This window comes from Lolium perenne, chromosome 7 (assembly GCF_019359855.2).
Source record: "Lolium perenne isolate Kyuss_39 chromosome 7, Kyuss_2.0, whole genome shotgun sequence".
NCBI lineage: Eukaryota > Viridiplantae > Streptophyta > Magnoliopsida > Poales > Poaceae > Lolium > Lolium perenne.
Genome location: NC_067250.2, coordinates 195818011 through 195890099, shown reverse-complemented (window position 1 = coordinate 195890099; position 72089 = coordinate 195818011). Strand labels below are relative to the sequence as shown.

The window sequence follows — 72089 nt, the reverse complement described above, 5'->3', positions numbered from 1 at the left end:
AGCTCGATCTCGGTCCTCCACCTCGACTTTGCCCACACACGGAGCGTGTTGTCGACGAGGACGTCCGCCGGATAGAGTAGCTCCGGCCTGGTGCGCGGATGGCGGAAGGTCGGTCCCGTGTACTGCATCTTCGGAGAGGCAGAGAGGCTCGCTTGAGTGCGTGGTGCTTTGGAGATGGAGAGGAAGAGAGGCTCGCTCGGTTGGTGTGTGGGAGAGGAAGAGAGGCCCCTTATAAAGAGGTTGGCTCATAAAGAGACCCATGAATTAACGCGTGTCTAGCCGTCTTCCAAAAATAATTATTGGTTTTGACGCGATCGACGATGGGACGGCCTGAGACGATGGCAAAACTGATGCGGCTGCATCGCTGCGAGAGCTGAGACGATGGCAACGCTGAGACGCTGCGTCGATGCATTAAAAGGCGTCGGCGAGTACGTGGAAAGGGTTGTTGGCGTGGCGCCTGCATGGCGCATGCATGGCGCATGCATCGCAGGCCTAGACACGCGGGACGGCCCAACGGACCAACGGAGATTTCAGTGTTTTTATAGCCCACCGCAGAAAAGAGAAAGGAACCAATCATGTTGAAGAACGAGGGTGTCCACGGATCGGCCCCGAAACGTTCTAGAAGGCCAGATCGGACGGCTGGCGTTACCGCAGTGAACGGTCCACAATGCAAAACAGAGCAACCCACGGATCGGTCCGGTTTCCTTCTAGAAGAACAGGGTTAATTTGGTCAAAGTTAGGCTTTGACTAAATTTGAAATGAGCATAAAAAATTCAAAAAAAATCAAAAAAATGGAAAACCTTCTCACATAGACTTCTTATGTCATATACTACCCATTCTAGTTGATAAACATGGTCTACATGCTGTTCAACAAAAAAACCATGTGTCTAATGTGATATCTCGAACACTGGGTACAAGTTCGAGGGTGAAGACAAGAGGTTTAGGGTTTGGAACATGAAAAGTTTCAAAAACCTCACCAAAGCTTCATTTTGGAGTGAATAACAAGGATCCATGCTTAGTTTTACAATTCCATGTTTCAAACTTGATAAAATGATGGTCAAAGTTAGGTTTGACTAAATTTGAAATGAGCATAAAAAATTCAAAAAAATCAAAAAAATGGAAAACCTTCTCACATAGACTTCTTATGTCATATACTACCCATTCTAGTTGATAAACATGGTCTACATGCTGTTCAACAAAAAAACCATGTGTCTAATGTGATATCTCGAACACTGGGGTACAAGTTCGAGGGTGAAGACAAGAGGTTTAGGGTTTGGAACATGAAAAGTTTCAAAAACCTCACCAAAGCTTCATTTTGGAGTGAATAACAAGGATCCATGCTTAGTTTTACAATTCCATGTTTCAAACTTGATAAAATGATGGTCAAAGTTAGGTTTGACTAAATTTGAAATGAGCATAAAAAATTCAAAAAAAATCAAAAAAATGGAAAACCTTCTCACATAGACTTCTTATGTCATATACTACCCATTCTAGTTGATAAACATGGTCTACATGCTGTTCAACAAAAAAACCATGTGTCTAATGTGATATCTCGAACACTGGGGTACAAGTTCGAGGGTGAAGACAAGAGGTTTAGGGTTTGGAACATGAAAAGTTTCAAAAACCTCACCAAAGCTTCATTTTGGAGTGAATAACAAGGATCCATGCTTAGTTTTACAATTCCATGTTTCAAACTTGATAAAATGATGGTCAAAGTTAGGTTTGACTAAATTTGAAATGAGCATAAAAAATTCAAAAAAAATCAAAAAAATGGAAAACCTTCTCACATAGACTTCTTATGTCATATACTACCCATTCTAGTTGATAAACATGGTCTACATGCTGTTCAACAAAAAAACCATGTGTCTAATATGATATCTCGAACACTGGGATACAAGTTCGAGGGTGAAGACAAGAGGTTTAGGGTTTGGAACATGAAAAGTTTCAAAAACCTCACCAAAGCTTCATTTTGGAGTGAATAACAAGGATCCATGCTTAGTTTTACAATTCCATGTTTCAAACTTGATAAAATGATGGTCAAAGTTAGGTTTGACTAAATTTGAAATGAGCATAAAAAATTCAAAAAAAATCAAAAAATGGAAAACCTTCTCACATAGACTTCTTATGTCATATACTACCCATTCTAGTTGATAAACATGGTCTACATGCTGTTCAACAAAAAAACCATGTGTCTAATGTGATATCTCGAACAACTGGGGTACAAGTTCGAGGTGAAGACAAGAGGTTTAGGGTTTGGAACATGAAAAGTTTCAAAAACCTCACCAAAGCTTCATTTTGGAGTGAATAACAAGGATCCATGCTTAGTTTTACAATTCCATGTTTCAAACTTGATAAAATGATGGTCAAAGTTAGGTTTGACTAAATTTGAAATGAGCATAAAAAATTCAAAAAAAATCAAAAAAATGGAAAACCTTCTCACATAGACTTCTTATGTCATATACTACCCATTCTAGTTGATAAACATGGTCTACATGCTGTTCAACAAAAAAACCATGTGTCTAATGTGATATCTCGAACACTGGGGTACAAGTTCGAGGGTGAAGACAAGAGGTTTAGGGTTTGGAACATGAAAAGTTTCAAAAACCTCACCAAAGCTTCATTTTGGAGTGAATAACAAGGATCCATGCTTAGTTTTACAATTCCATGTTTCAAACTTGATAAAATGATGGTCAAAGTTAGGTTTGACTAAATTTGAAATGAGCATAAAAAATTCAAAAAAATCAAAAAATGGAAAACCTTCTCACATAGACTTCTTATGTCATATACTACCCATTCTAGTTGATAAACATGGTCTACATGCTGTTCAACAAAAAAACCATGTGTCTAATGTGATATCTCGAACACTGGGGTACAAGTTCGAGGGTGAAGACAAGAGGTTTAGGGTTTGGAACATGAAAAGTTTCAAAAACCTCACCAAAGCTTCATTTTGGAGTGAATAACAAGGATCCATGCTTAGTTTTACAATTCCATGTTCCAAACTTGATAAAATGATGGTCAAAGTTAGGTTTGACTAAATTTGAAATGAGCATAAAAAATTCAAAAAAATCAAAAAAATGGAAAACCTTCTCACATAGACTTCTTATGTCATATACTACCCATTCTAGTTGATAAACATGGTCTACATGCTGTTCAACAAAAAAACCATGTGTCTAATATGATATCTCGAACACTGGGATACAAGTTCGAGGGTGAAGACTAGAGGTTTAGGGTTTGGAACATGAAAAGTTTCAAAAACCTCACCAAAGCTTCATTTTGGAGTGAATAACAAGGATCCATGCTTAGTTTTACAATTCCATGTTTCAAACTTGATAAAATGATGGTCAAAGTTAGGTTTGACTAAATTTGAAATGAGCATAAAAAATTCAAAAAAAATCAAAAAAATGGAAAACCTTCTCACATAGACTTCTTATGTCATATACTACCCATTCTAGTTGATAAACATGGTCTACATGCTGTTCAACAAAAAAACCATGTGTCTAATGTGATATCTCGAACACTGGGGTACAAGTTCGAGGGTGAAGACAAGAGGTTTAGGGTTTGGAACATGAAAAGTTTCAAAAACCTCACCAAAGCTTCATTTTGGAGTGAATAACAAGGATCCATGCTTAGTTTTACAATTCCATGTTTCAAACTTGATAAAATGATGGTCAAAGTTAGGTTTGACTAAATTTGAAATGAGCATAAAAAATTCAAAAAAAATCAAAAAAATGGAAAACCTTCTCACATAGACTTCTTATGTCATATACTACCCATTCTAGTTGATAAACATGGTCTACATGTTGTTCAACAAAAAAACCATGTGTCTAATGTGTTATCTCGAACACGGGGGTACAAGTTCGAGGGTGAAGACAAGAGGTTTAGGGTTTGGAACATGAAAAGTTTCAAAAACCTCACCAAAGCTTCATTTTGGAGTGAATAACAAGGATCCATGCTTAGTTTTACAATTCCATGTTTCAAACTTGATAAAATGATGGTCAAAGTTAGGTTTGACTAAATTTGAAATGAGCATAAAAAATTCAAAAAAAATCAAAAAAAAATGGAAAACCTTCTCACATACTCTTCTTACATGGAATAGATGTGTAGTGAACTTATTTGGCCAATTTAGACAAGATCAAAAAAAACTTGCTTAGAAATGAGGCCATTTACCCTACCTTTGGAGCTCTTTTTTAGCACATTTTGACATGAGTTCCTCAAAACATGTAATCTCATCACTCCAACATCAACGTGTACTCCACGGTGTGGTGATCAATATCTACAATACTACCTGGGCTGGTCTTCTCCACTTCACCCTTAAATGAATACAACAGTTTAAAACTTTCCTGCCAATTACCATAAATAGAATCCATAGCATGTTGTTTTCCATTGAAAACCCTCATGTATGGTACCTCTATCTTGAACTTTTCTTTGAGCTTCTTCTGCAACTCCTTTGTACCCACTTGATGGTCTTCTGTCACCCACCGTTTTACTTCTTCAGCCACCCATCTTGACTTGGCTCTACTGATTGTTTCCTTCCTCAGGGTTGATTCCAGGCATGTGTGCCTAAAAGGGTTCACTTTGACTTGAACATTCGTGCTATTTCGCATTTTAGACGCGTGCATCCTCCATGGACAATCTTCAGTCGGACAGTGCACTCTGTAACGTACTCTGTCGCTCTTGTCAACTTCAAATGTACGCTCTGGCCTGATGCAGTATGTCACAAGTGCATTTCTACACTCACTCATGGATGCAAAGATGGTACCTTCTTCCATCTGAGAGTTTGCAGGGTCCCATTCAATAGCTGGAAGGTCTTCGTCCTCAACCTCCTCATCATCAATCACAAAAGCCTCATTGTCACACTCATCTCGGTTTTCAGCCCGACATGGCCGCCGTAAATTCTGCACAACATCAGAATATAGCCTCTCTTCATCATCGATGTATTCAGGCTCCACTTCTCTTGGGACCCTACTGCCGGTGCCCATGTTTGACGAGCCACCACGTCGCCGTGCACTAACTGAAGCTCCCCTAACTGAACTGTTCTGGCTAGAGCTGCCATTACGACGACATGAATCTGTCCGAGAAGTTCCAACTGCCGGCACAACCACATCATTTTGCAGCCTCACATGAAATTGCTCTTTCTCCTTATGCTTAGCAAACATGGTAGCGAGCTCTTCATCATTACTAACTTTCACCCAATCAATTCCCCCATCGTAGTATTTGAATTCCACTTCATCATGCATACCCCAAGGATATGGGCCGCAAATTACCTCGCCAAATTGTCTAAAACTCCAATTACAATCCATTGGCAACCGATAATCAAACCCTCCTTGGAATTTCTTTTGATCCTTTGCATCCACAATGAATCGCTCCCTTCTAATGTTCACCAAGAAAGCAAACCGCAATTCCATCCTAATCAACCAAAAACAGAGAGGCAATGAGCACACCAAAAGCAAAATCAAACGCAATGAGCACTCCATGTCAAATCGACTATTGCATTACACAAGAAAGCTCAATAGGAACAAGGCTTACCCCTCGGGAACCCAGTCGTGGACGCGGCGGGTCTCTGGCCCCACGCCTGCCTCGCCAAGGTCGTCGCCGCCACTAGCCATTGCGTCGAGCAGGTGGAGGGCGCAGTGGCGGAACGAGCGACTACGTCGCTAGGGGGTGGGGGCAGAGCAGGTGCTCCTGGAGGCGGTGGAGAAGGTGTCCACGCGGGACGGCCGCGCGGCGGCGCAGGTGGTGGCGTCGCAGGTGGTGGCATCGCAGGTCGTGGCGGCGCAGGTGGTGCCGGCAGGGGCGCGGATGGTGGTGGGTGCAGCAGATCGGTGTGTTGCTGTATGCGGGAGCAGGGGGTAGTTCGGTCTTCACCTATTTGTCATTGCGCGGTCCTACCTGTAAGATCTGACCCCACTTTCAGTAACGGCAAGAGACGGAAACGTTTGAAGCCTGGCCGTTTGGCCTCGACAGAGCAGCTGCGCCAGAAGCGGTGGCAAAACTGAGCACCATTCTGCTCTAGTGGCAAAACTGAGTCATACGCGGGCTGTAGTGGCAAACCAATAATTAACCCCTAAAACTTTAAGCTGATTGTATGCTTGAAATGGAGGCAAAAGCCCCCTCATGTCATCAATTAAGACAAGATCGAGTGTTTGTTTATGGGATAGTACTATTTAGGATTTCCGCTAGAGTTGCTCTAAAGACATGTTCTACAGCCAAAACGAGCAACACAGTAGAACTTATAATCGATATATAGAGAATCTCAAAAGAGATCAACAAACATAATAATGTACAAGAAATCGAATAATAGCACTAAGCACTAAGATCACCTCCATACATATACGCATACATTAGACATAGATACACACATACAAAGAAAACAGTATGCACAGGAACCAACTACTCCTAGTCCTAGATGGCATGGCGACATGGTAAGAAGAAAAGAATGATCGACAACTGATCTGTCGACGCAACACAATGGCCAAACTCCACATCAACTAATCACGATGGGCAGAACTTGATCAAAAGCAGGCGTCGAGGAGGCAACAGCAGCAGAGCGCCGCGCAGCTGCAAAAAGAAAAGCAGACATAACCATCATCAGTTTCATCGAACTGGTCAGGATCGATGCAGCAGAGCGAGAATTCGGAACACAAAAGAACAGAACTTACCATCCTCTCCAGAATCCGCCGCCGTTGTGGTGGTGGTGGTGGTGGCCGCGGCTGGTGGTCTCAGCGGCGCCTCCGGCAGCTGGGTACTGCTGGTCACCCTGCTGCGGGTAGCCGACGGGCGGCGGAGGCGCGACGTAGGCTTGCTGCTGCTGGCCCTGCGGAGGGTACGCCATGTTTCCCTGCTGCTGGTAGCTCATGATGGAAGTTGCGGAAAGAGTGATGAGAAAAAAAAAACTCGTATGTTCTCCTGGAACGATGAACGGATGCCTGAATCAAGAACAAGAGATGCCTAGGAAGAAGCTTTGCTGTTGCGTTATCCAGCTGCTGATATGTGCATTTATAGGAGCTGCAGCGATTTTGCTTAGACGCGTCGACAAGGGAGAGGAAGGTAAAGCGAAAGGGGACAGGTGAACCACCTGGACGGATAGAGGGAACCGTCTCATTCGTGTGTGCTCTCGCATGCCACATAGATGCTGATCCGATTTATAAAATTGGAAGATACGTATAGTGATTCGATTAATCGCGACTGGACGGTGGCTCTCGTGATTGTCGTTCTCCGCGTTCGAGATTCTATCCTTCTAGGCTCATCTGCTTGTTCTAGTCTATCTAAGTTTTCGTTTTTGTCTTTTTTATCTTTCACTCTATAAACTATGTCGTAGTCCATGGATAATGTGTTTTTGCACTCGGGACTAGATGCTCTTGTTTTTCTAAATAAGTTTTAAATGCATTTCAAAATGTTATAGAAATATGGTAGAAAATATCGCACGTACATCTCAATGTTCTATGTGCTCGTAAAGTTGTTTCACAAAGAACCGATATTGTTTGTATGGTGTGCAAAAAAAAATCGATGCTAAAAATAGCTCTTATTGAGACAATTCTTTATCTTTTTTATACAACACACAAAAAATGTCGGTTCTCCACGAAAATTACCGTGCACGTCTAAAATGTTGGCATGTATGCGTGAAATTTTTGTTTGATTTTTGTATCATTTTAAAATGGTTTTTCAAGCGGGAGGAGCATATGCACCTGGTATCAAAAATGGATTTGTGGGAGTCCACTCCTTTCTATTCCTTGGAAAAGATCTAGTTCCTTGTAGTATACTTCCTCTCCTTCGGATTCGTCGGTAGTTTCCTTGTCAGTTTTCTCATGCTTTAGCAAGGGTTTAAGATAGTATGTAATGAGTACGAGGGTACTCAGCAAGTTACATAGGTGATTATTTGATGCACTATCTAAGACTTATGCAAGTTTTCAAAAACGATTTGTTACAGAAAGTAAGTTTTATTCAGAAAACTACATCCGTCAGTCTTTGTGGGTAACTAAAACTTCCCGGAGTTCCTTTCACGCTACGATCTTAGCTTTTTCCCCAAGAACAGAGAGTAACATGTCACGTTCGATATATTCTCGAGAGATGCGCTACTTTTTTCACAAACATCTTAAGCCTTGGTGTTTAACCAAGAGTATATCCACATTCTCACTTCGTTAGGTATAATGAGCCCGACTAAAATACAAGTCAATCATTGCCTTTCTCTGCAACCTTGCATTTCACCATTTGTAACAAGTTTCGATCACGAGATCGATGCTCAATTACGCACCCTCCCTTTAAAGATACTAAAGTTGTCACCCTGCAATATAAGATGGGAATGTTACAGGTTCTCACCTGCTGATTCCACCAACGGAATACATCCCAACTAAGAATCCAAGGAAACGATCCCATTCTAGAATCTGTAGCAACACTATCTATATGGCGCTTAGAATAACTGACTATAGTTGTCGTTTAATCATAATTTTATTTAGTACAATTAAAACTTCACCACATAGTTTTCACTCTGCATCCACCTATGATTTCATTTCCCACCGAATAGATTACTCGATCATCGTGGCCGATAACCCTAATTTCATATTCATTAGGAAAACAATATATTTGCTTTTAAAATGTAAAGCTATTGTAGTTTTTTTGGAAATAGTTTGTATAAAAAAATCAAAAGGGCATGAGCAAGATTTAACTTTCTTTTGAACTTTCCTGGCAACTGTGAGTTACTACAGTTCCTCGAACCTCGAGTTCTCGAAATAGGATCATTGTCCGGTAAGAACAATGTTTAAAGAATGAAATTGCACGCTATTATGCATAATATTAGATGCATTATTGTTAGTGTGTTGAACCCTCCCCTTAGTGATGGTTTTAAGGTTCGCATGATATTCTTTACTACCTTTTTCCATTATTGGTTTATTGATTATTTCTTTTTGGTAAAAAGATATTTTGTTAGTATCAAGCACTCAATGATGAAAATTCTTTACTTGAGATGAAATACTCAAATTCTTTTAGTGGCATGGTCCTAAGGTCACATTTCAAATATTTATTTAGAACTTTTCTTTTATTTTTTCATTTTAATTTCACTTTAGAACTTTAATATATTTGTATTAATTTTTTACTTTAGATTTTTCATGTATGTGAATAATTTAAATTTAGAATTTTCATATCTCTATTTTGTATTGGTTTCAATGTTGATTGAATATCACTAAAGGTTTTTTTAAATTTTAATTTTAATTTGAATTCAAATAGTATTTTATTTAGGCATTTTAAATACCTAAAATAATTCTTCAAACAAAAATATTTTTAGTGGTCAACGAAATTTCATATTTGGATTTGTTATATTTTTCCCTATCTGCATGTATTGTTATTTTATCTCTTGACTAGTTTTTAATGTCTATAATAGCCCAATGCTAGTGGGTCCCACTAGTCAGACAGACCAATCTGGTCAGCCATCGGACATGGTTCGGTTCGGCAGAACCGGTTCACCACTCGCGCCCTCTCACTCGCACGAGTGCTCTCTCTTGTTTACGCTAACTCTTATCCCCGAGGTCGCCTCTCGCCCGATGATTTTGGCCAGCTCCGGTCGTTGCTGCCACCAAGCTCGCGTAGAACTGCTCACCTTGCTCCGCTCTATCATTCTATCCAACTCGATTTAACTCTTGGGCCCTCTCGCAATCATTCCAACCCTCTCTGAAGAGCTCGGTGGCCTACCTACGGTCGCTGGCGTAGTCTATGACGCTGCACCACCACTGGCATGACCAGGCGCAGGGTCGATCTACACCCTATTGGGTGCTCCATGTGTTGTCGATGTTGCGTCTCTATCGCCTTTGTCTCCATCAACGGTCATGTGGTTGAGCTAGGCTTTCCATAGCTTCTATGGCTATGGTACGCTCCTCTTCGACTCCTCTCTCTAGATCTAGCTCTATCCCCTCTGCCTCGAGTTCTCGGAATTTGGCTACTGCCGATCACGACCTAGTCAATTATAGGGTTTATACACTTGATTAGTTATTCTTGATCATCGCTGCTAGTTAATTACGTCTTAGGTTTAGTTTAGCTCTCGATTGTTTCTAGGATTTGTTGTCTGAACATCTTGACAAGTGTTAATTATATTTAGTTTCAGTTTCGTCAAGATGATGGAGTTGTATTTGATTGAACTGTTGTAGACGTTTCGTAGGTGATTTAGTTTTATTATTCATTCTTTCATATAGGTATTACTGGTTCTGGGCATCTAACTCAATTGGAGCTTGCTCAGGTTGCTTAATTATGTTTTGATAATGTGTTCATCTTAATTAGGTTGATGTTGTCACTTAGTTATTGCGGTGTAGTTGAGCTCATGCATTATTTGTTCTTCCTGTTCTAGGGTTTTGCCTAAGTGCCCTTTCCTTTTGGTTTTAATTCTCTGTGCCTCTCAATTGATGATTCGACCCTTCCAAGGGGATTGATTAACTGTACACATACTGCGGTAGTAAAGGCTCAAAAGCGAGCAACACGGTAAAATCGTAATCGATATACTATACAAAAAACCTCAAAAGAGATCCACTAATAATATATACTCATATACATCGATTTAAATCACTAAGATGACCACCATACATACCCATATACACAGAAAATAGTATGCTCAGAAACCAACTTGTACCCTACAAAGAAACAAATAGCGAGCCAATGGCATGGCGCCAAATGGCCACATGGAAATGGAAAGAATAAAAGAATGGTCGACAACTGATGATTCGACGCAACACAACATGTCCAAACTCCATATCAACTAATCACGGCGAGCAGAAGCTGATCAGAAGCAGGCGTCGAGGAGGCAACAGCAGCAGAGCGCCGCGCAGCTGCAAGCAAGAAAGAGAAGCAAACATAACCATCAGTCAGCAGTTTCATCACGAAGGTACGAGGCAAGGATCGATGCAGCAGAGCGAGAATTCGGAACTTACCATCCTCTCCAGAATCCGCCGCCGTTGTGGTGGTGGTGGTGGTGGCCGCGGCTGGTGGTCTCGGCGGCGCCTCCGGCAGCTGGGTACTGCTGGTCACCCTGCTGCGGGTACCCGACGGGCGGCGGCGGCGCGACGTAGGCCTGCTGCTGCTGGCCCTGCGGAGGGTACGCCATGTTTCCCTGCTGCTGCTGCTGGTAGCTCATGATCGAAGTTGCAGAAAGCAGGATGCTAAGCAAAAAACTAGTGTGTTGTCCTGACGAGATGAAAGGATGCTTATCAAGAACAAGAGATGCCGAGGAAGAAGCTTTGATGTTGCATTATCCAGCGACTGATCTGTGTATTTATAGGAGCTGCCCACAGGATTTTGCTTAGACGCGTCGACTTGCGATAGGAAGAAAAGGCGAAAGTAGACAGGTAAACCACCTGGATCACGGATAGATGGAACTGTCATTTTCACGTGTTGTGCTTCCGTGCCACATCGATCCTGACTCGATTAGAAAAATGCAAGATACGTATCGAGATTCGATTAGTCGCGACTGGACGGTGGCTCTCTCTCGTGCTGATAGTCGTCGTTCTCCGCGTCAAGAGATAGCGCGTGCTGGTGCACCGCCATTGGTCAGATTAGCAACTCCACACCCGGCCGGTGCAACCACCAGGGAGCCTAGGGAACAAAGGCCAAGACGCCACGACATGTCTTCGCTAGTCAGCGCGTATTTGTGTATTCTTTCTCGTCGGCACTAGGGAGTAGATTATGTCTGAGGATTCAAGCCTAATTGGTATCCCACCGCATCTATGAATGGCTCTGCAGAGGGCACTGATGTCATCTTTGTGGGCACGTTTGCTAGCGTCTACATGGTTGAACTCAAGTCAGGGCGAGTCAGGAAGGTGCTCGATGACGGTGCAAGAGTCCTTCCTTACATGAGAGCATGTCTAACAGGATCCTCAAAAACCCAACCTTCAAATTCAGTTTGAGGGTTGAGAAATTATCGTTTTGAGGGCCGAAAATCTCTGGCGCAGATCAGTGCCCTCAAACCAACCCTTCTGTTTTGAGGGTTGGTTTGAGCGCACTGATCTGCGCCCCAGCCTTCAAACCCTCAAAACTGGACAACATGTATTTCAACCAACTTTCATACAACAAACATAACAATAATCAACAATAAATAATTGTTCTAGTTATGATTACAACATCAAATAATTGTTTCAAGCTCACAACAATCATTCTACTTAGTACAACAATGTTTGAATCAAATAGTACATAGAAAAGTAAAACAAATATCCATTGCAACAATGTTTGTATCACAAATAGGACATGGAATGAAATATGACATGGAATGAATCAAATAGGCCATCATTGGCGACGGCCAAGCAGCTGCCAGTGGTGCTCGACCAGATCATTGCGGAGCTGGGTATGAGTGTTGGCATTTTCAATATCCCGATGTGTTTGAAGAAAAGCTTGAATGCGATCCGGGTTCCTCTCCGGTTGCACTCGGGTACCAACATTGTCATAGAAACATGGCAAATTTAACCCCCTCTCATCCTCGAGTATCATGTTGTGGAGAATGACACAACACTTCATGATGTTGACAAGGGTTTTCTTGTCCCAAAAATGAGCTGGACCCCGAACAATGGCAAATCTTGCTTGCAAAACACCGAAAGCTCTCTCAATATCTTTGCGGGCTGATTCTTGTGCCCTCGTGAAATTGGCTTCTTTTTGGGATAAGGGCATCCCTCTCCTCTCTATAATGGACTTCACAAGTGTTGCCCACTCGGGATAAATGCCATCGGTGAGATAGTATCCCATTGTGTACTCGTTGTCCATGACCTTGTAATTGCAAGTTGGAGCATCACCTGAAACTAGTCTTGCAAATAAAGGGGACCTTTGAAGCACATTGATGTCATTGAGTGTTCCGGGCAAACCAAAATATGCATGCCAAATCCATACGTCTTGTGATGCCACGACTTCAAGCACAACGGTAGGATCATGGCTTTTGCCGCAATACATTCCATGCCATGCCTTTGGGCAATTTTTCCATTTCCAATGCATGCAATCTAGACTACCAAGCATGCCCGGCCATCCCCTTTTTTCATTTATCTCCATCAACCTCTTTGTATCTTCCTCATTGGGAGCCCGAAGATACCAATCACCATACAACCGGATGACCATCTTGGCAAACCTACGCACAGACTCGGTGGTAGTATCTTGGTCAATGCGAAGATACTCGTCACAGTAGTCCGCGGGTATGCCATAGGCGAGCACCCACATTGCAGCCGATATCTTCTGGTATGCACTAAATCCCATGGCACCGGCAGCATTTCTACGGCGCGTGAAATAATGCGAGTTGGCCTCGCAATCTTTCACAATTCTCTCAAACAAAGTACGGCGCATGCGGTACCTTCTACGGAAGAGGCGTGGTGGGTATGTCGGTACCTCGGCAAAGTAGTCTTGCATGAGTTGCTCGTGGCCGAGTGCACGGTTCCTCTCGATGCAAATGCGCCCTATCTGCGACCCCCTCCTCTGGTCCAGCAACTTCTTGCGATCCTCAAGATCTTTCACGGCGAGAATGACGACCATCATCTCCGTGTCATCGTCTTCTATCATCTCCTCAATGTCCGAATCGTCCTGATGTCTACGCACGCTTCTATTCCTGTAGACAGTGTTGGGCCTCCAAGAGCAGAGGTTTGTAGAACAGCAGCAAGTTTCCCTTAAGTGAATCACCCAAGGTTTATCGAACTCAGGGAGGTAGAGGTCAAAGATATCCCTCTCAAGCAACCCTGCAATTAAGATACAAGAAGTCTCTTGTGTCTCCAACACACCTAATACACTTGTCAGATGTATAGGTGCACTAGTTCGGCGAAGAGATAGTGAAATACAAGTAATATGGATGATTGTAAGTAGTAATTGCAATCTAAAATAAAGATGGCAGCAAGCAAACATGTAACAGAACTTGTTGGAAACGGTGTTTCAATACTTAGAAACAAGGCCTAGGGATCATACTTTCACTAGTGGACACTCTCAACATTGATCACATAACTGAATAAATAAATGCTACTTTCTACACTCTCTTGTTGGATAACAAACACCATTCATTGTGTAGGGCTACAAAATCACACCTCAAGCCGGAGTAAACAAGCTCCACAACGTCCGGAGTTCATATTAAAGTAACCTCTAGAGTGCATAATAGACCGTTGCAATTTAGACTGAGTACTAACATAGCATACACACTGTCAACAATAGCTATGAAAGAGGGAATAGATTGCATCAATACTATCATAGTAATAGTTATCTTCATAATCTACAAGAGATTACAATCATAACCTACGCCAAGTACTACATGATGCACACACTGTCAACATTACATCATGGAGGAGGAATAGAATACTTTAATAACATCACTAGAGTAGCACATAGATTAATAGTGATACAAAGCTCATGATCACATAAAGATCACACCATGGGAGAGAGAGATGAACCACATAGTGTAATGTCCCACGTTTAGAGACGATCGAGGGGTGGATTTTAGAAAGGGATGTGCATTGCATCGTAAATTCCGGGGAAATTTCGCGCTTTTAAAACAAAACTGCATCGAAGGGGAACAAGTTTCTCTCTCGACACCTTACAGGGTTAGGGTTGCGAGAGTGCGACAAACTTGTTTCTGATTCAACTAAATTAGGGTTTTGAGAAGAGAAAAGGGATATTGCATTACAAACTTAAGTTGCATGATTGAATTCAATTTTTAGTTGCATGATTGAATTCAAACCTAAGTGGAATTTGAATTTCAAATTCAAACATTAAATAAATACCCCATAATTCAATTGTGAGGAAATTCATTAAGTAAATTATTGATGTCTACGCCCCCTCCTTTTCCTGTAGACAGTGTTGGGCCTCCAAGAGCAGAGGTTTGTAGAACAGCAGCAAGTTTTCCCTTAAGTGGATCACCCAAGGTTTATCGAACTCAGGGAGGAAGAGGTCAAAGATATCCCTCTCATGCAACCCTGCAACCACAAAGCAAGAAGTCTCTTGTGTCCCCAACACACCTAATAGGTGCACTAGTTCGACGAAGAGATAGTGAAATACAGATGGTATGAATAAGCAGTAGCAACGGTGCCAGAAAATAGCTTGCTGGCGTGTAGTTGATGGTGGTAGTATTGCAGCAGTAGTAACACAGTGAAACAGTAAACAAGCAATAGTAACGCAGCAGTATTTAGGAACAAGGCCTAGGGATTAGACTTTCACTAGTGGACACTCTCAACATTGATCACATAACAGAATAGATAAATGCATACTCTACACTCTTGTTGGATGATGAACACATTGCGTAGGATTACACGAACCCTCAATGCCGGAGTTAACAAGCTCCACAATTCAATGTTCATATTTAAGTAACCTTAGAGTGCATGAAAGATCAATTCGACTAAACCAAGTACTAACATAGCATGCACACTGTCACCTTCATGCATATGTAGGAGGAATAGATCACATCAATACTATCATAGCAATAGTTAACTTCGCAATCTACAAGAGATCATGATCATAGCATAAACCAAGTACTAACACGGATGCACACACTGTCACCATTACATCGTGCAGGAGGAATAAAACTACTTTAATAACATTGCTAGAGTAGCACATAGATAAATTGTGATACAAAACACATTGCAATCATAAAGAGATATAAATAAGCACTTCACTATGCCATTCATAACAGTGAATAAGTATTCTGTGAAATATAGCCTAAGAGACCCACACGGTGCACACACTGTCACCTTTACACACGTGGGACAAGGAGTCTCCGGAGATCACATAAGTAAAATTCACTTGACTAGCATAACGACATCTAGATTACAAGCATCATCATATGAATCTCAATCATGTAAGGCAGCTCATGAGATTATTGTATTGAAGTACATAGGAGAGAGATGAACCACATAGCTACCGGTACAGCCCCGAGCCTCGATGGAGAACTACTCCCTCCTCATGGGAGACAGCAGCGTTGATGGAGATGGCGGTGGTGTCGATGGAGGAGCCTTCCGGGGGCACTTCCCCGTCCCGGCGGCGTGCCGGAACAGAGACTCTGGTCCCCCCCGATCTTGGCTTCGCGAGGGCGGCGGCTCCGGAAGGTTTCTCGTACCGTGGCTTTCTGTCTCGAGGTTTTAGGTCCAGGGGGCTTTATATAGGCGAAGAGGCGGCGTCGGGAGGAGGTCGAAGGGCGCCGACACTATAGGGGGCGCGGCCCCCGGCCGCGCCGGCCTAGGGTTTGGTGGGCTGTGCCCCCTCTCACGGCGGTTCTCGTGTGTTCTGGATGCTTCCGGGCAAAATAGGAACCTGGGCGTTGATTTCGTCCAATTCCGAGAATATTTCGTTACTAGGATTTCTGAAACCAAAAACAGCAGAAAACAGCAACTGGCACTTCGGCATCTTGTTAATAGGTTAGTTCCAGAAAATGCACGAATATGACATAAAATGTGCATATAACATGTAGATATCATCAATAATGTGGCATGGAACATAAGAAATTATCGATACGTCGGAGACGTATCAGCATCCCCAAGCTTAGTTTCTGCTCGTCCCGAGCAGGTAAACGATAAACAAAGATAATTTCTGGAGTGACATGCCATCATAAACTTGATCATATTGTAAACATATGTAATGAATGCAGCAATCCAAGACAATGGTAATGACATGAGTAAACAACTGAATCATAAAGCAAAGACTTTTCATGAATAGTACTTAAAGACAAGCATTAATAAGTCTTGCATAAGAGTTAACTCATAAAGCAATAATTCAAAGTAAAGGCATTGAAGCAACACAAAGGAAGATTAAGTTTCAGCGGTTGCTTTCAACTTGTAACATGTATATCTCATGGATATTGTCAACATAGAGTAATATAATAAGTGCAACATGCAAGTATGTAGGAATCAATGCACAGTTCACACAAGTGTTTGCTTCTTGAGGTGGAGAGAAATAGGTGAACTGACTCAACAATGAAAGTAAAAGAATGGTCCTCCATAGAGGAAAGCATCGATTGCTATATTTGTGCTAGAGCTTTGATTTTGAAAACAAGAAACAATTTTGTCAACGGTAGTAATAAAGCATATGTATCATGTAAATTATATCTTACAAGTTGCAAGCCTCATGCATAGTATACTAATAGTGCCCGCACCTTGTCCTAATTAGCTTGGACTACCGGGATTATCGCAATGCACATGTTTTAACCAAGTGTCACAAAGGGGTACCTCTATGTCACTTTGTACAAAGGTCTAAGGAGAAAGCTCACATTGGATTTCTCGCTATTGATTATTCTCAACTTAGACATCCATACCGGGACAACATAGACAACAGATAATGGACTCCTCTTTTATGCATAAGCATGTAGCAACAATTAATTTTCTCATATGAGATTGAGGATATATGTCCAAAACTGAAACTTTCACCATGGATCATGGCTTTAGTTAGCGGCCCAATGTTCTTCTCTAACAATATGCACGCTCTAACCATAAGGTGGTAAATCGCTCTTACTTCAGACAAGACGAACATGCATAGCAACTCACATGAAATTCAACAAAGAATAGTTGATGGCGTCCCCAGTGAACATGGTTATCGCACAACAAGCAACTTAATAAGAGATAAAGTGCATAAGTACATATTCAATACCACAATAGTTTTTAAGCTATTTGTCCCATGAGCTATATATTGTAAAGGTGAAGAGTGGAATTTTAAAGGTAGCACTCAAGCAATTTACTTTGGAATGGCGGAGAAATACCATGTAGTAGGTAGGTATGGTGGACACAAATGGCATAGTGGTTGGCTCAAGTATTTTGGATGCATGAGAAGTATTCCCTCTCGATACAAGGTTTAGGCTAGCAAGGCTATTTGAAACAAACACAAGGATGAACCGGTGCAGCAAAACTCACATAAAAGACATATTGAAAATATTATAAGACTCTACACCGTCTTCCTTGTTCAAACTCAATACTAGAAATTATCTAGACCTTAGAGAGACCAAATATGCAAACCAAATTTTAGCATGCTCTATGTATTTCTTCATTAATGGGTGCAAAGCATATGATGCAAGAGCTTAAACATGAGCACACCAATTGCCAAGTATCACATTACCCAGGACATTATAGCAAATTACTACATGTATCATTTTCCAATTCCAACCATATAACAATTTAACGAAGAAGAAACTTCGCCATGAATACTATGAGTAGAGCCTAAGGACATACTTGTCCATATGCTACAGCGGAGCGTGTCTCTCTCCCATAAAGTGAATGCTAGGATCCATTTTATTCAAACAAAACAAAAACAAAAACAAACGACGCTCCAAGAAAAGCACATAAGATGTGATGGAATAAAAATATAGTTTCAGGGGAGGAACCTGATAATGTTGTCGATGAAGAAGGGGATGCCTTGGGCATCCCCAAGCTTAGACGCTCGAGTCTTCTTGATATATGCAGGGGTGAACCACCGGGGCATCCCCAAGATTAGAGCTTTCACTCTTCTTGATCATAGTATATCATCCTCCTCTCTTGACCCTTGAAAACTTCCTTCACACCAAACTTCTCATAAACTTCATTAGAGGGGTTAGTACATAATCAAAAACTCACATGTTCAGAGGTGACACAATCATTCTTAACACTTCTGGACATTGCTCAAAGCTACTGGAAGGTAATGGAACAAAGAAATCCACCCAACACAGCGAAAGAAGCAATGCGAAATAAAAGGCAGAATCTGTCAAAACAGAACAGTCCGTAAAGACGAATTTTTAATAAATACTTCCGTTGCTCAGATCAGAAAACTCAAAACTAATGAAAGTTGCGTACATATCTGAGGAACACGCACGTAAATTGGCATATTTTTCTGAGTTACCTACAGAGAAAACAGCCCAGATTCGTGACAGATAGAAATCTGTTTCTGCGCAGAAATCCAAATCTAGTATCAACCTTCGATTAGAGGCTTCACTTGGCACAACAAAACACAAAACTAAGATAAGGAGAGGTTGCTACAGTAGTAAACAACTTCCAAGACACAAATATAAAACAAAGTACTGTAGCAAAATAACACATGGGTTATCTCCCAAGAAGTTCTTTCTTTATAGCCATTAAGATGGGCTCGGCAGTTTTAATGATGCACTCGCAAGAAATAGTATTTGAAGCAAAAGAGAGCACCAAGAAGCAAATCCAAAACACATTTAAGTCTAACATGCTTCCTATGCATAGGAATCTTGTAAATAAACAAGTTCATGAAGAGCAAAGTAACAAGCATAGGAAGATAAAACAAGTGTAGCTTCAAAAATTTCAGCACATAGAGAGGTGTTTTAGTAACATGAAAATTTTTACAACCATATTTTCCTCTCTCATAATAACTTTCAGTGGCATCATGAACAATCTCAACAATATAAGTATCACATAAAGCATTCTTATCATGAGTCTCATGCATAAAATTATTACTCTCCACATAGGCATAATCAATTTTATTAGCAATAGTGGGAGCAAATTCAACAAAGTAGCTATCATTATTATTCTCATCAAGTATAGGAGGCATAGTATAATCACAACAAAATTTACTCTCCATAGTAGGTGGCACCAAAAGACCACTATCATTATAATCATCATAAATAGGAGGCAAAGTATCATCAAAGAAAATTTTCTCCTCAATGCTTGGGGGACTAAAAAGATCATGAAAACCAGCTTCCCCAAGCTTAGAACTTTCTATATTATTATCAACAATGGTGTTCAAAGCGTTCATACTAATATTACTACCAGCATGCAAATAAGGTTCCATAGGTTTTTTAATTTTCGCATCAAACCATCCATGTCTTAAATCAGGAAATAGAATAAGAAGCTCATTTTTGTCCATTATGCCTAACTAGTGTAAACAAGAAACAAAAAGATGCAATTGCAGGATCTAAAGGAAATAGCTTCGAGTACTTACAACGGCGAAAATAGCTTAGTAGCCGGGATGCGGTTGTGAGTACCTTTTACCTTTCCTCCCCGGCAACGGCGCCAGAAAATAGCTTGATGTCTACGGGAGCTTCTATTCTTGTAGACAGTGTTGGGCCTCCAAGAGCAGAGGTTTGTAGAACAGCAGCAAGTTTTCCCTTAAGTGGATCACCCAAGGTTTATCGAACTCAGGGAGGAAGAGGTCAAAGATATCCCTCTCATGCAACCCTGCAACCACAAAGCAAGAAGTCTCTTGTGTCCCCAACACACCTAATAGGTGCACTAGTTCGACGAAGAGATAGTGAAATACAGGTGGTATGAATAAGCAGTAGCAACGGTGCCAGAAAATAGCTTGCTGGCGTGTAGTTGATGGTGGTAGTATTGCAGCAGTAGTAACACAGTGAAACAGTAAACAAGCAGTAGTAACGCAGCAGTATTTAGGAACAAGGCCTAGGGATTAGACTTTCACTAGTGGACACTCTCAACATTGATCACATAACAGAATAGATAAATGCATACTCTACACTCTTGTTGGATGATGAACACATTGCGTAGGATTACACGAACCCTCAATGCCGGAGTTAACAAGCTCCACAATTCAATGTTCATATTTAAGTAACCTTAGAGTGCATGAAAGATCAATTCGACTAAACCAAGTACTAACATAGCATGCACACTGTCACCTTCATGCATATGTAGGAGGAATAGATCACATCAATACTATCATAGCAATAGTTAACTTCGCAATCTACAAGAGATCATGATCATAGCATAAACCAAGTACTAACACGGATGCACACACTGTCACCATTACATCGTGCAGGAGGAATAAAACTACTTTAATAACATTGCTAGAGTAGCACATAGATAAATTGTGATACAAAACACATTGCAATCATAAAGAGATATAAATAAGCACTTCACTATGCCATTCATAACAGTGAATAAGTATTCTGTGAAATATAGCCTAAGAGACCCACACGGTGCACACACTGTCACCTTTACACACGTGGGACAAGGAGTCTCCGGAGATCACATAAGTAAAATTCACTTGACTAGCATAACGACATCTAGATTACAAGCATCATCATATGAATCTCAATCATGTAAGGCAGCTCATGAGATTATTGTATTGAAGTACATAGGAGAGAGATGAACCACATAGCTACCGGTACAGCCCCGAGCCTCGATGGAGAACTACTCCCTCCTCATTGGAGACAGCAGCGTTGATGGAGATGGCGGTGGTGTCGATGGAGGAGCCTTCCGGGGGCACTTCCCCGTCCCGGCGGCGTGCCGGAACAGAGACTCCTGTCCCCTAGATCTTGGCTTCGCGATGGCGGCGGCTCTGGAAGGTTTCTCGTACCGTGGCTTTTTCGTCTCGAGGTTTTAGGTCCAGGGGCTTTATATAGGCGAAGAGGCGGCGTCAGGAGGTCGAAGGGGCGCCGACACTATAGGGGGGCGCGGGCCCCCCCTGGCCACGCCGGCCTAGGGTTTGGTGGGCCTGTGCCCCCTCTCTGGCGGTTCTCGTGTGTTCTGGATGCTTCCGGGCAAAATAGGAACCTGGGCGTTGATTTCGTCCAATTCCGAGAATATTTCGTTACTAGGATTTCTGAAAACCAAAAACAGCAGAAAACAGCAACTGGCACTTCGGCATCTTGTTAATAGGTTAGTTCCAGAAAATGCACGAATATGACATAAAATGTGCATATAACATGTAGATATCATCAATAATGTGGCATGGAACATAAGAAATTATCGATACGTCGGAGACGTATCAATTATAAATAATACACATTATGAACAATACAAATAATAAGTAAAGCTCATTAGAGAAAACCATGAGCTTTATTGATTAACACACAATATACATTGTCTTTACAATATTCACAATTGAATAAAGGAATATTACAACACATTACAAGAATTGGCAAAATAGAAAAAGAAAATAAAAGAAAAGTACAATGTCATATTCTATCCTAAAACTACAAGCTAATCTTCATTTAAGCTTGAGCTTGATGATCTTCATCTTCATTTGATCATCATCTGGAAACCTGCACACAACAAGGAAAAGCAAGTGTTATGCCAAGTGGCAAAGCCACTTGGCAGGTTAGAAAAGAAATGGTATGTTGAGCAGATATGATCAACTCTGCCGAGCTGATCTACTCTCAACCCAAGTCCCAAGCCAGACTACACACACACACAGCCAAACAGCTCACCAGGCAGTGTGCATGCCCAACAGCACACACAGGCCAGTGAGTCATCACATGCTTGCCAGGCCAAGCTGTCGACCAGGAGGGCAAAGAAGGGGAGGTATAAAAACCTCCACAGTAAACCCTAGCTTCATCCATCGACAAGCAACTTGGTAAGCCACCAGATAGCAAGAACACAAGAACAGGAAGAACAGCACTGTTGTTCAACCTGTCCAAAATCACCACAGAAACAACTCAAGCATCACAGGCTTGCAAGGAGGAGCAGGGCAAGCATAAGATCAACATAGAAACAATCCTCTACAACAACAAAACCATCTAGGAGCTGGAGTGAGGTATAAACAAGATCAACCTGAGCAAAACCTTGGTTTGCTCATAAATAAGCATCTGCATATGTCACAACAGCCAAAATGGGTAGAATACCCAGTTTGTATCATCATCTGGCTACTAAGGCATTTGGTGCAAGCAAACTGATGATCAGCCAGAAGGAAAACACCAAGGGAACATTGGTATGTCAGTATGGTGACACTACCAGAGAAATCCAACATGGATTAATTCCTAACTAGCCATCCAAACTCACCTAGCACCATACAGCTAGTTATACCATCAGAATATAGACATTTAGATGTCTATTTTGTTTTCAACATCAAAAGCTACTGGTAATCCAGTCATGGATCAACCAGATAGCATGAGAGAGTCACAACAACAGCCACAGTAAAGGGGAGCCACCCTTGGACAGCACAAAGGCTGTCAGGGCTACCTCAAACCCCATCAGAACACTCACTAAGACACTGCATCATAACCCAAGAGGGTTCAGCATGAGCTAGGTTACCCAATCAATGATTGGCATCCCTCTAGCTACATCACATCCATCCATGAGATCATTACTGCTCAGCAGTTCATCTCAGTTATCTATTCAATTAAGTTAAACTACACAGATAAATGAGATGCATAATTACACAGTGCACCAGACCCTTGCAAATGATCTAGATGATCACTGCAAGCAACATCAGGTGCTGGGGTAAGCAAGAGCATGCACTAGCACAGGCTTGAGTGCCACACAGGCCAAGTAAGAGCATCAGTGAAACACAAGCCATAAGACAGCAGAAAATCATCAAGCACTGAAGATCATATGATCATCAGGACCTAACAGAGCATGCAAATACATGCTAGAGCCAACCTAGCATCAATCCATGACGCATACAACTTACACAGCACCAATCCATCAACAGTTGCTTCACAGATAATCACATAAATAATTTATGATTGTATCCAGAAGCACATCAAATATTTGATGAACCACTGGATCATAATACACAAGCAAAGCACATATCAATTCATCTCTGAATAACCATGATAAGACCACAGTAATGCTCAATTGAGCATAATCATGAATTAAGCACAAGTATTAGCACACAATGGCTCTGGCACTTGCAAAAAATTGCAAGAACTACACACTGTAATCAAGCCAGAGCAAAATACATGAATACACTTGAGTATCGGGCAAGCTTATTAACAAGAACAGAGGCACAGAGATAGATTTAGACAAGAAAGGCAAGCATAGCAAGCATTTAGACTAGAAATTCCTGCATAGAGGCATGGCAGGGCTACACACAGCAGTAGCACACGCATGGCACAGCAGCATAGCACAGCAGCTCAGGAGCAGGCAAGCATGGCGCAGCAGCAGGGCACAGCAGCTCACGAGCAGGCTAGCAAAGCACAGCAGTAGAGTATCGGCATGGCGAGCATCTCTGCACAGAGAGACACGCCATGGCCAGAGCTAGAGGAGGTAGAAGAACATGCACAGGAGAGGGAAAGATGGGAGGCGCACTTACCCGGGGACGAGCAGACCGACGCAGCCATGGCGGCCACGGCGGCACACGCCGGAGCGCGGCGGCGCCAGGCCAAGCCAAGCCATGGCGGCGCCACAGCACCACCCGCACCACGGCGGCGAAGCCACGGCGGCACCAACACGTCTGGGGCGACCGCCAACACGAATCGCCGGCGAGGACCATAACCCTAGCACCAGAGAGGGTCGGGGATGAGCGCAGCAGGACGCCCGCATCAAATCGACGCGGGCAGATCGACGCGCCGTCATGAGGCGAGTCGATTGCGCCCCACGGCGAGGGCCAAGTCCGGCGGAGCTCGCCGGAATCGAGCGGCGACGGCGGAGGCGACGCGGATCGCCAGAGAGGGGAATTAGGGTTAGGGTTTCGGACGCGCGCGAGAGAGAGAGAGAGAAGTGAGGCTGGTCGAGCTGGACCAGGTGGGTCGGTCGACCTAACCCACTGGGTTACACCGACAGGTGGGCCCAGGGTTAATTTGGTCTTTTTACAAATTCCTTTAAAAACACAAACTTTGACCTAATTTTATAAAATCATTATAGCTCTAAAAAAATAATTAAAAATATGAAAACCACTCAGTATTAAAAACTCTATCATAATAAAATATGAAATAGAATTTTTTAAGTTAAACAAGAATAAGTTCAAATATTATGATTTAAATAATCATTTAAATCACACATTTTATTTTCAATAATGAAAATAAGTCCATAAATTCTTTTGGACTTTAAAAACACCTTGACAACATTTCAAGGTTGTATTTTGCCCTAAATAGAGTATCCCTAAGTTATTCTTAGTATTAACCTCTCACATAAAATAATAACGACGTCGGAAGGGGGGAACAAACCCTAAAACTGGAATCATGCATCAATGCTTCTTTAACCATTGCCCTTATCGGACAATGATGCTATTTTTCAGCAACAGAGGACAAGGGTCAGTCCACACCATCCAACTGCAGCACTTTGCAGTGTTCAGGCAAGTTCATCACTTGCTCATGTCATTGGAGTATTTTTATCAAATTACTTGCCAAGTACTATGTTTATCACTATTGCATAAAAACCAAAACCACTATTTTCATAACTATGAATATGACTATGTGGTGGGCAATGGAACCATGGATTGTGTTGATATGGTGGAGGTTCCATTGCATGGGTTTATATCCATCTAGGATTAAACAACAAATGTCGTCTAGTGATTCTTGTGCCGTAATACCCGTGTTAACCATAAGATCTGGAGTGGGACGGAATAGTCAATTGTATTTCCACCTCTTGTACATCAACAGATGCGCTTACCGTAGCGGTTGTATCTTGCGGAGCAATTGGTGGGTGGGGAGCCCCTTCTAATTCCCCACGGTATAGCTGTTGCTTACCGTAGCGGTTGCTTCTTGCGGAACAATTGGTGGGTGGGGATCCCCTTCTAATTCCCCACGGTAATGTGGTCTATGATGGGTTGCAGCTGCCGGCGAAGGAGTTTGGTTTGATCCCAGACTGTGGTCGTGGTCGGGGTCCGTCCTTAAGTGGTGTAAGTGGACCGACGAGGACCCAGGGTCGGGGTTTGCAACAAAGGGTGGGTGTGCGAGGTAGCGGAGGAATATGATTGGCTATGACCTTATACCGGGCCTCACACCAAAGGAAATGTGGACGGGAAAGCTGCCCGGTTGGCACCAAGGTTAAGATCTCTTATGGGTAAAGCAACACACCTCTGCAGAGTGTAAAGAACCGTGACCTATCACTCCCTGTTCCGGGATATGGAACTGCGAACGCGGCCGGAAAGGAGCTCCATGAAGTTCTAGTAAACCGGTGAAGGCTGACTGATGTCTACTCACGCTTCTTTTCCTGTAGATAGTGTTGGGCCTCCAAGAGCAGAGGTTTGTAGAACAGCAGCAAGTTTTCCCTTAAGTGGATCACCCAAGGTTTATCGAACTCAGGGAGGAAGAGGTCAAAGATATCCCTCTCAAGCAACCCTACGATCACAATACAAGAAGTCTCTTGTGTCCCCAACACACCTAATACACTTGTCAGATGTATAGGTGCACTAGTTCGGCGAAGAGATAGTGAAATACAAGTTGTATGGATGTATATGGGTTGTAATAGCAATCTGAATAAAATATGGCAGCAAGCAAACATGCAACAAAACAGTAAACAAACGGAGATTCGATGTGTGGAAACAAGGCCTAGGGATCCTGCTTTCACTAGTGGACACTCTCAACATTGATCACATAATAAAACTACTCTACACTCTCTTGTTGGATGATGAACACCACTAATTGTGTAGGGCTACAAGAGCACCTCAATGCCGGAGTTAACAAGCTCCACAATATTCGATATTCATATTTAAATAACCTTAGAGTGCATGATAGATCAACACAATTATACCGAGTACTAACATAGCATGCACACCGTCACCGACAGACTATGAAAGGGGGAATAAATTGCATCAATACCATCATAGTAATAGTTAACTTCATAATCTACAAGAGATCACAATCATAGCATATGCCAAGTACTTCATGATGCACACACTGTCAACATTACATCATGGAGGAGGAATAGACTACTTTAATAACATCACTAGAGTAGCACATAGATGATATTCAACTAGATTACAAAGAGAGAGAGATGAACCACATAGCTACAGCGGAGCCCTCAGCCTCAGGGGTGAATTACTCCCTCCTCGTCATGGAGACAGCGATGGCGGTGAAGATGGCGGTGGAGACGGCGGTGGAGATGACTCCGGGGGCAATTCCCCGTCCCGGCAGGGTGCCGGAACAGAGACTTCTGTCCCCCGAATTGGAGTTTCGCGATGGCGGCGGCTCTGGAAGGTTTTCTTGGGTTTCGTCAATCCGTGTCGATGTTTTAGGTCAGGAGGCTTTAAATAGACGAAGAGGCGGAGTCGGAGGGGCTGCGGGGCAGCCACACAGTAGGGGGGCGCCCCCCCTGGGCCGCGTCGCCCACACGTGTGGGGCCCCCAGGGCACCCCTCTGGTCCCTCTCTGACTTTCTGGAAGCTTCCGGGAAAAATAAGATGTTGGGCGTTGATTTCGTCCGATTCCGAGAATATTTCCTTTGTAGGATTTCTGAAACCAAAAACAGCAGAAAACAGCAACTGGCACTTCGGCATCTCGTCAATAGGTTAGTTCCAGAAAACGCATCAAAATGATATAAAGTGTGAACAAAACATGCAGGTATTGTCATAAAACAAGCATGGAACATCAGAAATTATAGATACGTTGGAGACGTATCAGCATCCCCAAGCTTAGTTCCTACTCGTCCTCGAGTAGGTAAACGATAAAAGAATAATTTCTGAAGTGACATGCTACCAACATAATCTTGATCATACTATTGTAAAGCATATGAGATGAATGCAGCGATTCAAAGCAATGGTAAAGACGATGATTAAACAACTGAATCATATAGCAAAGACTTTTCATGAATAGTACTTTCAATACAAGCATCAATAAGTCTTGCATAAGAGTTAACTCATAAAGCAATAGATTCTAAATAAAGGCATTGACGCAACACAAAGGAAGATTAAGTTTCAGCGGTTGCTTTCAACTTTCAACATGCATATCTCATGGATAATTGTCAACATAAAGTAATATGATGAATGCAAATATGCAAGTATGTAAGAATCAATGCATAGTTAACACAAGTGTTTGCTTCTAAGATGGAAGGAAGTAGGTAGACTGACTCAACATAAAAGTAGAAGAAAGGCCCTTGAAAGAGGAAAGCATCGATTGCTATATTTGTGCTAGAGCTTTTATTTTGAAAACATAAAGAGAGCATAAAAGTAAATTTTGAGAGGTGTTTGTTGTTGTCAACGAATGGTAGCGGGTACTCTAACCCCCTTGCCAGACAAACCTTCAAAGAGCGGCTCCCATGAAACATTTTTATTTTTGGGTGGCACTCCTTCCAACCTTGCTTTCACAAACAATGGCTAACCGAATCCTCGGGTGCCTGCCAACAATCTCATACCATGAAGGAGTGCCTTTTTATTTTAGTTTTGTTTAGATGACACTCCTCCCCACCTTTGCTTTCTCAAGCCATGGCTAACCGAATCCTCGGGTGCCGTCCAACAATCACATACCATGGAGGAGTGTCTATTTTTGTAAAATTATGAAGGTTAATTAATTTGGGACTGGGAATCCCATTGCCAGCTCTTTTTGCAAAATTATTGAATAAGCGGATGAAGCCACTAGTCCATTGGTGAAAGTTGCCCAACAAGATTGAAAGATAAACACCACATACTTCCTCATGAGCTATAAAACATTGACACAAATCAGAGATGATAAATTTTGAAGTGTTTAAAGATAGCACTCAAGCAATTTACTTTGGAATGGCAGAGAAATACCATGTAGTAGGTAGGTATGGTGGACACAAATGGCATAGTTCTTGGCTCAAGGATTTTGGATGCACGAGAAGTAATCCCTCTCAATACAAGGCTTAGGCTAGCAAGGTTATTTGAAGCAAACACAAGTATGAACCGGTACAGCAAAACTCACATAAAAACATATTGCAAGCATTATAAGACTCTACACTGTCCTCCTTGTTGCTCAAACCCTTACCAGAAAATATCTAGACCTTAGAGAGACCAATCATGCAAACCAAATGTCAACAAGCTCTACGGTATTTCTTCATTAATAGGTGCAAAGTACATGATGCAAGAGCTTAAACATGATCTATTTGCGCACAACAATTGCCAAGTATCAAATTATTCAAGACATCATACCAATTACCACATGTAGCATTTTCTGTTTCCAACCATATAACAATGAACGAAGCAGTTTCAACCTTCGCCATGAACATTAAAAGCTAAGAACACATGTGTTCATATGAACCAGCGGAGCGTGTCTCTCTCCCACACAAGCATGAATTTATTCAAACAAAACAAAAACAAACAGACGCTCCAAGTAAAGTACATAGGATGTGACGGAATAAAAATATAGTTTCACTAGAGGAACCTGATAATGTTGATGAAGAAGGGGATGCCTTGGGAATCCCCAAGCTTAGATGCTTGAGTCTTCTTGAAATATGCAGGGATGAACCACTAGGGCATCCCCAAGCTTAGACCTTTCACTCTTCTTAATCATATATCATCCTCCTCTCTTGACCCTTGAAAACTTCCTCCACACCAAACTCAAAACAACTCATTAGAGGGTTAGTGCATAATCAAAATTCACATGTTCAGAGGTGACACAATCATTCTTAACACTTCTAGACATTTCACAAAGCTACTGGAAGTTAATGGAACAAAGAAATCCATCCAACACAGCAAAAGAGGCAATGCGAAATAAAAGGCAGAATCTGTCAAAACAGAACAGTCCGTAAAGACGAATTTTTTAGAGGCACCAGACTTGCTCAGATGAAAATGCTCAAATTGAATGAAAGTTGCGTACATATCTGAGGATCACGCACGTAAATTGGCAGATTTTTCGGAGTTACCTACAGAGAATTCAACACAAATTCGTGACAGCAAGAAATCTGTTTCTGCGCAGTAATCCAAATCTAGTATCAACCTTTCTATCAAAGACTTTACTTGGCACAACAATGCAATAAAGTAAGATAAGGAGAGGTTGCTACAGTAGTAACAACTTCCAAGACACAAATATAAAACAAAAGTACTGTAGCAAAATAACACATGGGTTATCTCCCAAGAAGTTCTTTCTTTATAGCCATTAAGATGGGCTCAGCGATTTTAATGATGCACTCGCAAGAAATAAGAGTTGAAGCAAAAGAGAGCATCAAGAAGCAAATTGAAAACAAATTTAAGTCTAACCCACTTCCTATGCGAAGGAATCTTGTACACAAATGAATTCATGAAGAACAAAGTGACAAGCATAGGAAGATAAAACACGAGTAACTTCAAGATTCTCAACATAAAGAGGGGAAACTTAATATTATTAAGATGCATATAACCATGTTTCCCTTTCTCATAATAACTTTCAGTAGCATCATTGATGAAATCCACAATATACCCATCACTTAAAACATTCTTATCATGGTTCATATGCATAGAAGTATCATTAATTTTGGCATAAGAAGAGTTTTTCTCATTAATAGTGATTGGAGCAAGATTATTATCAAGAATTTGAACATGGTAAACAAGTTGCATATTAAGGGAATTGTTTTTGGCAATCCAATCATAACTATGACAAGTTTCATAAGGATAGTTATAACCTATATCATAGCATTCTTTATAATAATCATCGAAGGTCGGAGGCATAATGTCATCATAAGAAATAGAGTAGTTATCTTTCACAGTAGGTTCATCTGTGACCATACCATCATTGTTACTAGAAGGAGATGTATCAAACATATAATGATCAGTAGCAAAAGGATTTTCAAACACCTCATCCCCAAGCTTAGAGCTTTCTATATCATTATGGGAGGAAGCATGGATAGTACTGATACTATGGCAATTATTATCATCATCATTTTCAGAATTAGTTTCCCAGAGATTTTTAATATCAAAAGTAGTGTGCTCTTCTAAATCATGATCACTAATGTATGTAAAGGGCATAGGAAGATCATTGTGTTCAGATTCATTATCATAATAGTCATTAGGAGCAACATACTTACGGTTACCTATCGTTATCTCATTCACGCGGGGATATGACGTTACCTCTTTCTCTTTATTCTCCTTCTTCTTCTTCTTCGTTCCCTTCTTCTTCTTCTTCTTTTCCTTCTCCTCGTTCCCTTCTTTAGGAGGAAGAAGCTTGAAGGGAGGCTTGTCCGCATAACCTGATTTACTTTCAGAAACGATAGAAGAAACTCGGGAGGATTCCTCCTTTTCATTAATAAGTTCAAAACACACAGCGGTCCTATCATATTTTGGCAAGGTGTCATCTTCTAAAATATTTTGTATGTAAGTATTTGTATGGCTATTATCAATGCAATAAGAAAAACACCCATGCAGGACATCATCAATATCAAGATCACTCATATGTAACAAAGAGATTTTTCTTGATAGCTCTTCACACCACAAAAATAAAGTAAGTTCATCATGCTGATTAGGAGTAATTTCATCATCACAATACAAATTTGCAGCACTCATGGGGTTCAAATTATCATTGGAGGAGCATTGAAAATTAAAATGACCCACTCTATGGCAAACTTCACAAATAAAAGAATAGTGGGCATAAACTCTTTTACCAAGATCATCTAGAGCCCTAGACCACTTTCTAGTTTTTTCATTAATATGATGGATACAATATTCATCTTTGATTTGATTAATTCCACAGGGTCTATGCATTCCACAAAAATTAACATGCTTATAGGAAATAGCATTCTTAGGAGTTTGAGCATGTTTATTGCAATCATTAACAACAATTTCATCCTTCGTGCAAGCCTCTTTAAAAGGTTCATGATACTTATCAAAATTCTTTTTAGGCAATTCAAAATGAGAGGCAAAAGCTTTATAAAGATTTGCAGCAACTTGAGAGTCAAGACCATAAGTAGCACTCATATTTCGGAATTTACTAGTATCCATAAAAGTTTCAATGCATTCATAATCATAATTTATACCTGACTCTTTACCTTTGTTGTTCTCCCATCCTTCAGCGTTCTCCTCAATCCGATCAAGAAGATCCCACCTAGCTTCAACCTCCTTGCTTGTGAAAGATCCCTCCGAACAGGCATCTAGATAGTCCTTATGATGTCCTGAAAGCCTTGCATAAAAATTATTAATAATAACATTACGGGGGAGCTCATGAATGGGACATTTGAGCATTAGTGACTTCAATCTCCCCCATGCTTGAGAAATACTCTCTCCATCACGAGGATAAAAGTTATAAATGTAATTTCTATCAATATGCACTTCATGAGGAGGATAAAATTTAGAATAAAAGAGAGATACAATTTCCTCCCAACCGAGAGAATGACTATTCTTCAACAATTTATACCAATGTGCCGCTTTACCAGCCAGCGAAATAGAGAATAGTTTCTTCCTCACTTCATCCATAGAGATACCTGCACACTTGAATAACCCGCATAATTCATGCAAAAATAGTAAATGATCTCCAGGATGGACAGTTCCATCCCCTTCATAGCGGTTATCCATAACACGTTCAATAATTTTCATGGGTATCTCGAAAGCAGTACTTGCAGTTGGTGGATTTAAAATATCACAAGCATCATTAGAGTTATCGCATATGGGAGATAAAGTATTATCAGAGCAAATTTTCTCCCCTAAAGGTGGGAAGCTAAAAAGATCATAAAAACTAGCTTCCCCAAGCTTTGACTTCTCCATAACATTAGCAGTGATTGCGTTCATACTAATAACATTGCTACTAGCATGCAAATGAGGTTCCATAGGTTCTTTAATTTTCGCATCACACAATTCATGTCTTAACTTAGGAAATAAATTAAAAAGCTCATAGTTGTTTTCCATTATGCCTTACTAGTGTAAAACAAGAAACAAAAAGATGCAATTGCAGGATCTAAAGGAAATAGCTTCGAGCACTTACAACGGCACCGGAAAATAGCTTAGTAGCCGAGATCCGGAGTGTGAGTGCCTTTTACCTTTCGTCCCCGGCAACGGCGCCAGAAAATAGCTTGATGTCTACTCACGCTTCTTTTCCTGTAGACAGTGTTGGGCCTCCAAGAGCAGAGGTTTGTAGAACAGCAGCAAGTTTTCCCTTAAGTGGATCACCCAAGGTTTATCGAACTCAGGGAGGAAGAGGTCAAAGATATCCCTCTCAAGCAACCCTGCGATCACAATACAAGAAGTCTCTTGTGTCCCCAACACACCTAATACACTTGTCAGATGTATAGGTGCACTAGTTCGGCGAAGAGATAGTGAAATACAAGTTGTATGGATGTATATGGGTTGTAACAGCAATCTGAATAAAATATGGCAGCAAGCAAACATGCAACAAAACAGTAAACAAACGGAGATTCGATGTGTGGAAACAAGGCCTAAGGATCCTGCTTTCACTAGTGGACACTCTCAACATTGATCACATAATAAAACTACTCTACACTCTCTTGTTGGATGATGAACATCACTAATTGTGCAGGGCTACAAGAGCACCTCAATGCCGGAGTTAACAAGCTCCATAATATTCGATATTCATATTTAAATAACCTTAGAGTGCATGATAGATCAACACAATTATACCGAGTACTAACATAGCATGCACACCGTCACCGACAGACTATGAAAGGGGGAATAAATTGCATCAATACCATCATAGTAATAGTTAACTTCATAATCTACAAGAGATCACAATCATAGCATATGCCAAGTACTTCATGATGCACACACTGTCAACATTACATCATGGAGGAGGAATAGACTACTTTAATAACATCACTAGAGTAGCACATAGATGATATTCAACTAGATCACAAAGAGAGAGAGATGAACCACATAGCTACAGCGGAGCCCTCAGCCCCAGGGGTGAATTACTCCCTCCTCATCATGGAGACAGCGATGGCGGTGAAGATGGCGGTGGAGACGGCGGTGGAGATGACTCCGGGGGCAATTCCCCGTCCCGGCAGGGTGCCGGAACAGAGACTTCTGTCCCCCGAATTGGAGTTTCGCGATGGCGGCGGCTCTGGAAGGTTTTCTCGGGTTTCGTCAATCCGTGTCGATGTTTTAGGTCAGGAGGCTTTAAATAGGCGAAGAGGCGGAGTCGGAGGGGCTGCGGGGCAGCCACACAGTAGGGGGCGCGCCCCCCTGGGCCGCGCCGCCCACACGTGTGGGGCCCCCAGGGCACCCCTCTGGTCCCTCTCTGACTTTCTGGAAGCTTCCGGGGAAAATAAGATGTTGGGCGTTGATTTCGTCCGATTCCGAGAATATTTCCTTTGTAGGATTTCTGAAACCAAAAACAGCAGAAAACAGCAACTGGCACTTCGGCATCTCGTCAATAGGTTAGTTCCGAAAAACGCATCAAAACGATATAAAGTGTGAACAAAACATGCAGGTATTGTCATAAAAGAAGCATGGAACATCAGAAATATAGATGCATTGGAGACGTATCACTGACGAACATAGTTCTTTGAAATAAAAGCAACCTCTTGAAGAAATGTTTATCAAAACTTGCATTGGTATTAGACTTTCTGGTCTAAGATCGTAGCTAGTGCATTAAACACCTCTTTTCTATAATGAACTGGTTGAGTACGCTCGTACTCATACCACTCTTAAACCTCCTGCTAAGATTGTCTGAACCATCTGGAGGAGGACAACGACAACCCTGAAGGAGCCGACATCATCGGCTATGAAGAACCAGACCTCTCTGGAGGTGTCGAAGGTGTAGACTACCTTATAGTCTACGGAACCGGGGAGGGTTCCGGAGGAGAGCAAGCTTAGACCGTTAAGTAGTAGTAGTAACCGAGCAGTACGAACTCTTAGTACTTTACTGCTCGAGGGAATAAATGTATAACTTAGTAAGACTCATGTATTATAAGTTAAGTTGGGTTCGCCTCGAACCCAGGAGTATCCCTCTTAGGACCCAAGAGGAGCTCCGAGATGATATGTACATTATGCTTGTAATAATAAATGAATGAGTTATGGACCTGCTATGTTCTGTTGTACTACTCTGAGGGATGTAATATTTGCGCAACGGTACTTCGTGAATGTTATATCAACGACTGACATACTACAACATGCAGTGGTATGCAGGGTCACCACACATAGCTACCGGTAGAGCCCTCAGCCTCGGGGGAGAACTACTCCCTCCTCATCATGGGAGACAGCAACGGCGATGAAGATGGCGGTGGTGTCGATGGAGATGACTCCGGGGGCAATTCCCCGTCCCGGCGGCGTGCCGGAACAGAGATTCTGTCCCCCGAAACGGAGTTTCATGATGGCGGCGGCGCCCCTGGAGTCTTTCTGGAGTTTCGTCAATTGGTGTAGGGTTTTCACGTCACGAGGGGTTATATAGGCGAAGAGGCGGAGTCGGAGGAGCCAGGGGGCTCCCTCCCCATAGGCTGGCGCGGCCAGGGGGCCACCCGCGCCGCCATATGGTGTGGGTCCCCTGCTGCCCTTCCTTGACTCCTCTTTAGTGTTCCAGGTCCGTCTCGGTGAAATAAGATGTTTGGCTTTTGTTTCGTCGAATTCCGAGAATATTGCCCAAACAGCCTTTCTGGAACCAAAAACAGCAGAAAACAGGAACTGACACTTCGGCATCTTGTTAATAGGTTAGTTCCGGAAAATGCATAAAAATGATATAAAGTGTGTATAAAACATGTAGGTATTGTCATAAAACTAGCATGGAACATCAGAAATTATAGATACGTTTGAGACGTATCACGTCCGAAGATGACGAATCGGAAAAATCCGACAACTCTATCTATTGTCAAAACATCAAACAACAATCAAACAACAATCAAACAACAATTAAACAACAATTAAACAACATTAAGGAAACAAAAAAAAGAAAAAAAACAACTTACCAAGGCCGACGGCGGGGCGAAGGCGAGGTCGGGCGGCGGACGTCGACGCGGCGGGGAGGGACTCGGGGACGGGCTTGAGGCGGGGAGGCGGCGGCGGGGCGGCAGCGGGAGGCGGAGACGGGCCGGAGGCGGGGACGCGGGGACAGAGCTCGAGGCGGGGCGGCGGACGGCGAGCTCGGGAGGCGGGGACGGGCTCGGGAGGCGGGCTCGGGACGGCTGGGCAGCAGCGGGAGGCGGGGCGGACGGGGCGGACGAGGGAGCTCCGGAGGCGGCGCGGTGGGGAGGCGAGGACGGGCGGGGCGCAGCGAGCTCGGGGTGGCGTGCGGCGGGGCAGGGGCGGAGGAGGAGGTCGGCGACGCGGCGGGGAGGCGGGCCGGCGGCGGTGGCGGCCGAATCGGGCGGCCGGCGCCGGCGGATCGAGGGGCGGAGGAGGAGGAAGGAGGAGGCGGGAGGAAATTTCCTCCCCGTGCGTGCGTTGACCGTGTGAGGGCTTCGGCCTGGGAAATTGCCTGCAACCCTCACTGCTGCAGGTTGGCATCGAACTTGAGGGTTCCGCCTGCAAAAAAATTTGAGGGTTTACAGTTTTGAGGGCTTTGATCTGCGCTCGTTTTTCTACTCAGCCCTCAAACTGGCAGTTATTTTGAGGGTTTGACCAGTTTGAGGGATTTGTTAAACATGCTCTGAGCTTCCACATTCCAGGTATTACACTCATATAACCATGTGATTTTAAGTCGCCATCTGCGAATAGAGGAAATTACTGCAATTCGCAATCGTAACCGTATGAATCACAGCTTCTTGATTTTACCTAATGGGATGATTCCGACACATGTGCTCAAGAAACAGAGGTTTTTCTTTTTCTTTTTTGGAAGTAACAACTTCATCTCTGTGAATGGTTTTGTCAGGCAAGTGTGCCAACCACACTTCTACCGTAGCGGATTTGTGGTTGGCAAAACGCATCGCTCGTCGACGAGGAAGGTTCGCTCCGCCGCAGATAAAGGAAGCAACCGCCGGTTGCAGCCAGCCAGGCAGCCACGACCACGAGGCGGCGGCGAGACGCATCAACCCGATGGAGAGCAAAGTCTGACCATTCCCGCGTGGATCGATTTCTTCCTTTAATTCAATGAAACCGTCACCCAGTCTCTTTTCAACTTTCAACGACGACGCCGACGCGTCTAAGCAACCGAACGGCATAGCCGGTAAGTGTCTATAAGTAGAGACGCTCGATGACGATGATGCAGCAACTCCATCGCCCGTTGCATCCACACCTTTTGCTAGTTGCTTCATCTGCTTCCTTCCGCTAGCATCAGTTGCGGCACAACTCGGAACTCAGGAGAACAGAGCATTTCCCGGCACAGATTCTCTCCTAGCTCTTCCTGCAATTCCAGCATGAGCTACCAGCAGGGTAAGTACCAATTCCATTTCGATGATCGGGTCCAATTCATTCTCTCTTTCCTATTATTCGTCGAAATCAACTGCTAGCTAAAGTGAGGCCTGACTGATTCTTGAAACCTGACCTCATCGTTGTTCTTCTTCCGGTTGTGTAGGCTATCCACCTCCGGGCACCGCAGCGTACCCTCCGCCGGGCCAGCAGCAGGCCTACGTCGCGCCGCCGCCGGTCGCCTACCAGCAGGACCAGCAGTACCCTCCTACCGGCGCCGACACCACGAGCCGCGGCGGCCACGGCAACGGCGGCGATGGCTTCTTGAAAGGATGGTAAGAAGAAAATTCCCTTCTGAATTCTCGCTGAGTTCAGACATAAGAGCTTCCATCTCGTCGTCCTCGTGGACATGTTTGTGCTGACAACCTGCTTTTTTTTTTCTTTCTTGCAGCTGCGCGGCGCTCTGCTGCTGCTGCCTCCTCGACGCCTGCTTCTGATCATCGAGTCTGCCTCATGCTGCTCCTCCGTCACGATCGAGCCATATGATCGTCATGGACTCATGGTCATGGTCATCGGATGATGATTTGGTGCCAAACGTCATGAAAAATAATAACTAGGCCATGTAGAGTGCACGCGTTATTATTGGTTTCCCGTATGATTGCAAATAAACATGCGAGACTGATATAGTTGCCTTCTCTTGCTGTTATTATTTTTCACCCGTCTTACTGAAATTTCACAATAATTCTAGTGAGTTTGGTACTTTTAACCTGATGTGTCCTTGATCTAAGGTGTCAAGTGGGATCACACCAAAATCCTACTTCTAATTCATTTTACGTACTACCATTTTGAGTGTAAATTTTGCCGCTAAATTTACACTAGAAATCGCAATATGAATTGAAAGCGAGACTTTGTCTTGTGTATATTCTAGGTTGATCGATCTCGCTAAGCCAGCAGTCCTAATTGAAGAGTACTGAAAACAATCCTTTTCCTCTCCATTATGGCTGTGGCGGTTGCTAGGGTCCTCTCCCTCTCCTGCTGCTCACAGCTTCTGAGAGAGTGATGTGTCTCTTTGGTGTCCAAACTAGACCCTACCAGATAGTAGCGGGTAAGAGTTGGCTTGGCAAATTTTTGGCCGAATAATACTCCACCTACACTTGGTCAAATAGTTGGCAAAAATCTATGAGAAATCGTTTGGTATCCATCATTTGAGCTTGAAATCCTGAAATTCATTTTGGAATTTTATAGGTGGGCTGTTTGGTTGCCACAGAATTGGGCGATATTTCATTTAGAAAATCCAGCAAAATAGCGCCATGGGTAAACACGATTCCAAGCTGAAACCTGTCATTTGCGTTTCTCCATGGAAGCTATTTACAAATTCAATATTGAATTCTACTGTCATTTGCAATTCCTGTGACAACCAAACAAGTGTTCATTTCTGAAATTACGATGTAAATGAAATAAATACATGTATTCATTTCAAAATGCTACAAATGTAAGAAAAGCCTGGCTTCCAAACCACTTCAGAGAAACTGGTCAAATATTTGGCAAGGATCTATGAGAGAAATGGTGGATGTCCATTAACGACCAAAGTTTTGATGACAGACCAAACAGACTAATGTTGAAAGGGCAGATTTTTCAGCGTGGCTAGCTTAGTCACCAACCGAACATAAGCTGAATCACATCTCTTCTTCATCCTCAGCCACAAATCATCTTTTCTTCATCCTCGGTGGCTACATTATCTACCGATGGTGGCTGGATTCATCTCTTCTTCATCCTCGGTGGATCTGGCTGGCAGCTGTATATTTTGACTTCTCAACGTTCTGTTCAACGAGTGGAATAATCCACAAAAGATTCATTATCAACCGGGTCATGGTGTGGAACCGGACTATTAGTAGCTACAGAAAAACGACTCCAGTTCAAACCTCAGAAAAGAGTCCTGTTTCAGTCTCGCCAAGGACCGAAACCTGGACCATACAGATAGTACCAGAAAGGCGCCAACACTTGCTAAGATTCCACCTAAATCCCTTGATAGACTGGCTGATCAGCAAGAAAATCATTTTCTTGTTTCTCTAGCACACTGGCCGCAATAGGGTGTAAGTGGGATCCCACCTAAATCCCACTTGTAGTGTATTTTGTTTTTCCTAGTGTAAATTTCAAAACCAAAATTTAAACTAGAATTGGCAAAATACACTCTAAATGAAATCCCACCGGGATCCCACCTTGACACCCGCAATAGTATTCACTTTCCTGACCTGTAGTATAAGCAAAAGCTAGCTAGGCACATTCATTTGCTCACAAAATGCACGTCACTGGAAAGTTCACAACCAAATATAAAACAGCTACCGTACGACAACCTTGTAACTCAAAATGAACAGCCAACGATGCAGGTCATAAGGCAAGACAGCCAAGGGACATGGCCACATAAGTCAAACTCTGGCGAGCTAACTTCTATCAGTTTATAACTTGCCAGAGATTCACTTGGCCATGAAAGACATGGGCACACCGGAAAGTGTACATGTCCAAGCAGGGACAGCCCATAAATAACATTCAGATTCAGTGATCCAATCTTTTACATACGTCTTCCTGGATTTCGGTGGATTGAACCAGATTCTTTTAGACAAACAACCCTCAGGTAGGGAAACGCCCGGCCCAACAGTACCTCCTTTTCATCGCCATCCAACAACTGCACTGCCATATGATAATTTGGATGTCAGAACCATCATAGATACATACGAACAAACAAATTATTTTCAAATTATCTGCAATGGATGTAATGCCCAGTGTAGTAAGCACAGTATAAATGCTCTTTTGTAACGAGTCTTTCAGCTAATGCATGCTTTGACAATATTGGAGTTAAGATGAAAACCACATATAAATATAATGTCTACTCGATGCCTAAAGCCCTAAATGTGGGTCATGCTAATCTAGTCATATATAATGAAGCACCGTCTTGACTGAGTCAGCTTTCTGGTTTACTCTTCAACTCAAGAAGCAAAACTAATAAATAGAAAGTGAGCGCCTATTGAGGGTTTAGGATCCTCAACGAGGGTAGTCTGAAACTCTCAATTAAGGGAAGAAACATGATCATAAAATCCCCAAGTTATGAAAAAAATAGTCCATTATTAGTTTTGTCCTAGGTAAATCTTTGTAAAGTTCGACCAACTTTAAAGATCAACATTTAAAATACCAAATCAATACCATTTGATCCATTATGAAATATATTCTCATACTATTTACATGGCATTTTACATGTTGATATTTTTTCATATAAATTTGGTAAAACTTTACAAAGTTCAAGTTAGGAGTTTGATGACATAGAGGAGTACATCAACACTTCCACATGGTAAGCTTTGATGGTAAACTAGTGTCATTACTTGCTAGCAGCCTTAACCAGATTAGAATGCATGGTTGATATTTCCCAGAGATTTCATAGGAACTATATCAAATGTTCCTCCGAATCAAACAATGGAAATTAAGAACGATTAAGGTTATTGTCACATGGTTACTGCAGTGGCTAATCAAATCATTCATTTCCTGGTCTACAGCTCAACATATGCACGGATTGAAATCTGTTATCTTGAACTGACTAAGATATATGCAGCTGCACATGCTCGAGCATCACTAGTTTTATGCTAGCTAACTTCAGAAATCAGAATAGTCACTTCAGATAATGATTCGGCGAGTCCAGGAAGCAGTATCAATATTGCGGTAGATAGAAAGTGTAAGTAGCAAACACTTACCCAAACAAAAAAGTACCACAGCAAACATCCTAATTGACCATGCTGGATTCACCAGCATCAGGCTCATCGTCATCCTCTTCTTCCTTCTTCAGCTGCCCACATGCATTGCACTCAAACACATGGGACAGGTCACCATTCGGCAAGGGTGGCAGCGGCGCAAGCATGCCATAGCAGTCCTCGCGATCACACAGATACCTTACAAAGAAGAAGGAATGCGGGAAATCGTCATCCCCGCCATCACTCCCTTCCTCCTGCTCCATCCCCTCATCAACACCATCTCCAGCATCCTCCTTGTCATGTTCTTCCTCCATGGTGTCATCCCCATCGCCGCCGTCATCATCATCAAACTTCCACTTGCTCTCGACCTGACACCGGTCACACTCGCACCGGAACCCATAATCCTCCAGCAGCCTGCGCTGCCGGTCAGCGTACCTCCAATTGGCCGCGAAGTAGCTGATGCAGACCTCCCTCCCCTCCGATATGCCATGGAGCGCGCGCACGACGATGTCGGTGTTCCCCGGCCCCGGCCTGTCGGCGTAGTCGAAGTGGCAGGCGTTGGGCAGGCAGTCGTGGTTGAGCAGCGACGCACGGAGGTACACGGCGTAGGCGCGCGTCTTGCGGAGCTCCAGCGGCACGTCGGGGCGGTACGGCTCCATGATGGAGAAGCTGTTGGTCCGGTCCTTGGAGAGGAGCGCCGGCGTGAGGTCCGGGGAGAAGCCCGGGGGCAGCAGGTGCGGCGGCGCCAGGGAGGATACCATGGCGTGGAGGGTCGCGGCGGCGTCCTGCTGCTGCTGGCTCGGGGAGGGGGCCGAGGAGAGGGAGAGGAGCGCGCGGAGGGAGGGGTCCGGGAGCGAGTAGGCCGAGAGGAGGAAGAGGAGGGCCTCCTGGTGCGCGTCGGGCGCGGCGGCGAGGTTGCGGGAGAGCGCGGCGCAGAGGAGGCGCGGGTGGGAGGCGGCGGCGCAGGCCGGGGAGCAGAAGGCGGCGGCGCGGCAGGAGGGGCAGGCGGCGGGGGCGTGGGGCGGTGGCGGGAGGGAGCGGAAGCAGGCGGAGCAGTAGGAGCGGAGGGAGGCGAGCGAGGACGGGTAGAGGAGGATGGGCGGCTCGGAGAGGATCACCTCCCCCTCGATGATCTCGCGGGCTGCGAGGAGCGCGCGGCCGCGGCCCGGGAGGTCGGCTGCGCGGAGGGCTTCTCCGGCCATGCTTCGCGGTGCACTCGCCGTCGCAGCGGCGGCGGAGGCGGAGCAGGAGGGAGAGAGGTTTTGGGTCGGCAGTGGAAGGTTTGTGTTGGAGAAGAACCCTTGGGTTGAAATGGGAAATAGGCCGAAATATGGTTTACAGGGCTTGGGCCTTTCGTAAAGAAATATGGGCCGACGTTCGCGTGAAGACAGTCATCCAAAACGGCACCCCCTGTTTTGAAACTTCTATGCGTAGAATGTTTTTTCAAAAAAAAATTGAGAAACACAAAATAAAGGTAGATGCCCACATATACGCGTGCATACATTTATCTTTATGAACGCATACATGCACCCTACCTCCATGAACAGCTCCAAAAAGACTGAGCCGGTGGATTGGATCTTGAAATTGACGAAGTCATCAAAGGTGCCTCGTTGTCAACGAGAACGTCGACTCCCACCGAATGAATATTCCGCCTTTATGAGACTCACAGATATTAAACATGGGGTTTAAACTCTGGTGGGATAGAGGAACAACCACCCTCCTAACCACCCAACCTCAGGTTGGTTCTCGTTTTTTTTTCTTCAAAATTTCAGATATACAATTAGGTAGTTTTTCATATATGTCAATTTTATTAAGAAATACGGTAACATGTCATACTTTGGATTACACAGTATAAGTGATAAATTTAGAGATCCGCAGTAGTACCAAGATAGAGATTTGTTGTAGAGCAATATTTTTCTAGTTCACAAATAATGCAATTCCTTCATCAAAATTTTACAAGAACATGCTCGGTCAGTACTATTTGAACATGATTTTTTTTTATAACTAGAGCTAACTATCCACTAAGAGTTTTTTTTGTTTGGCATATTGTAAGTAACCCTAGTTCTCTTGCTGACATAGGCATCCCCAATGGACCTACAGAAGATGGTACCCGGGGTTTACTGAAGGGCTATGAGTCAACGAATACAAAGCTCGGAAGCCCAATTAGCTGTTGATATGGAAAGATAGAATTGTATTAGGAATAAAGAGATTTGTAACTTTACGGGTCGAACTCCAAGAGTCTCCCGGAATATGTAACTTGTACAATACGAAACCCTCGACTTTGTCTCCTATATAAGGGGGGTTGAGGGACGAAGAAATGATCGATTTCATTGTCAACATAACCCTGGTTTTCTAGCAGTCGGGTACTTTTCCGGCTGAACCCTCGAGATCTACTTGCCCTCTACTTCCACGAAAAACCTAGTCTACAATCCGTAGGCATTGACGAGTCGATAACTTGTCACTTGCTAACATAATCAAGGCTGGCAGTCTAGATGCGTTGATTTCGGCTTTAGTCGGGGAAAAAAATTAAAGCCACTTAGATTTGTAGTTTTAGATGGTGAAATTTCAAATGGTGCAATTTCTTCATGAAATTTTACAAAAAACATACCCACGCTAGTATTTGGAGTTTTGAACATAAAATTTTATAACTTCAAGCTATGATTCATTGATTCTCTTACTTCTGAAAAAGTGGAGTCACCGGAGATAACTATCTACTAAGATTTTTATTTTGGGTTTGGCATATTAGAAAGAAAGGTGATCATGGTTCCCTTATCATGCTAATCAAGCTAGCACTCTAGATGTTTTGATTTCAGTTTAGGCCGGGAAAAAACTAGAAGCACTTATAGTTGTAGTTTCAAATGGTGTAGTCATGAAATATGTAGAATCAAAATAAGGGAGAGAACCAAGTGCTACCTTGGCGGCTAACAGAGGCGGACCTTCATGGAGGCCAACGTGGGCTGCCCCCCCACCCACACCGGTCGTTGGCCGAATTTTTTCCATTGAAAATCAATGTAAAGCTCATTTTTAGCCCCCCCCCGCGAGCCCATTTTACCCCCCAAGATCAGCGCCTGGTGGCTAGAGTTCAGGATATCAAGCCAGGCAGCCAGCTCATCGGAGTTTGAGTCGCAAAAGCGCTCGTTGACCGATGGGGTGCTATCTTGTACTCCATCAGATCCATATTATTTGATGCTAAACTGAATGCGTCTATAACTAATATGCGTCTAGATATATCTATATTAGCATCAAATAATATGAATCGGAGGGAGTAGTAAAAAAACCCACATCAAGAAGTCTCACCTAGAGAGAGGTCATTCTGTGGTTGGTCAACATTTTTTGTTTGTTTGAATCATAATTTGGCAACTAAACTAAACGAGTAGGAAATTTCAAAGTGGCCGTTTGCATATCTGCAAGATCGTGAATAGATGCCTTAGAAGATGTACAGTTTTCGTAACTTATCCTCTTAAAAAAAGCGTTACTTTTGACCATGCTAACATATGGATAGGTACGTATATAGTGAGAAGTTGCTTCACATAAGCGGTGCACCATTTAGCACGCGATCTGTCACGACCACTACCCACCCCCAGCACAGCGGGGAGACCACAACTTGCAAGCATAGAACGTGCGATTTATTAATTATCAGATCATGCTTAAACCATCCATGCGATATTGTTCCTTCATCTTCCTCTTAAAAAAAATAGATACTGTTGATATTGTTGCTGCATCTTCACTATGCTTAACCAAGCAGTATACCATTGAAATGATTTTATTTTCAGATATAAACAACATGAAAAAGACATACTACGAGTTATTCAAAAGAAGAAGAAAAAAGATACTCCACATACGCACACAAAATTACTACAAATTAAAGGAGCCTGTTGATCCAGTTGGCCCACCATGTCAGCGACCCAAGAATCGCACATATCCACCAGCAGAAGCCTTGACAAGGGGCCACGAGGCACACGAACCACTTGAGCTCAACACGAAAGGGAAGAAGAAGAAAAAAAAACGAGTCCACTCCGCCCACGCATCCGAGATCCCAAATCCGCCGGAACAAGCAATGGCCGGCGGCGACGTGGAGGCGACGGCGGCGCTGCTGCCGCCGCCGGCGGGGTCGGAGGAGGCGGAGCGCGCTCCGCCGCCGGAGGACCGGCTCGGGGTGGGCTACCTCATCTTCTTCACGCTGGGCTCCGGGTTCCTGCTCCCCTGGAACGCCTACATCACCGCCGTCGACTACTTCTCCTACCTCTACCCGGGCGCCCCCGTCGACCGCGTCTTCTCCGTCTCCTACATGCTCTCCTGCCTGCTCCCGCTGCTCCTCATCGTGCTCGTCTTCCCCAAGTCCAGCGCCAGGGCGCGCATCAACACGGGGCTCGCCCTCTTCACGCTCGCGCTCCTCGTCGTGCCCGTCATGGACGCCGTCTACGTCAGGGGCACGCCGCGGCTCTACGGGGCCTTCGACGTCACCGTCGCCGCCACCGCCATGTGCGGCGTCGCCGATGCGCTCGTGCAGGGCGGGGTCATCGGCTTCGCCGGGGAGCTCCCTGAGCGGTACATGCAGGCCGTCATTGCCGGAACCGCCGCTTCAGGTCTCCTTTATACCTCTGCTATGTCTCTGTTGGTTCCTTTGTCTGTTTTTAGTTCATTTGAGTTATGTAGTTCCTTTAATTGCTCCACTACAAGCTGTTTTGGGCTCACATAGCAGGCACCAAATTGACACATGGAGCACTCTATTTCTTGAACTGCAAAATGTATGTCTACTATAGTGCTAGTTAAAATCACCAATCCCGGATTGCAGTTTGTGAGTCGAGCAACCGGAACACAATATGTGTTGTTGGGCCTAATGAATTGGAGCAGAAATCCCTGCGTTTCATGATGCAGTTGGTCCAACGCTCACAAATAAAGCCTCGCATATTTGATGCATTTATGGTTTTATTTGATGGGTACATGCTAACGATAGATGCACTGTCTTCATGATTTGCGTTCCACAGGTGTGCTTGTCTCTGCGATGAGAGTACTCACCAAAGCAAGCTACCCTCAGGACGCCCCTGGCTTAAGGGCAAGCGCGATCCTGTACTTCATCGTCGGCATCGTGGTCATGATCATCTGCATAGTCTGCTACAATGTGGCCGACAGGCTCCCGGTCGTGGTGTACTACAAGAACCTCAAGAGGAGGGCTCAGAAGGCAGAGGTGGGTGGCGGCATGACGGGGTCTGCCTGGAGGTCAACCTTGTGGAGCATCGTCGGGACGGTGAAGTGGTACGGGGTGGGAGTTATTCTCATCTATGGAGTCACCCTGTCCATATTCCCGGGGTTCATCACAGAGGACGTGCACTCTGAGGCGCTCCAGGACTGGTATCCTATCATGCTCATCAGCGCCTACAACGTGTTTGATCTCGTTGGCAAGTGCCTGCCAGCCCTCTATCTCCCCGAGAACGGCAATGTCGCTGTTGCCGGGTCATTCGTGAGGCTCCTGTTTATCCCTCTCTTCTACGCTTGCCTGCACGGACCCAGCTTCTTCCGCACCGAGGTCCCGGTCACCATACTGACATGCCTCCTCGGGCTCACCAACGGGTACCTGACCTCCGTGCTCATGATCCTCGCGCCCAAGGCTGTGCCCATACACCACTCCGAGACCGCTGGAATAGTCATAGTATTGTTCCTTGTCACTGGGCTAGCCATTGGCTCTTTTGTTGCTTGGTTCTGGGTCATCTGAATGGTGAGGAGGGCTGCCATCCCTGTGTATTCATGGCTTTTGGTCATCTGAATGGGGCCCCTGCCACCTTGTGTATTCATGTCTGTATACCATAGCATCATGTTCTTGCTGATGCTTCATTTGCCCAACAAAGGGTATGTAACTTGTTAGTTGTATGTTTGCATTCATGAAAGGATATCGGTGCAAACGTGTGTATATTTACATTCATGAAAAGGATATCCACAGTTTATATTGATTCCTCACTCCTCTGTTCATATGACGCTTTCATATTTCCTCACTTCGCTTAAACGTTCTGTGCTCTGTACTGGTTGACGTTATTATCTTTTTTATAGAATATATTTTTTGCAGAAAGAAACATGTTTTCTTACTGTAAGAAACACATTATTAATGTCAGTTGCCACCGATTAGAAGACACCATGTTAGCATTTTTTTCTACGGAAATTCTGACTAAATTTCATTTTAAAAAAATATTGCGATGGCGGGGTGAATAGCAGTGATTTTGACAAAAATAACCCTTTTCTGAAAGAAAAACACAGACCGACCCTCTGGCCAAACTATTTCATCCATCTAACCCTTTTGTGTGGCGCCCTTCCCATCGGTGCCACACCTCACTGTGTGGTGCTCATGCGAGTGGCGCCACACATCCATCCGACATGGCATGGTCGACGCTGACCAGCCGACGTGGCAGGATGTGTGGCGCCGTTCTCATCGGCGCCACTCGGAAGGGCGCCACACATGTCAACTTATATGTCGAAAACATCCAGGGCTCCGGACGTTTAGTCCTTAGCTGTTTTGGTGAGCCTGTTGGTGTGGCGCCAATGCCAGTGTGACGCCGGTGCCATCGGCGCCACATAAACAGGCTCGCCAAAACGGCTAAGTCCCTGGAGAATTGTCTTACAGTATGTTTCGGGCCATTATGTTGTTATGTATGGCGCCCATGACATCGGCGCCACTCTGTGAAGTGTGGCGACCATGGCATCGGCGCCACACGTTGACTTGGGTATAAAAATCAAAAAAACTGACTTGGCATGGTTGCAAAGTGACTACTCATATCAATAGCAATTTCATACACACATCATACACATAGCACAACATCATAGCTCACATTGTAGCACATAGATTCATACAATTTAAGATAGAATTCAAAGAACACGTAGCAATGACGACATGGTCCCAAATGACATAGGTAGAGTTCATATATGATAGAGTTCACACAACATGGCAATTCATCTAAGATCGACGTCCCCTCCTCGCGGGCTGCTTCCTCCGTGGCGGTGGCGGTGGCGCTTCTTCCTCCACCTCTTCCTCTGAGGAGGACGGGCTCATCGTTCCTCATCCTCCTCAAAGCTGACCTCCGCGGCGGCTCCTCGTCGGACTCAACGACAACCTTCTTCCCTCGGTTCGTGTAGTCTTCCGGAGTGTAACGGTTCAGAGTCTTGCCCCTTGGCTTCAACATGTATGCAGACCGTTTGACCCCTTGACTCAGAATGGTGTCGTCAGGAATCTTCACAAACATGTACACATGTTCAGAAAAAGTTGAAATTACTAAACACATGTTTGACGGTAACAAAATAGTCCATACCTCCGAATCTTCAGAAGAGGATGTAGCAATTTCGTCTTCGCGGCAACCTAGCAAGTTGGCTAACCGCCGCAACTTCCGTGCAGTGTTCTGCGTCATGGAACTCATGGTTACAAAGCCGCCAAACACAATAACCTACATTCAAAGTTGGTGACCATACCTTAATGAAATACCGCATCGGTCCGATAGGCTTTTCATCTCTATGGCTCTGATCCCAAACAACCTCACACTCATCAGCTGTTTTTTGAATCTCGGATCGCTGTGACAAACATATTATATACAATTTGAGCGAGCACATGTCAATATAGATGATGTACTAGCTAATGAGAGAATACATTACCACAAAGTTCAGGGAGGAAGCAGTATAAGTCGATCTCCCTTCTCGAGCAATCCTGTCGTACTGGCTTTGCGCAACCTCATTGTCGTTGCCTATTCGACGGTACTCCAGAGGAGGGATCCTCATGGAGGGAAGAAGAAGTAGGGGCCATTGGGCGGAGAGTCCTCTGGACGGTGGTACGCTATTTACCCAGCTTCGGACACATGCACGATGGCAAGGCCTACTGCTGCTTGTCTGGAATTATCAGGGCGCTTTCGCGTTGTTACAATGAGTTGTGGTTGTGCCTCTAGGGCTCCCGGGATCCGGCTTATAAAGGCGCACGGATCTAGGGTTTACATGGAGAGTCCTGGTGACATAGGCATACCCAATGGGCCTGCCGAAGATGGTACCCGGGGTTTACTGAAGGTCCATGATGACCCACAAGAATAGGGGATCGCAACAGTCTTCGCGGGAAGTAAAACCCAATTTATTGATTCGACACAAGGGGAGACAAAGAATACTTGAAAGCCTTAACAGCGGAGTTGTCAATTCAGCTGCACCTGGAAACAGACTTGCTCGCAAGAGTTTATCAGTAGTAACAGTTTTATAGCAACGATGTGATAGTGAAATAACAGCAGCAGAGTAACAAAGACAGCAGTAGTGATTATAGTAAACAGTAGGATTAAAATACTGTAGGCACAGGGATGGATGAACGGGCGTTTCATGGATGAGAGAAACTCATGTAACAATCAAGGCAGGGCATTTGCAGATAATAATAAAACGGTATCCAAGTACTAATCAATCAATAGGCATGTGTTCCATATATAGTCGTACGTGCTCGCAATGAGAAACTTGCACAACATCTTTTGTCCTACCAGCCGGTGGCAGCCGGGCCTCTAGGGAAACTACTGGATATTAAGGTACTCCTTTTAATAGAGTACCGGAGCAAAGCATTAACACTCCGTGAACACATGTGATCCTCACATCACCGCCTTCCCCTCCGGTTGTCCCAATTTCTGTCACTTTGGGGCCTCGGGTTCCGGACAGCGACATGTGTATACAACTTGCAGGTAAGATCATAAACAACGAATATCTTCATGAATCAATAACATGTTCAGATCTGAGATCATGGCACTCGGGCCCTAGTGACAAGCATTAAGCATAACAAGTTGCAACAATATCATAAAAGTAACATCTACGGATACTAGGCACCATGCCCTAACAATCTTATGACTATTACATGACCAATCTCATCCAATCCCTACCATCCCCTTCAGCCTACAGCGGGGGAATTACTCACACATGGATGGGGGAAACATGGCTGGTCGATGGAGAGGCGTCGGTGATGATGGCGGTGATGATCTCCTCCAATTCCCCGTCCCGGCGGAGTGCCAGAACGGAGTTTCTGGTCTCGAGACGGAGTTTCGCGACGGTGGCGGCGTACTGGATGGTTTCTCGTGACTTCGACTATCCCCCGTGTGTTTTTAGGTCGAAGGCAATAAGTAGTCCGAAGGAGGGCGTCGGGGGCCAGCCGAGGCCGCCACACAATAGGGCCGCGCTCCCCCCTCCTGGGCCGCGCCGGCCTAGCGTGTGGGGCCCTCGGGCCCCCACCTGGCTTGCCCTTCTGGCTCCCTCAATATTCTGGGAAAATAGGACCTTTCGCATAAATTCCGAGGATTTTCCTGAAAGTTGGATTTCTGCACAAAAACGAGACACCAGAGCAGTTCTGCTGAAAACAGCGTTAGTCCGTGTTAGTTGCATCCAAAATACACAAATTAGAGGCAAAACAATAGCAAAAGTGTTCGGGAAAGTAGATACGTTTTGGACGTATCAACTCCCCCCAAGCTTAGCTTATTGCTTGTCCTCAAGCAATTCAGTTAACAACTGAGTGCGATAAAAGAACTTTCACGAACACATTTGCTCATATGATGTAAATATTCTCATGATATGGCAAGTACTTAAGCAATTCATAATAAGGTACATGCAAATAAAATCATCTAATAGCTATGTCAATCATAGAAAAGGTACCAACAAATTAATAATGAGCATCATGAATCATGTCTATAAGCAGGATTGCAATGTTCATAAAAGGATATGATAAAGTGGTATCTCGCTTGCCCATATTTGTACAGCAAAACATAAATGCTTGGGCACCTTTGAGGTTCATGGAAAGAATGGAAGTGGAGATTTATCAAAGATAAAAGCATCAAAGTTATACCACAATTAATCACATTTTGGGACAAGCATATTATACTAAGAATGACAGTTGTGCTCTCAAGAAAGTACTCAAAGAAAGGATGGAGACTCAATGTAAAAGTAAAAGATTGACCCTTCGCAGAGGGAAGCAGGGATTAACATGTGCTAGAGCTTTTCATTTTTATAAAGACAGAAGTAAAATGGTTTTGAGAGGTGTTTGTTGTTGTCAACGAATGGTAATGGGTACTCTAACTACCTCATCAACCAGACTTTCAAGAGCGGCTCCCATGAAATTTTATTTTTGGGTGGCACTCCTTCCAACCTTGCTTTCACAAACCATGGCTAACCGAATCCTCGGGTGCCTGCCAACAATCTCATACCATGAAGGAGTGCCTTTTTATTTTAGTTTTATTTAGATGACACTCCTCCCCACCTTTGCTTTCTCAAGCCATGGCTAACCGAATCCTCGGGTGCCGACCAACAATCACATACCATGGAGGAGTGTCTATTTGTAAATTTATGAAAGTTAATTAATTGGGTGGGAACCCCGTTGCCCGACTCTTTTTGCAAAATTATTGGATAAGCGGATGTGCCACTAGTCCATTGGTGAAAGTCCGTCCGGAGTAAATGACAAGATTGAAAGATAAACACCACATACTTCCTCATGAGCTATAAAACATTGACACAAATTGAGAAGCATTTTGAAGGTTTAAAGGTAGCACATGAGAATTTACTTGGAATGGTTTGAAATGCCATGCATAGGTATTTATGGTGGACACTCTAGAATAACTTGGTTTTCATGTGTTTGGAAGCACGAGCAGCGTTCCCGCTCAGTACAAATGAAGGCTAGCAATAGACTGGGAAGCGACAATCAAGAGAGCGATGCTTGTCATAATCATGCTTGCGACAAAAATAAATTAACGGAGGTATAAAAGTGATACAAGAACTCTGAGGTAAAGTAAATCATCGAGGCTTAATTGACATTTGTTCAGTCATATGCATGCGTGAGCATGTGCCAAGTTGATTCAAGTGAATTATTCAGAGGAGGATACCACAATATCATACCTATCTATGAATAAAACAATGCAAGCAAATATTTATGACATGCTACTCATATTAATAAATTGGAGCTGATCATGAGAGATCATGAACTACTATACTTTCTTAAATGACATATACCTCACATGAACCAACTAAGCATGCTCACATGGATGAGTATATGTACAAAAATGAAAACAAATAGAGTTCATACCAGCCTCTCACCACAGTCGGATTGTTGTAGATCGTCATTATTGCCTTTTCACTTGTGTAGCTTGAATAATATGGAATGAAAACCAAGCTCCAACCACCGAAGACCATTGAACTCCATAATAAACTTTACAAAACCAAAGAAGAACAGCAAATATTTTTGGTGTTTTCGAATTGGAAACAAGAACAAAAGGAAACAAGCAAACAAAGCAAAATCTTTTTGGATTTTCTTATAGCAAACCAACGATAGCAAATAAAGCAAGATGAAAGCAAGAAACCAAAATAACAAATGGTAAAGAGAAACAACAGAAATATTTTTGGTCTTTTTGTGTTTTAGGAAAGAAACAAAGCAAAAACAAGAGAATGAAAACTAGAAGAAACACAGAAAAGCAGGATGGCAGAAATCTGCCAAAACCTGACAGCAGTACAGAAATCGATTTTTACAAAAATCTTCCGTTGCTCAGTTCGAAAAGTGTTCAACTAATGAAAGTTAGATAACAACCTGGGGAACATGCACAAAAATTTGCAACTCAAAATAACGTTTTGGATGTGCGCACGAAGTTTTTAGTAACAGCCCAGAATATGTTTTCAGGCAGCACTTCCCCAAATATCATCTCTCTCTTATTAGAAAACCATTTCAAGAAGCTAAACAAGTATATACAAGTATCCAGCAACCATAATATGCAAAGAATGAGTGATGCCGGTATACCTCCCCCCAAGCTTAGGCTTTTGCCTAAGTGGAGATCAATCCCAGCGAGGGTCAGGGTTCCACGCCGGCGAATCGTACATGGCGTGATCATAATAAGGTCCCTGTGCAGAAGAATAGCGTGGAGGCTCCGCATGACCATAATGTTGATGCGAGGAGCTCGCTGCATCGGATGACGAGTCGAGGTGTTCCTCGACCTCCTCCGTGCCGCCTCTCGCATGATGGCCATCTCCCTCCAAGTATGCATTCAGTTCACCTTCTGTGACTGACCAATTCTTCCTGGAATCAAAGTTAAACAGAACAGGTGCAGGCAATCCTACTAGTTTTTCAGTTTTCTTAGTTGTTCTCCAAGTTTTCTTATAAAATTTTATCTTGTAAAACAGGTTACTCAAGTTAGACGAATCAAAAACAAATTCATGTTTAATCATGGAGACTATATCAAGTTTTTCTACGGAAAGCTGAATATCAAGATGGTGAGGTTCTACACCATGCATAGCTAATAAACGAGAGGCGATGAGACCTTCACAAATTCCTCCCTTCTCACGGTTAGTAGCAAGTCTATTGGCTATCAAAGCACCCAAGTTGTAAGTCCTATCATCTTGTAATGCACCAGCTAGAAAGGCTAAATCCTGGATAGATAACTTACTTCCATTCTTTCTAGCAAGAACGCACTTGGTGATGAAATAAGCAAAGTAACGAATAGTTGGGAGTTGAATACTACTGATTTTACCACCATCCTTTGAGAAGCTTCTTCCATGACAAATCATCTTGAAGAGGTCCAAGAACTCTTGCGGCGATCCCCTTATCTTCTCGCATGATCCCCATTGCGGCACTCTAATTGCTGCACAAAAATCATTAAATGGCAGGTTGACAGTTTTATTATAAATTTTGTACCGAACCATGGGATTAGATCGCGACCAATTGAATTCAAAATCCTGCACTACAGACATAGTCAATTTTGCATATTGGCATGGTTCACCAACAACAAAATCATCCAACCCTGCACGAGAGATTAGACTTTGAACATCTTGCAAGATTCCTGCACTTTTCATAAAATCCACGCATGGGTAGTAAGCGGGGTATACTCCTTCTTCGCGGTGAACTCTCATGACCTGTTGCACCTCCAATTCTTGTTGGTTGAGTTGGTGCCTACTCCCTTCCATTTTCTGAAATTTTTCAACAAACAATATAAAATTTGATTTGGTGACATATAATTGAGGGAAACTACCATAGGAACTTGCTAGAGTACTAATCATGCATCAAAACTAGTTTCTACCACTTAGAACAAGCATGCAAGCTCACTAATCATGTTACCTACAGCAGCAAAATATTCAAGATATACTCCACCAAACAAAATTCTACTTGGATAATCGGAGGAGTCACATACCGGAGAGCAAATGTGCCAAATTTCAGACAGAAATCTGGGCCGAGCAAAGAGATCAAGAAATCTGGAGCTCTTGAGCAAAAACGCGAGTGAGAGGAACCTGGTGCGAGTTTTTTTTCGGGAGAGAGAGTGCAATGAGTGAAAGAGATGAAGAAGTGGGGCAAGGAGGGGCCCACACGCCAGGGTGGCGCGCCCCCCTTGCTGGCCGCGCCGGCCTGTGGGGTGCCACCCTGGGGTGCCCCACTGGTCATCCCCAGGTGTTCCCAGGTGCCTCGTCGAAAAATAGGACCAATGGTATAATTTTTGTGAATTTTTGAAAACTTTGAAAAATGCACATTTCTAGGCGTTAAATTTATTATTACTGGGCAGAAAAAGATTTTGAAATCTCTAATTAACTAAAGAACTTTGCAAAACAAAAGTGCTACAGCAAGTAGATCAAGTGGAGGAAGAAAGAAATGTTGTTTAGTTCCTCTATGCATATAAAATGAATTTGTTAACAAGGGTGATCAAGTCTTGCCACCAAATAAATTTTACATAACATAAAAAGAATTAAACCTCAAATCAATCATGTTACCTTGAATTGTATTGACATTGATCCAATCATAATATTTTGATATCCTTGTTCAGGCTCATATATAGGACAATCAATGGTTCCCACTTTGATAGTTCTCACATTAGAAATTGTATTAACTCCACATGCTTTCTCAATCCTCTTGGGAAAATAAACGGTATGCTCCTTGTCATCAACATTGAAAGTAACTTTTCCTTTATTGCAATCAATAACAGCCCCTGCGGTGTTAAGAAAAGGTCTCCCAAGAATAATAGACATATTATCATCTTCAGGCATTTCCAACACAACAAAATCAGTTAATATCAAGCAGTTATTAGTAACTTGAACAGGAACATCCTCACATATACCAACAGGAATGGCAGTAGATTTATCAGCCATTTGCAAAGATATATCAGTCGGTATCAACTTATCTAAATAAAGTCTCTTATAAAGAGAAAAGGGCATCACACTAACTCCCGCTCCCAAATCACATAGAGCAGTTCTAACATAATTATTCTTGATGGAACAAGGAATAGTTGGTATACCTGGGTCGCCAAGCTTCTTTGGAACCTTACCATTGAAAGAGTAATTAGCAAGCATAGTGGAAATCTCCTCATTAGGAATTTTCCTTTTGTTAGTGACAATATCTTTCATATACTTTGAATAAGGAGGCAATTTAATAGCATCAGTCAAAGGTATTTGCAGGAATAAAGGTTTCATCCAATCACAGAATTTATTATAGTGTTCTTCTTCCTTTGATTTTAGTTTCTTAGCAGGAAAAGGCATTTGCTTTTGAACCCAAGGTTCTCTTTCGTTACCATGTTTCTTAGCAATAAAATCTTCTTTAGTATACTTTTTATTTTTAGCATGCTTTTCAGGTTCTTCTTCAACCTCTTCTTTATCAGAAGCATCATTCTTATCATTATCTTTATCATGTTCATTACCGCTTTCAGTTTCAGCATCAGAAATAGAAATACTATTAGGATCATTAACAGGTTCAGAGGATTCTACAACATTTTTATGTTTCTTCTTCTTTTTCTTAGATGGAGCACTAGTTTCAGTTCGTTGAGAATCTTGTTCAACTCTTTTGGGATGCCCTTCAGGATATAGAGGTTCCTGGGTAGAAACACCGCCTCTAGTTGTTACTTCATAAGCATGTTTTTCTTTAGAATTATTTTCCAACAAGTCATTTTGCACTTTAGTGAGTTGATCAATTTGAGTTTGAACCATATGAAAGTGTTTAACAAGCATCTTAACATCATTGGAGGTTCTCTCCACAATACCATGCAATTCACTAATAGCTTGAGAATTTTCCATTAAATGATTCTCTATTCTCATATTAAAATTTTCTTGCTTAGCAATATAATTATCAAATTCATCTAAGCATTGTGCGGGAGGTTTTGAATACGGAATATCTTCTCTAGTAAAGCGTTCAAGAGAGTATACCTCAATCATGGATGAAGGGGGAGTTATCTTACATAAATCTTCTATGGGAGGTAAATTCTTCACATCTTCAGGTTTAATACCCTTCTCCATAAGAGACTTCTTAGCTTCCCTCATATCTTCATCATTTAATTTAATCATACCCCTCTTCTTCAGTATCGGTGTTGGGGTTGGTTCAGGTGTAGTCCAATCATCATGATTCCGGCCTATTTTATCCAATAATTCTTCAGCGTCATCTGGAGTTTTTTCCTGAAAACACAACCAGCACAGCTATCAAGGTATGCCCTAGACTCAATGGTTAGTCCACTATAAAATATATCAAGTAAATCATGCTTTTCCAAATCATGTTCAGGCCGAGCTCTAATAAGAGAGCAAAATCTCGCCCAAGCCTCAGGTAATTTCTCTCCATCTTCCTGGTCAAAATTATAAATTCTCTGCAAAGCAATATGTTGAGCACTAGCAGGAAAGTATCTTCGGAAGAAAACATCAAGCAATTCTTTTGGGCTATTAATAGAATTAGGAGGCAAACTATTATACTAAGTTTTAGCATCATCCTTTAATGAGAATGGAAAAATTTTAGCAACAAAGTAAGTACGCTTCTTAACATCATCAGAAAACAAGCTACTCAGAGTAGATAACTCAATCATGTGTTCAACAACACTTTCTTTTTCAGTACCACAAAAGGGTGTTTTCTCAACAATAGCTATATGAGATAGATCAAGAGAAAAATCATAATCTTTATCCTTAATGTTTATAGGAGATGTGGCAAATTTAGGATCAGGAGACAGTTTATATCTAACAGTATGTTCTGCAAGCAACTTTTTAATTTTTCTTGCATCAGTAGTAGCATTGCATTTTTCAATAAAATCATCATCAAGTTCCACATAATCTTCATCAAGATCATCACTAGAGTATTCAACAGACTCAGGTGAATTAACAGGTGTAGCAGCATTTTCATTAGGAGTTTCAGCGTTTTCAATTTGTCTAGACCTAGCAATTGTAGCATCTAGAAAAGATCCCAATGAACCACTATCATCAAGCACAGTAGAAGCATCATCAATATTATAAGAATTTTCAGATCTAGCAGAAGTACCAGCATGTGAAGCATGTGGTGGTGAAACAAGTTTATCAATCACAGATGGTGAATCAAGAGCAGCAGAGGTACTCAGAGTTGTACCTTTTCTTGTAGTGGATGGTAATATGGCGACTTTAGGATCGCGAGGTTTACCCATGATGGAGAATTTGGAGCGAACAATATCAATCCAAGTGAACTTCCAAATAAAGCTATGCTCCCCGACAACGGCGCCAGAAAATAGTCTTGATGACCCACAAGTATAGGGGATCGCAACAGTCTTCGCGGGAAGTAAAACCCAATTTATTGATTCGACACAAGGGGAGACAAAGAATACTTGAAAGCCTTAACAACGGAATTGTCAATTCAGCTGCACCTGGAAACAGACTTGCTCGCAAGAGTTTATTAGTAGTAACAGTTTTATAGCAGTAGCAGTAGTGAAATAACAGCAGCAGAGTAACAAAGACAGCAGTAGTGATTATAGTAAATAGTAGGATTAAAATACTGTAGGCACAGGGATGGATGAACGAGCATTGCATGGATGAGAGAAACTCATGTAACAATCAAGGCAGGGCATTTGCAGATAATAATAAAACGGTATCCAAGTACTAATATATCAATAGGCATGTGTTCCATATATAGTCGTACGTGCTCGCAATGAGAAACTTGAACAACATCTTTTGTCCTACCAGCCGGTGGCAGCCGGGCCTCTAGGGAAACTACTGGATATTAAGGTACTCCTTTTAATAGAGTACCGGAGCAAAGCATTAACACTCCGTGAACACATGTGATCCTCACATCACCGCCTTCCCCTCCGGTTGTCCCAATTTCTGTCACTTTGGGGCCTCGGGTTCCGGACAGCGACATGTGTATACAACTTACAGGTAAGATCATAAACAACGAATATCTTCATGAATCAATAACATGTTCAGATCTGAGATCATGGCACTCGGGCCCTAGTGACAAGCATTAAGCATAACAAGTTGCAACAATATCATAAAAGTAACATCTACGGATACTAGGCACCATGCCCTAACAATCTTATGACTATTACATGACCAATCTCATCCAATCCCTACCATCCCTTCAGCCTACAGCGGGGGAATTACTCACACATGGATGGGGGAAACATGGCTGGTCGATGGAGAGGCGTCGGTGATGATGGCGGTGATGATCTCCTCCAATTCCCCGTCCCGGCGGAGTGCCAGAACGGAGTTTCTAGTCCCGAGACGGAGTTTCGCGACGGTGGCGGCGTACTGGATGGTTTCTCGTGACTTCGACTATCCCCCGTGCGTTTTTAGGTTGAAGGCAATAAGTAGTCCGAAGGAGGGCGTCGGGGGCCAGCCGAGGCCGCCACACAATAGGACCGCGCGCCCCCCTCCTGGGCCGCGCCGGCCTAGCGTGTGGGGCCCTCGAGCCCCCACCTGGCTTGCCCTTCTGGCTCCGTCAATATTCTGGGAAAATAGGACCTTTCGCATAAATTTCGAGGATTTTCCTGAAAGTTGGATTTCTGCACAAAAACGAGACACCAGAGCAGTTTTGCTTAAAACAGCGTTAGTCCGTGTTAGTTGCATCCAAAATACACAAATTAGAGGCAAAACAATAGCAAAAGTGTTCGGGAAAGTAGATACGTTTTGGACGTATCAGTCCATGACCCGAAGAATAAGAAGATTCGGAAGCCCAAGATACTATTAAGGAAGGCTAGAGCTGTAATAGGAGTCATCGTTTGTAATCTTGCAGGACGGGTTAGAAACCCTCCCGGATTCTATAAACTTGTGTATCACGAATCCCTCTGCTCCGCCTCCTATATAAGGGGGAGTCGAGGGACAAAGAGAGGATCGATTCATTGTCTCACAAACCCTAGTTTTTACATCGTCGAGTACTTTTCGGCTGAAACCTTCGAGATCTACTTGCCCTCTGCATCCAACGAAACCCTAGTCTACTACTTGTAGGCATTGACAAGTTAATACCTTGTCAATTGGCGCCGTCTGGGGGATCTAGAGGCGACAAGGAGCTGATCTCGATGGCACGTTCAAGATCGTCGACTTCATCGGTGGCAAGCAACATCATGGATAGAGGTAAACAGATCGAAACTGGTCTAGTTTATTTTGTACCTCACCCACCCTCCCGTTTGGATGCATATGCGTATCTGGAGGAGCCCATGGAGATGACATTCGGAAAGTTCCACTTCCGCGTCGAGAAAGAAGGAGCGTATCGTCTCGAAGTTCCGATCTCGTCTGGATTATCGGCGGTTGATCCTGACTTCTCAAGCTCAGCATCATCCATCGGGTCAGGCGACGAGGAGATTCCGTCGCCACGCTTCATCGGTACCAAGGCAAGCGAAAAACTCGCCAAGATCTTCAGCGACATGTCCTTCGAGTCATCCGCGGACTCCTATATAAGCGATGATTCGAGCGACACCGATAGCTTCGACTTCATCGACAAGTCCATCTCTATTGGAAAGGTCATCACCAATCTCTATGATGGTGTCACCAAACCAAGCGAAGTTTAGAACTCAAAATATCATCAGATCTACGCCATCGGAGAAACAAGTCGCAATCAGGAGGAGACATCAGAGGCTTTCGACAAATTGGGAAATCCATATGTCGATCCCTCCGACCTAAGGCGAGGTTTAGGCACTAAATATGTCGGGCCTACACCACGCGTTAGAATTCAACTTCCACAAGCAGCATGGGATAGAGCAGCAAGAGCTATGGATGGTTCTGAACCAATGGAGACAACTGCTACGGTCGAAGAATTACATGCCTACCAGTATAGGCTTGCCCGAGCTGGAAGAGAATTGGAAAAAGAGACAGCTGCTTTAAATAGAAGAAAGGAGGCAGCTTCCGCGTCAAGCAGGCGAAGAGCGGAGTTAAGTCGACAATCAGGAACTTCGGGAGATAGTCATAGAGAAGCTCGGAGGAGAGCAAGATCTCGGTTACAAAATATACCTGAGGCTGAAAGAGAGACTTTAATCCAAAACCTCAACATGTCCTTTATGTCAATCGACACGAGGGGGAATATTATCCCAAAAACACCGGAAGCAGGGTACATGGCGACACAAGCTTTCATCTTAGCGTCCAGGCCACCTCTCGGAGATCCAAGAGAAGCGTTGTATAACATGGCTATGGCAGGATGTGGAGCCATGGGAGCAGCGTTCGCAGCTACACCTCCCGAAGGAACTGCAAGGCAAAGTAGTCCGAGACCTACAGCAGCAGTGCAAGATCCACCGAGAGCAAGTGGAGCTAGAGACACAACGACTCAGGCCAGAGTGGATAGAGCGCGATGATGGCGTGTAACTCACACGTTCGTTGGGAACCCCAAGAGGAAGGTATGATGCGCACAGCAGCAAGTTTTCCCTCAGAAAGAAACCAAGGTTTATCGAACCAGGAGGAGCCAAGAAGCACGTTGAAGGTTGATGGCGGCGGGATGTAGTGCGGCGCAACACCAGGGATTCCGGCGCCAACGTGGAACCTGCACAACACAACCAAAGTACTTTGCCCCAACGAAACAGTGAGGTTGTCAATCTCACCGGCTTGCTGTAACAAAGGATTAACCGTATTGTGTGGAAGATGATTGTTTGCAGAAAACAGTAGAACAAGTATTGCAGTAGATTGTATTTCAGTAAAGAGAATTGGACCGGGGTCCACAGTTCACTAGAGGTGTCTCTCCCATAAGATAAACAGCATGTTGGGTGAAAAATTACAGTTGGGCAATTGACAAATAAAGAGGGCATGACCATGCACATACATATCATGATGAGTATAGTGAGATTCAATTGGGCATTACGACAAAGTACATAGACCGCCATCCAGCATGCATCTATGCCTAAAAAGTCCACCTTCAGGTTATCATCCGAACCCCCTCCAGTATTAAGTTGCTAACAACAGACAATTGCATTAAGTATTGCGCGTAATGTAACTAGTGACTACATCCTTGAACATAGCACCAATGTTTTATCCCTAGTGGCAACAGCACATCCATAACCTTAGAGGTTCTTGTCACCCCTCCAGATTCACGGAGACATGAACCCACTATCGAGCATAAATACTCCCTCTTGGAGTTACTAGCATCAACTTGGCCAGAGCATCTACTAATAACGGAGAGCATGCAAGATCATAAACAACACATAGACATAGCTTTGATAATCAACATAACAAGTATTCTCTATTCATCGGATCCCAACAAACGCAACATATAGAATTACAGATAGATGATCTTGATCATGTTAGGCAGCTCACAAGATCCGACAATGATAGCACAATGGGGAGAAGACAACCATCTAGCTACTGCTATGGACCCATAGTCCAGGGGTAGACTACTCACACATCACACCGGAGGTGACCATGGCGGCGTAGAGTCCTCCGGGAGATGATTCCCCTCTCCGGCAGGGTGCCGGAGGCGATCTCCTGGATCCCCCGAGATGGGATCGGCGTTGGCGGCGTCTCTGGAAGGTTTTCCGTATCGTGGCTCTCGGTACTGGGGGTTTCGTCACGGAGGCTTTAAGTAGGCGGAAGGGCAAGTCAGGAGGGGGCACGAGGGCCCCACACCACAGGCCGGCGCGGCCAAGGGGGGGCCGCCCTAGGGTTTGGGCACCCCGTGGCCCCACTTCGCTTTCGTCTTCGGACTTACGGAAGCTTCGTGGCAAAATAGGACCCTGGGCGTTGATTTCGTCCAATTCCGAGAATATTTCGTTACTAGGATTTCTGAAACCAAAAATAGCGAAAACGACAAGCGGCACTTCGGCATCTTGTTAATAGGTTAGTTCCAGAAAATGCACGAATATGACATAAAGTGTGCATAAAACATGTAGATAACATCAATAATGTGGCATGGAACATAAGAAATTATCGATACGTCGGAGACGTATCAGCATCCCCAAGCTTAGTTACGCTCGTCCCGAGCGGGTAAAACGATAACACGAGATAATTTCTGGAGTGACATGCCATCATAACCTTGATCATACTATTTGTAAAGCATATGTAGTGAATGCAGCGATCAAAACAATGTATATGACATGAGTAAACAAGTGAATCATAAAGCAAAGACTTTTCATGAATAGCACTTCAAGACAAGCATCAATAAGTCTTGCATAAGAGTTAACTCATAAAGCAATAATTCAAAGTAAAGGCATTGAAGCAACACAAAGGAAGATTAAGTTTCAGCGGTTGCTTTCAACTTATAACATGTTTATCTCATTGATATTGTCAACATAGAGTAATATAATAAGTGCAATAAGCAAATATGTAGGAATCAATGCACAGTTCACACAAGTGTTTGCTTCTTGAGGTGGAGAGAAATAGGTGAACTGACTCAACATTGAAAGTAAAAGAATGGTCCTCCATAGAGGAAAAGCATCGATTGCTATATTTGTGCTAGAGCTTTGATTTTGAAAACATGAAACAATTTTGTCAACGGTAGTAATAAAGCATATGTATCATGTAAATTATATCTTACAAGTTGCAAGCCTCATGCATAGTGTACTAATAGTGCCCGCACCTTGTCCTAATTAGCTTGGACTACCGGATCATCACAATGCACATGTTTTTACCAAGTGTCACAAAGGGGTACCTCTATGCCGCCTGTACAAAGGTCTAAGGAGAAAGCTCGCATTGGATTTCTCGCTATTGATTATTCTTCAACTTAGACATCCATACCGGGACAACATAGACAACAGATAATGGACTCCTCTTTTATGCATAAGCATGTAACAACAATTAATAATTTTCTCATTTGAGATTGAGGATATATGTCCAAAACTGAAACTTCCACCATGGATCATGGCTTTAGTTAGCGGCCCAATGTTCTTCTCTAACAATATGCATGCTTAACCATAAGGTGGTAGATCTCTCTTACTTCAGACAAGACGGACATGCATAGCAACTCACATGAAATTCAACAAAGAGTAGTTGATGGCGTCCCCAGTGAACATGGTTATCGCACAACAAGCAACTTAATAAGAGATAAAGTGCATAATTACATATTCAATACCACAATAGTTTTTAAGCTATTTGTCCCATGAGCTATATATTGCAAAGGTGAATGATGGAATTTTAAAGGTAGCACTCAAGCAATTTACTTTGGAATGGCGGAAAATACCATGTAGTAGGTAGGTATGGTGGACACAAATGGCATAGTGGTTGGCTCAAGTATTTTGGATGCATGAGAAGTATTCCCTCTCGATACAAGGTTTAGGCTAGCAAGGCTTATTTGAAACAAACACAAGGATGAACCAGTGCAGCAAAACTCACATAAAAGACATATTGAAAACATTATAAGACTCTACACCGTCTTCCTTGTTGTTCAAACTCAATACTAGAAATTATCTAGACCTTAGAGAGACCAAATATGCAAACCAAATTTTAGCATGCTCTATGTATTTCTTCATTAATAGGTGCAAAGCATATGATGCAAGAGCTTAATCATGAGCACAACAATTGCCAAGTATCACATTACCCAAGACATTAATAGCGATTACTACATGTATCATTTTCCAATTCCAACCATATAACAATTTAACGAAGGAGAAACTTCGCCATGAATACTATGAGTAGAAACCAAGGACATACTTGTCCATATGCTACAGCGGAGCGTGTCTCTCTCCCATAAAGTGAATGCTAGGATCCATTTTATTCAAACAAAACAAAAACAAAAACAAACCGACGCTCCAAGCAAAGCACATAAGATGTGATGGAATAAAAATATAGTTTCAGGGGAGGAACCTGATAATGTTGTCGATGAAGAAGGGGATGCCTTGGGCATCCCCAAGCTTAGACGCTTGAGTCTTCTTGATATATGCAGGGGTGAACCACCGGGGCATCCCCAAGCTTAGAGCTTTCACTCTCCTTGATCATGTTGCATCATACTCCTCTCTTGACCCTTGAAAACTTCCTCCACACCAAACTTAGAACAACTCATTAGAGGGTTAGTGCACAATAAAAATTAACATATTCAGAGGTGACACAATCATTCTTAACACTTCTGGACATTGCATAATGCTACTGGACATTAATGGATCAAAGAAATTCATCCAACATAGCAAAAGAGGCAATGCGAAATAAAAGACAGAATCTGTCAAAACAGAACAGTTCGTATTGACGAATTTTAAAATGGCACCATACTTGCTCAAATGAAAATGCTCAAATTGAATGAAAGTTGCGTACATATCTGAGGATCATGCACGTAAATTGGCTTAATTTTCTGAGCTACCTACAGGGAGGTGGACCCAGATTCGTGACAGCAAAGAAATCTGGAACTGCACAGTAATCCAAATCTAGTACTTACTTTTCTATCAACGGCTTAACTTGGCACAATAAAACACTAAAATAAGATAAAGAGAGGTTGCTACAGTAGTAAACAACTTCCAAGACACAAAATAAAAACAAAGTACTGTAGGTAAAAACATGGGTTGAAGCGCTTTTCTTTAACGCCTTTCAGCTAGGCGCAGAAAGTGTATATCAAGTATTATCGAGAGACGAAGTGTCAACATCATAATTGGTTCTCATAATAGAATCAAAGGGTAACTTCATTCTCTTTGTAGGGAAGTGTTCCATACCTTTCTTGAGAGGAAATTGATATTTTATATTACCTTCCTTCATATCAATGATAGCACCAACAGTTCGAAGAAAAGGTCTTCCCAATATAATGGGACAAGATGCATTGCATTCAATATCCAAGACAAAAAAATCAACGGGGACAAGGTTATTATTAATGGTAATGCGTACATTATCAACTTTCCCCAAAGGTTTCTTTGTAGAATGATCAGCAAGATTAACATCCAAATAACAATTTTTCAGCGGTGGCAAGTCAAGCATATCATAAATTTTCTTAGGCATAACAGAAATACTTGCACCAAGATCACATAAAGCATTACAATCAAAATATTTAACCTTCATCTTAATGATGGGCTCCCAACCATCCTCTAGCTTTTTAGGAATAGAGGCTTCGCGCTCTAGTTTCTCTTCTCTAGCTTTTATGAGAGCATTTGTAATATGATGCGTGAAAGCCAAATTTATAGTACTAGCATTAGGACTTTTAGCAAGTTTTTGTAAGAACTTTATAACTTCAGAGATGTGGCAATCATCAAAATTCAAACCATTATAATCTAAAGCAATGGGATCATCATCCCCAATGTTGGAAAAAATTTCAGCAACTTTATCACAAGCAGTTTGTGATTTTAGCGGTTTGAGCAGTTTCTCGCGCTTTGCATTAGAAGTGGAAACATTGCTAACACCAATTCTTTTATTATTATTAGTAGGAGGTGCAGCAACATGTGTAGCATTAGCATTACAAGTGGTGGTAATAGTCCAAACTTTAGCTACATTCTTCTCTTTAGCTAGTTTTTCATTTTCTTCTCTATCCCACCTAGCACGCAGTTCAGCCATTAATCTTATATTCTCATTAATTCTAACTTGAATGGCATTTGCTGTAGTAGTAATTTTGTCATCTAAATCCTCAGGTTTAGCAGCCATTTTATTAATTAAAGAAGATTGTGATGCAGACATGTATGAGATTCGGGTTTCAGCATTAGCAAGTTTAGTTTGCAACCCCGAGATCTCCCTATTCAGATTTTCAAGTTGATTCCCTATATTCTTCAACAAGGTAGATTGCTCATTCATAGTTTTAGTAAACAATTTATTTTGCTCATATTGTGATTGCATAAAGCTCTTGGTGGATCTTTCAATTTCTAGCATCTTTTCTTCATTAGGTGAAGCATATCTACCATAAGAGTTACCATTAGCAGGGTATGGCCTAGAATCATTGTGATTGTTATTTTTAATGAAATTCACATCAACATATTCTTTTTGAGCAACTAATGACGCTAACGGAACATTATTAGAATTAACATTAGGCCTATCATTCACAAGCATAGACATAATAGCATCAATCTTATCACTCAAGGAAGATGTTTCTTCGACAGAATTTACCTTCTTACCTTGTGGAGCTCTTTCCGTGTGCCATTCAGAGTAGTTGATCATCATATTATCAAGAAGCTTTGTTGCTTCACCAAGAGTGATGGACATAAAGGTACCTCCAGTAGCTGAATCCAATAAATTCCGTGAAGAAAAATTTAGTCCTGCATAGAAGGTTTGGATGATCATCCAAGTAGTCAGTCCATGAGTTGGGCAATTTTTAACCAGAGATTTCATTCTTTCCCAAGCTTGAGCAACATGTTCAGTATCTAATTGTTTAAAATTCATTATGCTACTCCTCAAAGATATAATTTTAGCAGGGGGATAATATCTACCAATAAAAGCATCCTTGCATTTAGTCCATGAATCAATACTATTCTTAGGCAGAGATAGCAACCAATCTTTAGCTCTTCCTCTTAATGAGAAAGGGAACAATTTTAATTTTATAATGTCACCATCTACATCTTTATATTTTTGCATTTCACATAGTTCAACAAAATTATTAAGATGGGCAGCAGCATCATCAGAACTAACACCAGAAAATTGCTCTCGCATAACAAGATTCAGTAAAGCAGGTTTAATTTCAAAGAATTCTGCTGTAGTAGCAGGTGGAGCAATAGGTGTGCATAAGAAATCATTATTATTTGTGGTTGTGAAGTCACACAACTTAGTATTTTCAGGGTTGGCCATTTTAGCAACAGAAAATAAAGCAAACTAGATAAAGTAAATGCAAGTAACTAATTTTTTTGTGTTTTTGATATAGCAGACAAGATAGCAAATAAAGTAAAACTAGCAACTAATTTTTTTGTATTTTGATTTAGTGCAGCAAACAAAGTAATAAATAAAACTAAGCAAGACAAAAACAAAGTAAAGAGATTGAGAAGTGGAGACTCCCCTTGCAGCGTGTCTTGATCTCCCGACAACGAGCGCGAGAAAAAGAGCTTGATGGCGTGTAACTCACACGATCGTTGGGAAACCCAAGAGGAAGGTATGATGCGAACAAAAGCAATATTACCCTCAGAAAGAAACCAAGGTTTATCGAACCAGGAGGAGCCAAGAAGCACGTTGAAGGTTGATGGCGGCGGGATGTAGTGCGGCGCAACACCAGGGATTCCGGCACCAACGTGGAACCTGCACAACACAACCAAAGTACTTTGCCCCAACGAAACAGTGAGGTTGTCAATCTCACCGGCTTGCTGTAACAAAGGATTAACCGTATTGTGTGGAAGATGATTGTTTGCAGAAAACAGTAGAACAAGTATTGCAGTAGATTGTATTTCAGTAAAGAGAATTGGACCGGGGTCCACAGTTCACTAGAGGTGTCTCTCCCATAAGATAAACAGCATGTTGGGTGAAAAATTACAGTTGGGCAATTGACAAATAAAGAGGGCATGACCATGCACATACATATCATGATGAGTATAGTGAGATTTAATTGGGCATTACGACAAAGTACATAGACCGCCATCCAGCATGCATCTATGCCTAAAAAGTCCACCTTCAGGTTATCATCCGAACCCCCTCCAGTATTAAGTTGCTAACAACAGACAATTGCATTAAGTATTGCGCGTAATGTAACTAGTGACTACATCCTTGAACATAGCACCAATGTTTTATCCCTAGTGGCAACAAGACATCCATAACCTTAGAGGTTCTTGTCACCCCTCCAGTTCACGGAGACATGAACCCACTATCGAGCATAAATACTCCCTCTTGGAGTTACTAGCATCAACTTGGCCAGAGCATCTACTAATAACGGAGAGCATGCAAGATCATAAACAACACATAGACATAGCTTTGATAATCAACATAACAAGTATTCTCTATTCATCGGATCCCAACAAACGCAACATATAGAATTACAGATAGATGATCTTGATCATGTTAGGCAGCTCACAAGATCCGACAATGATAGCACAATGGGGAGAAGACAACCATCTAGCTACTGCTATGGACCCATAGTCCAGGGGTAGACTACTCACACATCACACCGGAGGCGACCATGGCGGCGTAGAGTCCTCCGGGAGATGATTCCCCTCTCCGGCAGGGTGCCGGAGGCGATCTCCTGGATCCCCCGAGATGGGATCGGCGTTGGCGGCGTCTCTGGAAGGTTTTCCGTATCGTGGCTCTCGGTACTGGGGGTTTCGTCACGGAGGCTTTAAGTAGGCGGAAGGGCAAGTCAGGAGGGGGCACGAGGGCCCCACACCACAGGCCGGCGCGGCCAAGGGGGGGGCCGCGCTGCCCTAGGGTTTGGGCACCCCGTGGCCCCACTTCGTTTCGTCTTCGGACTTCTGGAAGCTTCGTGGCAAAATAGGACCCTGGGCGTTGATTTCGTCCAATTCCGAGAATATTTCGTTACTAGGATTTCTGAAACCAAAAACAGCAGAAACAAAGAATCGGCACTTCGGCATCTTGTTAATAGGTTAGTTCCAGAAAATGCACGAATATGACATAAAGTGTGCATAAAACATGTAGATAACATCAATAATGTGGCATGGAACATAAGAAATTATCGATACGTCGGAGACGTATCACGCGACAAGAAAGGAGGGAACGTCGGCATTCACCAGAACTTGCTGAAGAAGATATGTGTGGACTCCCGTGTTTCACACGATGAGTCCGAAAAACTCGAGTTCCATCAGGATTCAAGCTACCCGATAGTTTCAAGAAATTCGATGGCCTGCAAGATCCCGAGGATTGGCTAGTCGATTACCTCGAGACAGTAAAATTGATAGGCGGAACCAGAGCAACAGCCATGCAGAGCATTCAAATACATCTGAGCGGAGCCGCCAGATCATGGATAAAGAAGCTTCCCCCAGGCTCCATCGACAGCTGGGAGAGTTTTGAGGATGTGTTTATTAAGAATTTCCGATCAACCTGCAAGAAACCTGCGACACTAGAGGAGCTGAGGTCATGTCGAAAAAAGCATGATGAATCAATGAGGAAGTACATCCAAAGGTGGAACATCATCAAAAACTCGGCAGAAAATATATCTGACGAGAGAGCGATAGATGCGTTTGTAGCAGGAGTTCGACGAGGAGATTTCGTGGAGGACTTGGGAAGGACAAACCCAAGGACAGTATCAGCACTAATGGAAATAGCAAACAGATGGGCAGATGGTGAAGATTCGGTACATAACAAATGACATAGGTCCCCAGAGGAGGACCGCAGTCGAAATTTTCAAAATAGACGCCGATTTCCTCGACAATTCTCGAGTTACGATGCACCTGGCCAAATATCGGCTGGTTTTCGGGGAAACAATGGAGGACACAATAGAGATGACTATCAAAGAAGTAATGCACAGCAAGGCGACAATAGAGATAACAGGCAAAATAGCGGGTCAAGGTTTCAGAGATCTTTCGTAACTCCCGAAGATATGATGACCGGGCCATGTCAGATGCATTTTTATCTCGATAGCAACGGGAAAAGGCAGTCAGGACACCTGCAGAAGGACTGTCGCAATTTTCAGGCAATGTTGCGAGTCGCAGGAATGGCCAATGCTCAAGCAGTAAACAGAAACCCCCAGGGGCCCAGGAGTGAGATCCACTTACCACCTCCTCCCGCAATCACGGACAAAAATCGACATCATCTTAGAATAGCGGCAGCACCGCAACCACCTCCATATGTTGATCCTAACAACAATGGCGCGGTCTCGATGATTCAGAAAGCTAGGCCATCTAACAGGGCTCAAAAGGTAATCTCGCGGCAAGTGTTTATGGCAGAGAAGATGCCTCCACCAACGATTGAGTACTTAAATTGGTCAGGGCAAGACATCGGCTTCACAATAGCGGATCACCCGCAGCAAGTTCCTCGACCAGGGCAATCAGCACTTATCTTACCAGCAGTAATTGCAGGATTCGATGTATCTCGAGTGTTTATAGATGGCGGCAGCAGTTTAAACCTTATGTACGCAGACACGCTAAGGAAGATGAACATCTCCCTAGAAAATTTGAAACCAACTTACACACGTTTCCACGACATCACACCAGAGAAGCCAAGTTACCCACTGGGGAGGATCAATCTCGACGTTCAGTTTGGGACCCGAGAAAATTACAGGATAGAAAGGTTGGAATTCGAAGTTGTAGATTTCCCGTCGTAGTATCACGCTTTGTTGGGACGACCAGCATATGCCAGATTTATGGCGGTACCACACTACACGTACTTGCTTTGGAGGTTACCTGGACCTAAGGGACCAATCACAGTCAAAGGAAGCTTTGCGCTGGCCGATAAATATGACAAAGATTTCCATCGACTATCAGAAACTTTCGGGATGCAGGCAGAGTACGCAGCGTCAAGGCTCACGACTGATTATGATGTGTTACCAGATGTAGAGAGGCCCAAAGATTCTAAGGAAGTGCAGATCCACCCGACAGATCCGAAGAAAATGACGTCCATCGCAACAAACATGGACCTCGCATAGGAAAGCGCGCTCGTCGAGTTCCTCTGTGAGCACTGGAAAATCTTCGCATGGTGTCCAGCTGACATGCCAGGAGTACCCAGGGAACTTGCCGAGCACCACCTAAACTTGGATCCAATAGCGAGACCAATCAAACAACCTTTGCGGCGTTTTTCGGAACCAAATCGCAAAGCTATGCTGTCGGAGATTGATCGACTGAGAGCCCAATTAGGTTGGACCCCGTAAAGGCGTGGAGCCTACACTCAAGCACAAGTTCTTGACTGTAGCCTCGGGGGCTACTCCCATCGGGAACGCTGTTCGCGTGCCCGATGAAATTATTAAAAAAAAAAGAGGAAGTGAGTATATTTCGAGTTATGCAAATAACTCTGCATATACTCCCATCGGGAGAGCAATGTAAGTCATCCGTTCACTCAATAAAATGTGCTATTCCAACAGCCGAATAAGCACTCGACAATATATTCTCAGAGCGCCAAAGTTGCGAATAAATCTCTGAATGCCGCAAAAACTTGCGAAGGTAAGACCCCAGATCCGTTCTGTGTGGCGTGGCGCCGTCTCTGACGTCGGTTTGCTACTTTTTTCCGTATCAACAGATACAAAGAAAAATCCTAACGGACGCGTTAGGTACCCGATAAAATATGACTGGGACTCGACAGAATGGTAAGACCTTAAGCGGCACCTGTCGAAGTTTACACTAGTATCCCGAGATCATGTCCAGGGACGTGATCTTGAAGTAGGTTTTTGCGGATTGCCACTAGAGCAGTTAACTAGTACCTGATCCGTCAGATGAACTAGCCCCAATTACCATTATCCCTGTACAATATAGAAATTCGTATGCAAAGATATATGGTAAAGCTTAGAGCTATTGAGAAAATATTAAGGTGGAGATTTTCCCTGACTCTCGATTCAAGCAAAATCTCGGGGGCTACTGACATAGGCATACCCAATGGGCCTGCCGAAGATGGTACCCGGGGTTTACTGAAGGTCCACGACCCGAAGAATAAGAAGATTCGGAAGCCCAAGATACTATTAAGGAAGGCTAGAGTTGTAATAGGAGTCATCGTTTGTAATCTTGCGGGACGGGTTAGAAACCCTCCCGGATTCTGTAAACTTGTGTATCACGAATCCCTCGGCTCCGCCTCCTATATAAGGGGGAGTCAAGGGACAAAGAGAGGATCGATTCATTGTCTCACAAACCCTAGTTTTTACATCGTCGAGTACTTTTCGGCTGAAACCTTCGAGATCTACTTGCCCTCTACATCCAACGAAACCCTAGTCTACTACTTGTAGGCATTGACAAGTTAATACCTTGTCACCTGGCCGAATTACAGGTTGCCTAACTACGGTACAATATCTTGCCGTGTACGTCAAGGATCCGCCTTCCATCTATGTCGTACTGGATCCGGGTCCCTCATGGGCCTTCACGGATCCAGCTTCCTCCGAGGGTCGGTCAGGATCCGGCTCCCTGATCCTGTGCTGGACTTCATCCTTCATGATCAACAACAACTGGGCCGCCCGATGGGCCACATGCCACATCACCGTCCGTGGGCCACCCGGGCTTGCCGGATCTAGGCACTGTCGATGGTACACCCATGAAGTATACCTACAACAGTAGCCCCCAGAGTTCTCCGAGATTCACCTCTTGTTTCCGCCTTGCTAAAGCTTCATGGATTCCGACAATCTTGGCAACGTGGGGAAACTTGAAGAACTCCAACTTTACCTTTCCTTTTTTCCCAACTTTTAGTCGGAAAAACCCTTTATCCCGCGGGACTTCATCCATTGACAATATTGTTACAACGTGTCTCCGGGTTACTCCCCTGCCGAGGTAACGGTCAGTAGTTTTTCAAATCTTTACCCGGAACCTTGAAAAGTTCAAACAGTTCCGCCAATCTTGGCGCCATTTTCGGGCGATTCGAGCAGTAAGTTATCCTTAGCCATTTTTACCGATTAGGGTTTTTGACACATGTCGATCATCCAACAGCGCGACGGTTGCGTTCCGACCACATGATGAGAAACACGAATCTCCTCCTCTCGGCCTATAAACATCTGTCGTCCACCCACATTCACCCCATTGGCCCCCTTTTTCACCTCCTCGCACAGCGCCGCCTCCGAGCTCTCCCTCCGCCGCACCGGAGTTCACCGGAAGTT

General features: G+C 43.3%; 5 protein-coding genes across 6 annotated transcripts; 2 read left to right on the top strand and 3 right to left on the bottom strand.

Moving 5' to 3' along the window:
* Positions 1-4174: 4174 nt before the first annotated feature.
* Positions 4175-7047, bottom strand: LOC139833342 (uncharacterized). The gene is made up of 3 exons (XM_071823587.1): positions 6660-7047; positions 5527-6558; positions 4175-5406 (listed from the first exon to the last, which is right to left on the bottom strand). Exons 2-3 carry the CDS (start codon positions 5604-5606, stop codon positions 4230-4232), a joined length of 1257 nt encoding a protein of 418 aa, XP_071679688.1. The 5' UTR covers positions 5607-6558; positions 6660-7047; the 3' UTR covers positions 4175-4229.
* A 3437-nt stretch (positions 7048-10484) lies between these two features.
* Positions 10485-11237, bottom strand: LOC127314582 (uncharacterized). The gene is made up of 2 exons (XM_051345079.2): positions 10908-11237; positions 10485-10805 (listed from the first exon to the last, which is right to left on the bottom strand). Exons 1-2 carry the CDS (start codon positions 11108-11110, stop codon positions 10760-10762), a joined length of 249 nt encoding a protein of 82 aa, XP_051201039.1. The 5' UTR covers positions 11111-11237; the 3' UTR covers positions 10485-10759.
* A 25273-nt stretch (positions 11238-36510) lies between these two features.
* Positions 36511-37366, top strand: LOC127314584 (uncharacterized). Its single transcript, XM_051345085.2, has 3 exons — positions 36511-36695; positions 36838-37006; positions 37123-37366. The coding sequence occupies exons 1-3, from the start codon at positions 36680-36682 to the stop codon at positions 37166-37168; spliced, it is 231 nt and encodes a 76-aa protein (XP_051201045.1). The 5' UTR covers positions 36511-36679; the 3' UTR covers positions 37169-37366.
* Positions 37367-39000: 1634 nt separating this feature from the next.
* LOC127314583 (histone-lysine N-methyltransferase ASHR2) lies at positions 39001-41711 on the bottom strand. 2 transcript variants are annotated; one of them, XM_051345083.2, is made up of 2 exons: positions 40412-41711; positions 39001-39359 (listed from the first exon to the last, which is right to left on the bottom strand). In XM_051345083.2, the coding sequence occupies exon 1, from the start codon at positions 41608-41610 to the stop codon at positions 40441-40443; it is 1170 nt and encodes a 389-aa protein (XP_051201043.1). In that variant the 5' UTR covers positions 41611-41711; the 3' UTR covers positions 39001-39359; positions 40412-40440. The 2 variants fall into 2 exon arrangements, with proteins under 2 accessions (XP_051201043.1, XP_051201044.1); XM_051345084.2 differs by having other exon boundaries at positions 39001-39354.
* Positions 41712-44374: 2663 nt separating this feature from the next.
* Positions 44375-46363, top strand: LOC127314586 (equilibrative nucleotide transporter 1). The gene is made up of 2 exons (XM_051345087.2): positions 44375-44994; positions 45397-46363. The coding sequence occupies exons 1-2, from the start codon at positions 44466-44468 to the stop codon at positions 46119-46121; spliced, it is 1254 nt and encodes a 417-aa protein (XP_051201047.1). The 5' UTR covers positions 44375-44465; the 3' UTR covers positions 46122-46363.
* Positions 46364-72089: the final 25726 nt, after the last annotated feature.

Bases quoted from the DNA above. Each gene is read 5' to 3' on its own strand.
- LOC139833342 (XM_071823587.1), bottom strand. From the start codon at position 5,606: ATGGCTAGTGGCGGCGACGACCTTGGCGAGGCAGGCGTGGGGCCAGAG. The intron at 5,407-5,526 runs GTAAGCCTTGTT...TTGGTTGATTAG, and splicing joins CACGACTGGGTTCCCGAGGG to GATGGAATTGCGGTTTGCTT.
- LOC127314582 (XM_051345079.2), bottom strand. From the start codon at position 11,110: ATGAGCTACCAGCAGCAGCAGCAGGGAAACATGGCGTACCCTCCGCAG. The intron at 10,806-10,907 runs GTAAGTTCCGAA...TCTTGCTTGCAG, and splicing joins GGCGGATTCTGGAGAGGATG to CTGCGCGGCGCTCTGCTGCT.
- LOC127314584 (XM_051345085.2), top strand. The intron at 37,007-37,122 runs GTAAGAAGAAAA...TCTTTCTTGCAG, and splicing joins GATGGCTTCTTGAAAGGATG to CTGCGCGGCGCTCTGCTGCT.
- LOC127314586 (XM_051345087.2), top strand. From the start codon at position 44,466: ATGGCCGGCGGCGACGTGGAGGCGACGGCGGCGCTGCTGCCGCCGCCG. The intron at 44,995-45,396 runs GTCTCCTTTATA...TGCGTTCCACAG, and splicing joins TGCCGGAACCGCCGCTTCAG to GTGTGCTTGTCTCTGCGATG.
- LOC127314583 (XM_051345083.2), bottom strand. From the start codon at position 41,610: ATGGCCGGAGAAGCCCTCCGCGCAGCCGACCTCCCGGGCCGCGGCCGC.